The following is a 72,089-nucleotide window of genomic DNA, read 5'->3' as shown; positions in this document are numbered from 1 at the left end:
GACTTTTGATCTCTATTTGTCCAGTTTCCTCATATTTTTTTAAGGATATATTGCAATCTGAGGCCATGGTTCTCTGCCGGAAAAGGGTGGAGTGCCCACTCCGGTTCGGGTATGAGTTCCTGCCCCAAGTGGAAGAGTTCAAGTATCGTGGGGTCTTGTTCACGAGCGATGGGAGAAGGGAGCCGGAGATCGACAGATGGATTGGTGCTGCGGACGCTGCACTGGTCCGTCGTGGTGAAGAGAGCTGAGTGTAAAAGCGAAGCTCTCAATTTACTAGTCGATCTATGTCCCTACCCTCACCTATGCCCACGAGCTGTGGGTAATGACCAAAAGAACGAGATCGCGGATACAAGCGGCAGAAATGAGCTTCCTCCGAAGGGTGGCTGGCCTCTCCCTTAGAGGTAAGGTGAGAAGTTCAGCCATCCGGGAGGGGCTCAGAGTAGAGCCGCTGCTCCTCCACATCGAAAGGAGCCAGCTGAGGTGGTTCGGGCATCTGACAAGGATGCGTCCTGGGCACCTCCTGGGTGAGGTGTTCCGGGCACGCTGACCCAGGACACGCTGGAGAAATTATATCTTTCGGCTGGCCTGGGAATGCCTTGGTGTTCCCCGGATAAGCTAGAGGAGGTGGCTGGGAAGAGGGAGGTCTGGGCTTCTCTGCTTAGGCTGCTGCCCCTGCGACATGGCCCCGGATAAAGCAGAAGAAGATGGATGGATTGACATTGCACACCATGCCAAGATATTTGATACACAATTTTCTGCTAGTAGCTCAGTGGTGCACAAATACTATTTTTAATGTCTTTCAAACTAAGCCTTTGGCATTTTTAATGGATTCATCTGAAAATGGAGTTTAAAATCGGTTCTTTGCTAATCTGTCATGTGTAGACACAAAACGGATCCATCCTTAAGTTAGATGCCTTCAGAAAGTCTGAAGTGATATTACTCAAGAGCACTTTAAAACATTAAAGAGCGTCTGTAACATATAAAGAACAGACAGGTGGCTCAAGTTTTCCAGCTAAATTTTGGGTTATTTAATGATTAGATGAGTTTAAGTGTAAACTATAGGTCGTTTTCAGTGTTCTGGTACCATCTGGACTATATTGGATTGGTGGTAAACTGTGGTGTCAAGAGTCAATGGGATCAGTTTGATTTTAACCTAATGATGCTATTTATTTATATATTTGTTCATTAATTCATTAATTAAATTCCACCTTTATAATAGAAATTCTGCTGTTTAGTTATTGAAAAGCGACCATGATAACTCATGTCTCATCTGTTTATAGAATGCAGTTGGCTATAACCTCTACTCTACCGAATCTCACATTACAAATTATTTTGTGACTTATTTCTAAGCGAGTCAACATCTGTCTCAAAATTGTATATATAATTAGGCAATGCAACACCTGAAAAAGCTATGATGTCATGCTACTTAGTTTGAACTTACTTGTATTTGTTTGTGTACAAATTGCGCTCTCTTTTGTCATTAGAATCAGAAAAACTCCAGAACTGACCTATTTTATTTTGAATAATGTTTTATGTTTACACCAGATATGTTTTTTCAGATTTATCTAAGGGGAGTGCCTATCCTGCTACCAATGAAAACCAAGTGGCAACAGCTGTTTTTGACCAAAACCATGACAATAAAATGTGGCATTTTCTATGAGGATTGACTTTTTTTTTAATGACACCATCAATACATGTATGTATCACACTTATGCAATTTATTACAACATCAGGGTGTTGCTAAAGTAAGTAAGCTTAATCCTTTGGGGACCTTGAATGTATGTGTGTACACGGTGTCAGCAGAGGTGTTTTGGTCACAGGTACGTCCTATCATCAGGTGTGTTTGACCTGTTGCTCAATAAGCTAAATGCCTAGGCCTTGTGAGAGGATCTTTATGTCCAGAGACAGTGGCCAGGATAAAATGCACTTTACTCCTCACTAATTTAATCCTGCTGAGAGCTGTTGCCATGCAGCATTTCAGTTACTCATGAGAAAAGGCCACGGGAGAAGGTCAATTTACTGAAGGGGAGGCTGCATTGATTTTTAAAATGTTACTTTTAAATAGTAATACATTTTGACCAGCCCCTATAAAATAATATAAAACTTCAGAGTTCATGTCATGTTGTCTACTGTGTATTAGCAAAAGGCCAATCTATTCATGGATCATGTTAATGAGATCTGTAAATTTTAAGTCCTACATCGTGGACACTCCCGTGGACTTTTGGGGGAACATAAAGAGCCTGTATCTCATTGTGGCGGCTGTTACTCAAGTGGATCAATCCCCAGCTCCTCTAGTCAATGTATCAATGTTTCCTTGAGCAAGATACCAAATCCTGAGTCGCCCCAGATCCATCCGTTGGAGGGAATGTGCATATGAATGTTACGTAAAAAGGGATTAAGTATAGATAAAAGAGTTGTGATTGGGTGCATGACGATTGCAGTAGAAAGTGCTTTGAGTGCTCAAATTTAGTAGAAAAGTGCTCTGTAAGTACCGGTCCATTTATGAAAGAGTCCAAGACTAAAAGAAACATCAATCAATTTATGATATACAACTTGAAGTCATAATCATCCTAATCAAATTCAGCACATGCAGACCTTTGATGGATCTTCTGTGCAATCTCATGTTCTTTTTCGATCTCATTTTCTGTGGGTTTGTATCAGCACACTTGCTTAAACGCATGTGTTTATGCACATCCTGAATCACTTAAAGACAAATCATAAACACCTTGATGCCAGACCTTTGGTGTCTAATAAAAGCTAAAATCTATCTTAGGTAAGACTTAATCACAGCATTAATCTGTCAGATAATGTGAACAAAGCAGGTAAACAGCCCTGAAGGTGCCAAACTCAAAATATCTCATTTTCATCATTTTCACACACAAAAAAATCCTGACTATCAGGGTCTCATTTTAGAGTGCTATAAATATTTAAAAAATTATTTTCATACTTTGGTTAATCCCACCTGGAAGGGTTTGCTCTGTGTGAAATAATGGTAAGAGCCCAGGGGTCCCATTAGGCTTCTCACTAATCCCAATAAATCCACTTGCCACTGCAGCACAGTCCAACTTTACTTGTTTTGCCTCTAAATAACAGTGACAGCTTCACCACCAAGACATTTGTTCTTGATGCCTCATGCCTTGTCCAACCTGTCACCCATGAAGGTGATTAACTGGATTGATTGCACAATTTTTGACATGAAGAGTAAATGAGACGTGGCATGTCTCCTCTCACTGAATGACAGTCCATGAAGCAGGTGATAAGAAGAGCCAAAGAGTCATTTCTAACAGTGCTGTCTTATATCTGACACCAGACTAGACAACTCGCAGCAGTTGGCTATAGTCACTATATCAGTTAAAACTATCCCAGCTTAATCACAAAATGCTTTTTTTCTGCAAGAATAAATTCAACAAAACCCTTTTTGTAATGCCAGGCTGTCAATGTCTTTTTTTTTTTTTGTCTTTTGTCTCCAAGTGATTTTTGACATGCTGTGCCAAGCATAACAAGAACTAAACAAAGTGTCTAAATGCTTCAAGATCTGCATTTTTCATTCTTGCTGCTATACAATTCCTTGACGCAAGAGGTTATGGGTTTCACTGTGGGAAACTAAGAGACTTACATTATTCTCCACAAATGCAAATCTTTATAATATGACAGTTTAATCTTCTCAGAGAACTATCCAACAAGATTAAAGACTAAACTTAGATCATTCATCCTTTCTCTAGGTTGTTGTCCCTTAGTCATTCTTACAGCCAATTACTGAGGTATCTTCCCTGGTGTTAATAGTTACCCTATTTAGACATATTTTCTATCAGTATTAACTATTAAATGCTTTTATAATTCCACCCAGTTGTATTTAAATAAATCCATAAATTTGCATGGATATATGGTTATAAAGGCTCTGTAAGAACATGCACCTTAATAGGGCGAAGAGGTTGCTTTACTTGGCAAGTCATGAGAGTATGCTAGAATGTGCTTGTGAAACTTTTCTTTAGAAAGTTGTTCACACTCAAATCCATGAAAGTGGACATGAATGCAACCAAGCATCTGATAGATGTCAAATTGATTCTGCCAGAGGCCCTAAAGATACATAGCCACAGTCACTGACCGGAGGATCAAGAGATCCTGCAACAGATAGCACGTCCCCAACAGGGCCCCAAACATCATGGAGACAGTCTCAGATTACATTACATGTCACATAAGCAACTGAGACGGACTTAATCCACAGAAGAACTGTGGCAACTTCTTCAACACTTAAAGATAATTGAGAATGTGTGCAAGTGTGCTTTAGAGAATTGATTTGATTGATTCTCTTCTTTGTTTTTGTTGCACTCTGTAATAATTTCTTAAACTGCTTTTACACTTTACTTTTGGCGCCTTTTGCTCTCTTTCATTGCTCCCCTGTTATTTTCTGAAATGTCATTTCTTCAGTTTTCAAGGAATAGCAGTAATAATAAAAATTACACTAATTCAAGCATGTAATACAGTCCTAAGTACAGACATATTAGAAATCAGTCGTTTGGTAACATAGTTTGAAAGTGTGGCAGATTTTCTGGTCTTTCTCTTTTAAAGCTGCACAAAATTGAACTCACTTTCATATTCCATACATATTAGAGGAGCGGACACATCACTTATTTAGAAATGACTAAATGATTAGCGGTCAGCACAAGATATCGATCACTCCTAAAGCCCCGAAAGCAATGAAGCAATGTGTTTCACTGCAGCTTGCTTACAATGATCACTCAAATCTGCAGGTTAGAGTTTTCTTTTGTGTGATTTGCACATTTGCAAGAGAAGGCAGTAGCATGATATGTCAATTTTAAAATTGAGAAGTTTTTTTTATTTACAGTAGATGATAATTGTGTTGATACAACATTTCTATTATTTTGCAGTACCATATGATGTTACTTGTAAACTTTTGCATGTTCAATCTATCACAACAGTAGCAGAAATAACAAAAAAATAAGTTAGCATTCAAATCATTGTGAAATCAGTAATAAGATGTACTAAAAGTTCTGTTACTAAACTGCAATAGCAAGTCTATCCAAATATAGCAGTGAGCAGAAATAAGGAGTCATATTTACATGGTGACCTTAATTTATTTTATATTTTACTAATCTTTTTCTTTTTCTCTGCATGTCATTGCATCTTTACTTTAATGATAAGTACTGTCATTAAAAATAAAATAATACAAAATTAAATGAATTCATTTGGATCTTTCTTCCAGTTAAAATTGCTTTTTTTTAATGCCTGCCACATTGATTTGCGCTCAGTGAAGCAATGGGTGCTGCTGTTTTATAGGGTTGCTGATATTAGAGGCAGTTGGTGTAATTTGTCTTGCTTTCTATTCAAAATTACCCACCCTCATTATTTTGATATTGATGGTTTTGATCATGTTATTTATTGTTTCTTTACCAATTTTACACTTCTTTATACCCCTCTAAAATTTGGAACAATGTCTTAGAAGTTTACTGTGATGTGTGTTTATTGCAGAATAATTATATCTTTCTTTCTATTAATAACAGAATTTCATATTCACTCACTGAACACTATTGGGTACACTTTGCTATTACCATGTTGAACCGTGTCTTCTTCATGGCATCCATTCATCAAGGTAATGAAAACATTCCTTTGAGATTATGGTCCATATTGACATTATAGCCTCACATTGTTGCTGCTGATTTATTAGCTGTATTAGGGAGATGCTCTACTGGATTGAGATCTGGCACTGTAGAGGTCATTTAAGTAAACAAGTGAACTCACTGTCAGGTTCAAGAAATGAGTTGGAGATGGTTTAAGCTTTATTTGATTTTTGGTGCATTATCCTGCTGGAAGCAGCCACCAGAATATGGGTACATTGTGATTTTAAAGGGATCAACATGGTCAGCAAAAACATTCAGGTACACTGTGGTGTTTAAACAATGTCCAATTGGTTCCAAGGAACCCAAAGTGTGCTAAGAAAATATCCCACACCATTACACCACTCTGTAATCCATTGAGATGTTTGTATGGGAAAATCCCAGTAAACTAGCAGCTCGTCTGGCACCAACAACATACCCTGCTCAAGATCACTTAAGTCACCATTCTTCCTCATTCTGATGCTCACTTTGACCTTCAACAGGTATTTTGACCACATCTACATGTTTAGCCAACCACAGCTGCATTAACAGGTAGTTAAATAGGTATACATCACAAAGTGACTAGTGGATCTATACTAAATGCATTACTTGTTCCATTTTGTACCTGATAAGGTAGCATAATGCCCTACAGAATTTCCTTAGGGATTAATAAAGTATTTTTTTTCTGATTCTAACTAACTGATTGTTGCAAATGCTTAAAAACAATTCACCACAGATGTCTCAGAATCATCCTCGAAAGATCAGGGAATCTCAAAAGCTGAAAAATGTTATTTACACCAAGACCACTGAGCTCTTTATAATTGCCCTTCCTTACTAATCCACATAGGCTCAAACCAACCTTAACCTCCTAGGACCTGGCGTCCACATATGTGGACATCACATTTTGGGTTATTTAGACTAAAATACTCAATTTTGCTCTACAAGGGCCTGATATCCACTTACGAGGACATTATACCGCTACTCTTCTATAAAAATTTTAAACGAATATCCTCATATGTGGCTCTCATTTTTCTTAGAAACAAAAATCAGGTAAAAAAAAAAAAATCTTGTAATTCTTTGTTTTTACATTCATCAGGTTCCAATATGCCCAAATATCAAAAAGAAATTAAAAATGCATGCCATGGAAGAGTTCGGGTCTTAGGAGGTTAAATCCATAAGAGTATAGGAACTTTGTTACCTAGCTTAACCTTAGCTGGTTCTCTAGCTGTTTTTGCATATAGTGTCCTGTGTGTATTACATTAAAGCCAAGTAAATAAGAGTGGATTAATGGAGTATTTCCAAATGTGCACAGACTCCTGTGACTAACATCTAATAAATAAATAAAAATGAAACTTCTCCAGATCAGTATATATAATATACACAAGTGTATCCACTACTGCAGCCCTCTGAACAATGCTCTCTGCCTTTTTTTCTCCCTGTCCTACTTTTTTTTTAGCCTCTACATCCCTGAGAACCTATGGAGAAATGTTAAGAAAAACACACACAGAAGCTGTAAATAATAGAAAGGACCAATAGAGTCTTTGTGGCAAGAGCTGCAAAGTAAATGCATCTCTATTGTCTTTGAATGCTGCAGTATAAAAGCTCAGAAGTGTACTTTGTTAAGCTTACTGGACTGCTTTGATTGTCTGTGATAAATCATCTGACAATAAACAAACTGTTCATCTTAAATAGTAAATGATGTATAATAGATGGACACAAATGAGTATGTCTCATCCTCATACTTCTCATCCAGGGGTAATTTTAGCCCATTTTTGGGGGTGCTTCAGCAAAATGGTTTGTTCCAGCTCTCCCCTGCTCTGGCTCTAGCGCTGTTGCTGCCAGAGCGATGGTGGCTGAGACGCAGCGGCGCAGAGGTGGAAGTGCCTGGCTTAAAACAGGACATGTTAGCTGCATTTAACCTTCAGTTACTCTTAATACAGTTAGGTAGGAGTCAGACCATGTTTCTCTTTAGCTGAAAAGCATTACACTCAGGTAACCTGCAGTGTTAAAAACTTGTTTTCCGACAATGTTTGCTACTCTACAATCCGTCCTGCTCTGTAGTAAAATCAGCGACATTTGACCATCCTGTTGCTCCCATTGAAATTTATACAGCCTATTTAAAATCTACAACTTAACATTGTCCGTAGCCTATTGTTGTTACCACTGTCCTGTTTGAAATGGAATGAGAGAAACTGGTTATTTTGTCATATGTGCATGTGCTGATATTAAACCCAAGGTACTAACTAGCTAACTGACTGGATGCCCATTAACCTTATAACTCCTGTTGTGTGTGTGTGCGTGTGTACAGAGAGACAGCCAGGTTCATAATGGATATGAGGACGTTTATTCAAAAAAACATTCAGGTAAAAGTGTAAGAACAAATGATCCATCAATAAAGGATAATTTTGGATCAGTGTTTCAAAATTTATATCCTTTATTAGATATACATGTGGTTTGGTTATTTGCCTTTTGATTGAAAGTACACTGAGAGGATTTTTTTTTATTAGTGATCTTAATAGTATTTTTTTTTTTATCTAATTGAATACAATCTATTTGTGTATGAAAGTACGAGATCAGGAATAACCAGGTAAGAAAACAGACAGGGAATAGTGGCAGGCAAAACAGAAACTGTTAAACTGACAAAGAAAACAAAACAAACAACTAACTAATCTGAAAAACAAACTGGGTTGTCAGCCCTGGCACTGCATTAGTAATGCAGTTCAATATGGTAATGCAGCATTACCATATTGAACTTCAGTCAGAGGAAGTCACGGTTGCCAAAGACTTTTTGAAGCTCAAGAGTGAGGCTGGTGCCATCCCAGATATGTTAACATTGCATTACAATCTTCAGGATAATCAGATCTTCCCCACACTGAAAACTGTTATTCAGGTTGCCCTAACAAACCCAGTTGGCAGCCGTAGCTGTGAAAGGTCTTTTAGTGTCTTGAGTCAGCTCCATACCTGGCTGAGAAGGACCATGGGTCAAAGCAGACTCCAGCACCTGGCTGTGATGTCAGTTGAGAAAGAGATGCTTGAGAGACTTGACCACCAAAATGTGAAAGACAGATTTGCCAACCTCAAGGTGAGGCGACATAGGTTAAAAGAAAAGCAAAGATCTGCAGAGCCACAGTAGTATCTGCAGTAAAGATCTTTTCATACATTGTATACTGTGATGGCATGCCACACATGGTAAGCTCCACACCTCACCACCCGTTGATTCACTTTAGTTTAATTTACAGTCACTACTTTAAAATAGTCTACTTATTGTTCAATATTGTTTCTTTATTAAATGTATTTATTTTTCCATCACACCTTCCAATGTTTATATGGCGTGCACACATATTAACCTTGCAAGGTCAAAGTTCTGTTTTATGTTATATTAATACATCTTTCTTTGTTTGAGTTACCTGGGAGTTGGCTTCTCCTCCTGTCTGGCAAAAGGTGTGGCAAAGGGCTGGTAGACCTGAAGTACCACTGACAGCCTAATTGGATTGCACCACATGCTTCATGGCCTGGGGGGTGTTTCATGTTTGTTTAATTGTTTGGTATTAGTTGGTTATATGGCAGCCATTTTGTTTTTCCCCGTGTGTGTCATTTGGTGTGTCATTTCAGCAGGTCAGTTTATTTTATGTTTGTTTGAGGTTTTGTTTATTATTATCTTGAGTTTAGTCTATTGAGTTGACCTCTTTTATTGGTCTGCCTGTTTAAGTTTTGGCTTTGTTAAATATATTTTCATATTTTTGGGTCAATAAAACCCCCTTTTTGAATTAAAACACCTGTGTCCTTTATGCTTTACTGCTTGGTCCCTGACATATACATTGTACCATAAGCCAGGCTGTCTCCATTTTTCTAATCTATTAATAATATTTTGTACATTTAAAGGACTCTTCTATTTTTGGAGTGTATTTTTATGTAAGTGTATTATATTATACATACACTTTAAAAGTGAATCTCTGTCCAAAAAATGCACTCAGTTTACTTTTTACTCACTATGAGCATCGTTTATTATTCTCCCACAGTAATTAAGGTTAGGATATGTATTTTTTTAAATTCCAATCCATTCTTCTTTAGCAGCATTTAAATATCAGATTTCTTTATCAGATTTGATGGTTTTGTTACTGTAAGGAAGAGGACTCCCTTACTACATTTATTTATATTATACTATCTGTATAGCACTTTAGAGCACACCTTTCACTTTATTAAAAGCACCTTATCAAGCACTTTATTTAGCATTGCACTTTAAGCATGGATTTGCACAGTAAAACATTTGCACACAGGAAGTTTAAATATTTATTGACTATTTATTGGGAATTTTAAAATCAGTTGGTAGCCTTATTTCAGATCCTGCACAGCTGCTCCTCATCAAGGAATGTGGTGGTTGTCTGTCAGGAGAAAAGAATGGTGATTGAAATTGTGATTAAGGTTTACCAGTAAGGAAAACTAATGCAAATGTGTGTGAAATCTAGGGATAAAAGTAGTGCAAATAAGTGTAAGATAATGATTACTCACCTTTCTTGCCTGTGTCCTCTTCAGGGTGTTTGGGCAAATGTTTCCCCGGGGGTCCAGACACCATTTAAAGGTTCCGGGAGAGACCATTGGTAAAGAGAGTGTGGTGAATATTTTTGTGCTTGGGTTTCTGGGTTTTTATAATATTGGGTTTGGTGTAATATTAAAGTGTGAAATATTTATTAATATGTAAATGTGAAATGTATTTGTGTATTTATTTATTCTTATTGATATTGTATACTGTGGTGGAAGGTTGGGATTTAATAACTTACCTGAGAGTGGAATAATGGTTAAGTCTGTGACAGCTGAACATATTTAAGGCTGCCAGTTGTCATTAGAGGGTGGATTTTTTTGTGCTGTGAAGAAGCTTGACAAATTGTTGTAAGGAGAGCTGCATAGAAAATAAATACTTTGTTCCACTACACTTGTCTTGGTCCACCTCACTGTGTTTCCAGCCGCTAAGGGCCGCCCTGTTACAAGTGGTGTCAGAAGTGTGTCACTCATGCCACAGTGAGAAGATGATGACAAGAGGTGGAAGAAAGCCAGGCCAAGAGGAGCAGCCTGATGAAGGAGTTGGAGCTTCATCTGAGCTACAGGCTATGGCAGCAACAAGCCCTGAGGACAAATTGGAGGAGTTGACAGGGTTGGTGAAATCTCTTATGCGGTCTCAAGCAGCCAGAGACCAAAAGTGGGAGAAGGATTTGTCACGTCAGGAGCAAAGGTGGAAAGGCATGCAGCATCAATTTCAGCAAATCCAGCAACAAGTTAACGCTGTAATTGATAAGCCTGATCCACCAGAGGCGCCAGCGCCCCCTACAACATCTGAAGAACAAGAACTTGGATTCAATGGTGAAGACATTCCAGTGGCCAGTGGGTCCAGGTCTTTAATTGAACCAAAACTTTTTCCTCTGTCAACAGAAGATGACATTGAACATTTTCTGACAACGTTTGAAAGAATGGCAAACGTGTGTCGATGGCCCAGAGATGAGTGGGCTATTCGTCTGGTTCCCCTGTTGACAGGTAAAGCCCGCACAGCCTACGTTCTTATGGATTTAACAGACTCTGAGAATTATGATAAGGTGAAAGAGGCAATTCTGGCAAAATATGAGATCACTGCTGACACCTACAGACGCCGCTTCAGATCTCTGAAAGTTGAACCAGGTGAGACGCCACGTGAACTTTATGTAAGATTGAAAGACCTGTTTTCGAGATGGATTAAACCTGAAAAATCAACCGTAGAAGAAATATCTGAGCAGATAATTCTGGAGCAGTTTTTGAGAATGGTTAATCCAGAGCTGGAGATCTGGATACGTGAGCATGACCCGAAGACTGCAAAGGAAGCAGCTAGCCTCGCAGAGGTTTTCACTTCAGCCAGAAAAGGAAGCAAGAGTACCTACTTCAGCCGGAAGACCCACTACGCCCAAACAAGTAAGTCCATTGGGGGTGAACAGGGTTCTGGTCAAGTTCAGGCTAGAAATCTTTCTAGTTCTAGGCAGCTCCCTTCTCATAGACCTCACAATGTGAAGAAATCCTTTAAGTCTTCAGTTCAGGATATTAAATGTTATCACTGTCATAACTTTGGCCATACACAACAATTTTGCCCTGCCCTTAAGTCAAAACCATCTTTTTTGTGTGCAGTTCCAAGACCAGTCACAGAGCCGGTAGGAAAGAAAGCTTGTACTGTCCCTGTTTTAATTAATGGGCGTAAAGAGGAAGCTTTGCTTGACTCTGGGTGCTTCCAGACTCTTGTACATTCTAGCATAATTTCAGGAGAAAAGCTAAGTGGGGTTGGGGCTACAATAAGTTGTGTGCATGGAGACGAACACAGGTACCCCACTGCTGAGGTTTACCTGACAGTGGGAGGTCAAACCTACTTGTTAGTGGTAGCTGTGGTCCCCAGTTTGCCATATTCAGTGATACTTGGTAATGACATCCCCACTCTTTTTGATCTATTACATCAGTCAGATTATGACCCTCAAGTGAGGGCTGAGAAAGACATTCAAGGCTTTGGTAATGAATCTGGAAGCTCACTTCCTCTAGATATGACAGTTGAGCCATTTAAACCCTGTCATGTAGTCACAAGAGCACAAAGTGCAAAGGAAATGATGCAAGAGCTACCCTTTTTTGAGGAGTCTCTTGAAACAGAGCCAGGGAAGATTAGGAAGTCTAGGGCTCAGAAAAGAAGAGAAAAGTTCAAAGGCTCAGGGGAAAAAGGTACAGCATTGTTTCCTAAGCCAAATAACCAACTTGAGTTTGATGTTCCCTCAGATTTAGGTGCAATTCAAAGAAGCGACCCTACTCTAAAACCCTGGTTTGAGAAGGTAACAGAGGTAGAGGGGGCTAGTCAAGGTCAGGTAAGCTGTCTTGCAGACACTGTTTACCTAATTAAAGGAGGCATCTTGTACCAGAGAAAGGGGAAGTGCGAAGCTGTGGCACTCCCACAACAGTTCAGAAACAAAGTTATGGATTTGGGTCATTCAATTCCATGGGCAGGTCATATGGCTTTTCACAAAACACTGAACAGGATCAGCAGCCATTTTGTTTGGCCAGGGATGTATGTCCAGATTTCTGAGTTTTGCCGTTCCTGTGAAAAATGTCAGTTGACCTCAGGCAAAGGAGTAGCGCGAGCCCAGTTGCAACCACTGCCAATTATTGAAACACCGTTTGAGAGGCTAGGCATGGATATCGTGGGCCCTTTAGAGAGGAGTTCCACAGGTCAGCGCTACATATTAGTCATATGTGACTATGCGACACAGTTTCCTGAGGCCTTCCCACTCAGATCAATTAAAGCTCGTCACATTGCTAATTGTCTTCTGCAGCTTTTCTCTAGGGTAGGCATACCAAGAGAAATTCTGACGGATTGTGGAACAAACTTTCTATCCAAGTTGTTGCAGCAGGTTTATAAGCTGTTAGGGATAAAGGGACTTAAGACCACCCCGTATCACCCCCAAACGGACGGGCTGGTGGAGAGATACAACCAGACTCTCAAACGTATGCTGCGCAAGTTTGTCTCTGACACAGGTGCTGACTGGGATCAATGGCTGCCATACCTTCTGTTCGCCTACCGGGAGGTCCCGCAGGTTTCTACTGGCTTCTCGCCTTTCGAACTTTTGTACGGTCGCCAAGTGAGAGGCCCCCTGGATCTGCTTAAGGACTGCTGGGAGGACCCCAAAGCAGAGGGTGAAAACATCGCAGCCTACGTAATTAACATGAGAGAGAGATTGGAGAAAATGGCATCATTGATGCAAGACAACATGAAAGCTGCACAAAAACATCAAAAGACTTGGTATGATCAGAAGGCCAAGGATAGGGTCTTCCTTCCAGGTCAGAAAGTACTGTTATTGCTTCCCACCAGCGATAACAAGCTGCTGACAAAATGGCATGGACCATACGAGATCATCAGACAAGTGAGTAAAGTCACTTATGAGCTGAATATGCCAGAAAGAGTTAAAAAATATCAGACATTTTACATGAACTTGTTGAAGGAATTCCACAGCCGACAAGAGCCGGTCTATCAGTTACTGGTGCGTTCAGTTAAGGATGAGGAGGTGACTGAGAAGTTCTTTCCAACTAACATTCAAGTTTGTGCTTCAGTTGACCTTTCTCATTTGTCTCCTACTGAGCAGGCTGATATAAAACCACTCGTGGACCCACAGCTCTTTCGAGAAACACCAGGCTTCACATCACTGGTTCAGCACAAGATACGGGTGAAGGAGGATGCACCCGTTCGACAAAAGAGCTACAGAATTCCAGAACGGTTGGTGCCAGTGCTGCAGAAAGAAATAAAACTGATGTTGGACCTGGGAATCATTGAGGTGTCAAGTAGTGAGTGGTGCAGCCCGATTGTTTTGGTACCAAAGAAAGATGACACTCTGAGATTCTGTATTGATTTCAGATATTTGAATGCAGTATCCAAGTTTGATCCCTACCCAATGCCCAGGGTGGATGACCTGCTGGAGAGAGTTGGATCAGCAAGGTACATTACAACACTTGATCTATGTAAAGGATACTGGCAAGTGGCTTTGGCACCAGAAGCGAAAGAGCTGACAGCCTTCAAAACTCCTTTTGGTATGTACCAATTTAAAGTCATGCCATTTGGGCTTCAAGGTGCACCAGCGACATTCCAACGATTAATGGACCATGTACTGAGAGATGTGTCAGCATTCTCTGCAGCATATCTGGATGATGTGGTGGTGTACAGCCAGTCCTGGGAAGAGCATGTCACTCACCTACAGAAGGTGCTACACTCCATCAGAATGGCTGGACTGACTATTAACCCCAAGAAGTGCTCCATAGCCAAGAGAGAAGTGGAGTACTTGGGCTTTGTGGTTGGCTCTGGGAAGATAAAGCCGCAGGTTGGAAAGGTTGAAGCAATTCAGTCCTTCCCAGTTCCGACAACAAAAAGGAAGGTGAGAGGTTTTCTGGGTCTAGTAGGCTGGTACAGGAAATTCATACATTCTTTTGCAGAGCGATCCACTGTACTGAATGACCTCACAAAAGGCTCAGCCCCCAACAAAGTGCGTTGGACAGAAGACACTGAGCAAGCATTCAGAGACCTCAAGGGAGCAGTTTGCACACATCCAGTTCTACACAGTCCAGACTTCAACAAACCATTCATCTTGCAAACTGATGCTTCAGGAGTTGGCCTTGGTGCTGTCCTTCAGCAAGAGGTGGAGGGTGAAAGAAGGCCTGTGGTGTTTCTGAGTCGGAAACTACTCGACAGGGAGACGAGGTATTCGACGGTGGAGAAAGAGTGCTTGGCCATGAAATGGGCTATTGAGGCATTATCTTCTGGGACGTCACTTCACTCTAGAGACTGATCATCGTGCCCTCCAGTGGTTGAACCGCATGAGGGATGCGAATGCCCGCATTACAGGATGGTACCTGTCTCTGCAGCCTTATGACTTTACGGTCCAGTATAGGCCTGGGAAGTCAAATGTGGTTGCTGACTGTTTATCTAGGATGACAGAGGACTGAAGCACTTTGCGCTTAAGAGAGGGAGGAGGAAATGTAAGGAAGAGGACTCCCTTACTACATTTATTTATATTATACTATCTGTATAGCACTTTAGAGCACACCTTTCACTTTATTAAAAGCACCTTATCAAGCACTTTATTTAGCATTGCACTTTAAGCATGGATTTGCACAGTAAAACATTTGCACACAGGAAGTTTAAATATTTATTGACTATTTATTGGGAATTTTAAAATCAGTTGGTAGCCTTATTTCAGATCCTGCACAGCTGCTCCTCATCAAGGAATGTGGTGGTTGTCTGTCAGGAGAAAAGAATGGTGATTGAAATTGTGATTAAGGTTTACCAGTAAGGAAAACTAATGCAAATGTGTGTGAAATCTAGGGATAAAAGTAGTGCAAATAAGTGTAAGATAATGATTACTCACCTTTCTTGCCTGTGTCCTCTTCAGGGTGTTTGGGCAAATGTTTCCCCGGGGGTCCAGACACCATTTAAAGGTTCCGGGAGAGACCATTGGTAAAGAGAGTGTGGTGAATATTTTTGTGCTTGGGTTTCTGGGTTTTTATAATATTGGGTTTGGTGTAATATTAAAGTGTGAAATATTTATTAATATGTAAATGTGAAATGTATTTGTGTATTTATTTATTCTTATTGATATTGTATACTATGGTGGAAGGTTGGGATTTAATAACTTACCTGAGAGTGGAATAATGGTTAAGTCTGTGACAGCTGAACATATTTAAGGCTGCCAGTTGTCATTAGAGGGTGGATTTTTTTGTGCTGTGAAGAAGCTTGACAAATTGTTGTAAGGAGAGCTGCATAGAAAATAAATACTTTGTTCCACTACACTTGGCTTGGTCCACCTCACTGTGTTTCCAGCCGCTAAGGGCCGCCCTGTTACAGTTACAGACTTTTCAAAAAAGTGTTTTGCTTTTCTTTCACAAATGTGGGATTAAATTGTGTTAAAATGTACAAAACAGTGATGTCATGTTTTGTGACGAGGACCCAGGCACAGAGAGACTTGATGAATTTAAGAATCTTATGATTTAATAAAGAAATTTGCAGACTTGCACAGAGATGGTAAAATTATGATGACTGATAATGGAGATGAAGACAACAGACGATGAGGACAGGGAGGAACATGGGTTTAAATGCACCAAGGAGACAGTCAGAGGGAACTCGGGACAACTGGAGACATTTAAGGATGCAGGGACTGACAGAAACAGGGAAGAAGTCTCATCGTGACGAGTAAAGTTTACCTTGCCTGGATGGGCAGCTCTCCCTCGGTGTTCAGCACCCCCAAAGCTCTGATCCTAGAATCGCCCCTGTTCTCATCACAAAGTGCTTGACATTTCACTCATAATTCATATGTAAAAGATGTCTCTAGTAAATCCTTGAACTACTCAGCATCATGTGATTTAATCAAGTTATGCAAATCCAAATTCATTAAACACCCAAAACACATAGCTTGCAACACAGTTTTTAAAAATTTTAATTAATATATTTTAATAGCTTTATCAAAAATAATTAACAGCCTGAATAATTACAAATCTTAAACATCCAGCTGTGCTGTAAAATCCACTTTAAGATTATGATAAAATGTTTTGTTTCCATATATTTAGAGTCACTAACTGTTGAATTACCCTGAACACAGGAATGTATCTGTTGAACAAAAGCTCAATATAATAAGGTATTTCACTGCAACACTTTCGATAATTTGGGAACCACAAAATGTGGTTTATATAAAGAGTACTTTAAAGCAAAAAGTATAACATAACAGTGGACATTTTTAGCTACACATTAGGACGTTTACTTACTGAACATTAGTGTAAACTTTAACTGTGCTCTCGTGAAATTGTCGTAAGTGCCGACCGGATACACAGATGCATTTACTCACTTTTCAACATGGCGGCTCTTGGCGTGTAGTGTTTTGTTTTGGTGCAAAATCCCACGGATTAATGTAACATTTGGAGGACCTGGTAGCCACCTGGTAAACGAAAAGCTATTACGATACCGTCATTGTTGTTACGTCCTTTAAGCTAATCTATTCCTTCGACTATCTGGGAGATGTATCGTCGCGGAGCGGCAAAGAAAGACAGCAAGCCGGTGAAGAAGGATGTGAGTGACAGTGATAAATACGCCGATCTGTTGGTTTTCGGCTATGCCTGCAAACTCTTCCGAGACGACGAAAGGGCTCTTTACCATGATCACGGAAAGCATCTTATCCCATGGATGGGGGACAAGAGCATCATGATTGATAGGTCGGTTGAACAAACTTAGACCGAAACATTATGCTAACAATCTCTCCTGTCCGCTAGCCTGTCTCAAAATTCAAGGGACCACGTTGGAGTTGTTGCTTGTTGAAGCTTGGAAACACCTGCAACTCGCGACGATTGTTTTATTTCTTGCCTCCTAACGTGTCTTGTTGGATGTCCTGAACTAAAAAAGAAAGAAAATCGGGGGGGAAAGAAAAACACCTGGTATCTAAAGTTTCTTCGGTAACATGCTAACTTGCAAATGCCTGTCAGTCTTTGCGTATGTTAGCCATGACTGACCTATTTATGCATTTTGCTGTCAGGTTATTATACACTCCAGCTTACATTATAAGAGAACATTGGACAAATGGATTGAATAAAGTTTATTTAAGACTCGTTTAAGACCACATAGGCCTGCATAGTTCGCGCTAAATGTACCTCTTAAATTGGCAATTGCAGTAAATGTATAAAAATACTCAGGTTATCTGTGAAATCGGCTTTGCATCTTGGCATGTTATGAGAATTTCCTCTGGAAGCTTTTTTCATGCTTTACACATGAATAATATGTCTAAGCTATAACATGTCTTTTTCCTGTTCTTTTCAAACGGACGTTTTCTAATATAAAGTGGTGAAGTCCCTACAAAACTTGGTATTTTACTATGCTTTTGTTTGCCAGAGCAAATTCTAGCAAAGACAAAAGTTACTGTCATTAAGGTGATTCAGTGTATCATTTTGGCTAATTTCTTCCACCTTTTACACAGAAATTGTCCTTGTTGCAAAGTCATTGTAAACCTCCTTGAGTCTTGTATTTTTTTAAACATATTAAGTCAATTGAATCACCTTAGTGTTCAGACCCAACTTATGTTTCATTTGTACAGCCTTTGTTTGTGTCTTTATTACATAACCCAGTTTTTCCACAGCAAGGTAGGCTAAGGGGTCCTTCCAAACCCCGAATGCCAACCTCAGCTCCAGATTTCTTTGTCTTCATGAAGAAACTGCAAGTGAGAGATGGCGTAGAGGGACGAACCTTGGAAAATGTCGTCCATTTGGGTTCTTACGGATAGGTATTTATGTGCTCGGGTTTGTGTGAATGTAACTTTCTTTGCAGATTTAGAAGTAATGATGAGTGTTACAGGGGATTATTGAACCCTGTAAGGTAAGAAGCGAGTTGCTTTGTTTGTCTTTTTTTTTTCTTTTTCATTTCTAATGTTGTTGGCCTGTAAAAACAGGAAGAAAATACAGACAGAAAACTTGCTAGGTATATCAGAGCTCTATCCAAAATAATTCCCAAAGACTTAATTAGCATCATTATTGTGACGTATCCATTTTGAGAAAACATTCATGGAGGACTTACAGAGGTAGACCAGTTTTATATCTTTTATATTGTGGGTTTTAGGTTTTACAACCTTGGTAAGTAGGCCCATGTTCTGTATGAAAAGTTTTGTCTACTTCCTTTTCTCTAATCCTTTTTATCATCCAACAGATATGATGGACGTGGTCACTTACATGACCTTTCAGAGTATGACAGTGGGTCATGGAATACATCCTACCAGCTGTCGGAGGAAGAGGCCAGGATTGAGGCGCTCTGCGATGAGGAGAGGTACCTGGCACTGCACACTGACCTGCTGGAAGAGGAAGCAAGACAAGGTGAGCAGGATGCTCGTTTAAACATTTAGCAGTAATAGTTTTAAAAAAAGAGTGATATTAAAGGCAAGGAAAAATAATTTCAAAACATCTTATTTACCTTAAATCTGCTGGAACTCTTAAATAGGATATCATGACCTTACTTTCGTAATCTGTTTTCAAAAGCTGATTTTGTGTCAGTAGCTCAAACTTGTTTTCCGTTTGTAGTCAGGCCTTTTTAATAAAGATGTAGTTGCATGGACTGATATGTTAGGGGATGCTCACTTAACAGCATTTTTGCTGTCTTTATCTTTTGCTCCAGTAGAAATTTTAAGGTAATGTCTACTGGTTCTTAGGATTTCCCATTTGTGATGAACACACTGACATTTACTTATTGCTAAGTTACAGCTTGTTGTCAATACGCTGGGGGAAGAAATTAAGTGATCCTCTGCTGAATTTGTAAATTTGTTTGGTTACAAAAAAAATGAACAGTCAGGTAAATGGGTAGAAAGAAACATAACATCATCCAAAACTCCAGGAAAAAAAGTTATAAATTAAATTGCATATCACTGAGTGAAGTAAATATTTGATCCCGAAGCAAAATATGACTTGTTTGAAATACTTTGTTGGTAAGCACAACGGTAAGATGTTTTTTTTTTTTTTTGTAGTTATTCACCACGTGTGCACACGTTTCAGGAGGGATTCTTTGTTGAAATGCTTAAGTCCTTTGGCTTTAGAGTTGGTGTTTGTCAACCCAAACCTTCAGCTCCCTCCACAGATTCTGTAGGCTGGGCCTATCCATGACCTTAATGTGCTTCTTCTTCGGCCACTCCTTTTTTGCCTTGATCGGATGTTTATAGAATAGAATAGAATAATCCTTTAATTGTCCCACAAGGGGGAAATTTGGTTGTAACAGCAGCCAAAAAGACAAATATACAAACAAACAGTACACAGGACACGGAACAGAAACATACACAATTTTTCTTACATATTTACATTAAGGACAATGGTTACTATAAACAGGGAGTACTGTACAGTTATTAAATTAAATAAAAATAATTACAGGTAAGAGGCAAACCAGGTTGTAGTGCGAATTGGTTAATTAACTAACTTATTGCAGTTACAGCATTGATGTAAACATCTATGTTTGTTGGGAGCAGTTCAGATTGTACAGTCTGACAGCTGCAGGGAGGAAGGACCTGCGGAAACGCTCCTTCATGCATCGAGGATGCAGCAGTCTGTCACTGAAGGAGCTCTGCAGTTCAGCAACATCTACATGCATGGGGTGGGAGACTGTGTCCATCAGAGATGTTATTTTGGCCAGAGTCATTCTGTCTCCCACCACCTGCACTGGGTCCAGGGTGCATCCCAGAACAGAGCTGGCCTTCCTGATGAGTTTATCCAACCACTTCCTCTCAGCTGCCGATAAACTGCGACCCAGCATGGGTCATCGTCATGCTGGGAGATCTATCTATGACCCATCTTCAGTGTTCTGGCTAAAGAAAGGAAGTTCTCATCCAAGATCTTATTGTACAGGGCCCCGCCCATTAGCCCCTCAATGTGGTGAAGTCATCCTGTACCTTTAGTAGAAAAACGCCCCCAAAGCATAATGCTACCACCTCTGTGTTTGGCTGTGGGGATGGTGTTCTTTGAGTCATAATCAGCATTTCTCTTTCCCCAAACGCTGCAGGTCGGGTTGACCACGGCACTTTCTCCCAAGCCTTGGAGATGTTCACTGGCAAGCTTAAGATGGACCATTGCACGTGCCTTCTTTAGCAGGGGGACTTTGTGGGCTTTGCAAGAATAATTGATGCTCATTTGATTTCTTTCAACAGTTATCAACTTCTCATCAAGCAGTTTGCTCATTCCAGCCTTATGCAGGTCTATGATCTTGTCCCTGGTGGAAAAGTAGGAATGAAACAAATTGAGTATCTTCTGTGTGCTACATGGACACAGTCTGTGGAAGCCAGAATTCTTGCTGGGAAGGAGTTTAAGTCTCTGGCTAGAACTGAACCAATGATCTTGATGTCTTTATTTCTACTGTGACACATGGTTGAATCAGAAATTGGTGTAAACATCATGAAAGCTTGGATCCATTATTTTTGTATCAGCAGTTCAGGCTGGCGGCACTGATGTATTGGTGTGATATAATTTCTCGACACACTTTGGGTTCGTTGTTACCAACTTTAAACAGCAGAGCCGACCTGAGTGTTGTTGCTGACCATGTCGATCCTTTTATTACCCATCTTCTGATGGCTTTCCAGCATGATGACGCATGTGTGTCACAAAGCTCAGATCACCTTAATCTTATTTCATTAGCATAACAGTGAGTTGTTTGCACTCAAATAACCTCCACAGTCACCAGATCTCAATCCATTAGAGCACCTTAGGGATGTGGTGAAACGGAAGGTTTGCATTATGAAAAACTACTACAAACTTGGTAGGTTAATGTTTATTGCTGCTTCTGTCATGCCTGTCATATTACACTAATTCAATTTATCAGGTCCTCTTTTGAACTCGTGTCATGCCTGTCTTGCTTTTTCACAGTTTAGAAATCTTCACTCTCTTCAAAGGCAGTCTGTGACAGTGTTTTAATTACTATCCAGTGCGTTTTAATTTCAGGCATGCATCATCTTATGAGACTTCTTCTGCAGACTGCCACTGCACATAAAACTTGGATTTTATCCCAACAAAAAATTGACAAGTCACATTTGCTAAAAAGTTTAATCTATGCTTCTTAACAAAATCCCTGGATTTTTTTTTTCCAGGCCAAATCTTCAGAGCAGAGTGACGCCCCCTTTCTAAGGCCTTTTCAGCTTTTAGACTCTTAAAAAGGGCTGGCTTTAACTCTTGAGTTGAAGAGCTGCAATTTCTATGGAAATCACATTTGACTCATCTAGGATACTTGCATTTCACTCATTTTACATAATATAATGAAACTGGCTGTTTTGATGACAAAGCATCCTTCTAAAAGACAGACGTAATGACTGTAATTGAATTTAATAAGCCAGTTTTAAGTGAAATATGGTCTCTTATGCTCAAACTGACAGGTCAGAAGGAATCAGCTAATGGTTTGTGTAAAACATACACACACACACACACTGCAGAAGGTGGATCTTGCAGTCCGGTTTGCCCTTGAATTCGGAGATCTGACCCCATTTTGCTGAGGCGATTACCCATCTGTCCACTTAAGGGGCAGTGGGAAGCATAAGAAATATTTATAGAGTTCAATGAATTTCAGTAGAAAAGGGTTGGCTACAGCGTCCAACATGCATACTTCCTGTCCCCTTTTATATATTACATTGGTAGCATTATAACTATTTGTATATCATAATGATCACGAGTTATTTGAGATTATATATAATACAGAGGCTACTGAGACACCCTTAAGTACAGTCCTTTAACAAGCCATTTGTGCACTGCTTGCCAGCTTTGTATAGGTTGTTGCTTTCATCTCGGAGTGGAGTAAACATTCTTCAGTGGCTCTTAAAATGCAATTTAGTTCATATATTTATTTTCTGGGTGAAAAGCAACCAAACTAAGGGAAGATATGTCAAGTTTTCAAACCCATTCATATTCATTGACCCGAATAAATAAACATTAGGTTTTAAAGGACAATTGTAAGAAGAATTTTGTGAGCCTGTTAAAGTTTTCTATATATCTGCATGAGTATGTCCTAAAAGTACACAAAAACAATTAACAACAGTATGGTACAACCTTACGAAAAATATTAGCTCGTTTTGAATTTGATGGCAGAAAAGCATCTCAAAAACACTGGGAGAGAGGACAAAAAAAGCTGGAGAAGTAAGTGGTACTAAAAAAACAGCTGGATGAACATTTTGCAACTAATTAGGTTAACTGGTAACAGATCTGTAGCATCGTTGGTTAGAGAAAGAACATCTTAGAGAGGCAGGGTTTCTCAGAAGTAAAGATGGACAGACATTCACCAATCGGCTGAAAAACTGTCTCTACAAATTGTGGAACAGTAATGTTGCAATGATGTCTATTAACATAATATCATAAAAGACTTTGAATATCTTATTATATACGGTAGATAATATCATTATGAGAATCAGAAGAAATCTCTGTGTGCAAGGGATAATGCCAGATATAAATAATGGATGCCTGTGATCTTTGGACCCTGAGGTGGCACTGCATTAAAAATAGACATGATTCTTTCATGGAAATCATGGAATTGGCTGAGGAACACTTGTCAGAAACCATTGCCTGCATCCACAAAAGCTCTTATACAAAGAAGAAGCCATATGTTAACGTGATCCGGAAATGCTGCCATCTCCCCTGAGCCTAAACTCAGTTCAGATGGACTGCCAGCATTCAGTCCAAAACCCTGTATCTCTGAAGGGGGCGGCTGAGTTGACATGTTGCACATCTGAAAGGCACCACCAGTCTTGGAAGTTATATACAGGTTTTAAAGCAACATACGCTCCCATCCAGAAGATTTATATTTCACCAAGACATTCCCATAGCGCAGACTGCATCTATTACAATAGCATCGATTTGTAGTAGATGAGTCTAAGCGCTGAAGTGCTCTGTTTGCAATCCAGATGTTTCACCAACTGAAACATTTAGCGCGTCATGAAGTGGGAAAATACAACAAAGATGATCCAGGACTGTTGAGTTTTTAGAATCCTCTGTAAGACAGGAATGAGACAACATTCGTCTCACAGAAGTCCAACGGTCTTCTCAGTTCCCAGTTGTTTACAGGCTGCTGTTACAAGAAGAGCGGATGCTGCACAGTGGTAAACACAGCCTGACTCTAGCTTTTCTGATATATGTCATTTCCATCAAATTCAAAGTGACCTTGTTTTATTCTTAAAATGTAATATTTTCTCAGTTAAAACATCTGATATTTTTTTATATTCTATTATGAATTAAATATGTGTTTATGGAAATTACAAACTATTGTGTTCTGTTTTTATTTATATTTTATATAACATCCCAATTTTGGAGGGCAGTTGGGGTTGTACTCACTCCAATTCATCTTTTACCTTTCTTTGTACAATTGATTTGTGTGCAAAAGGTACCTTTCTTTGTGCATGACCAACTCTCTCATGAGATTCAGCTCAGACAGGCATCCTGACATTTTCTTTTAGTATTCCTTGGTGTTATTCAGAATTCCCTTTTCTTTTCTATTAATGATGGTCTGTTGTTTTGGCCCAAGCTTGACACACAAAGATCCATACGATGACACTGCTAACCCCCTCTGTGTTTCAAAGATGGGAAGCAGGAGGTTCTTACTCTACCTATGCAGTAAATAATGCAAACTAATGCTTCTCATTTAAACCACAAAGTTTTATTTTGGTCTCATCAACACACAAGACAGGACTGCGTCATTGTTTTGTTTAATTTTTCATCCACTACACGTCTGTATGCTGTATATCTAATTAAAACTGACACAGTATCAACTTAAAAAGAATAACATTCGTTATCTTCACAGATAGATGTCCTTCATCAAAATCAAAAGTCATCATCAGTTTGTGCAGACTGGTTTAAAGTGTTCTTCAACATTGCAGTCTCTTTTTATTTCCTGATTATGTGTGTTTCCTAATCCTTCACAGAGGAGGAGTATAAACGTCTGAGTGAGGCTCTGGCTGATGAAGGCTCTTACAACGCCGTGGCTTTTAAATACAGCGCTGACTACTATGACCCCTCTCAGCCCACTGAGGAGGAGGATGCTAACAAGGAATCAGGTGAGAACTCATTACAACTTCCCAGAGTAATGTAGTTACCGTGGGCTCTGTGTCATGTCTAGAATTGTAGGTGATTGTGTGTGCTGCAGTCAGCTGTGAAGAACACAGCAGCTCTTTCTGATATATAACATTTCTTATATAACATTTACAAAAACCAACAGCCATCTGCCCATTCATACACTTGAGGTGTTTGCTGAAGTTTAATTTTTGCCCAAAAAAACCCTCATGACAAATGTGCAAAAAATTCAGTATTGCACTAGAATATCACCTCATCTAATCACCTCGCACCATCTGTGTTACTTTTAGTCCTCTAGCTGTTTGTGACTTCTTGTTATAACTTATTTTATGAGGAGCCATAATGGATTCCCTGCTCCCTTGTGCAAACCTTAACCTCCTAAGACCCGAACTCTTCCACGGCATGCATTTTTAATTTCTCTTTGATATTTGGGCTGATTGGGACCTGATGAATGTAAAAACAAAGAATGACCAGATTTTTTTTTTTTTTTTACCTGATTTTTGTTTCTAAGAAAAATAAGAGCCATATATGAGGATATTCGTTTAAAATTTTGATAGAACAGTGGCAGTATAATGTCCTTGTAAGTGGATATCAGGCCCTTGTAGAGCAAAATTGAGTATTTTGGTCTAAATAACCCAAAATGTAATGTCCACATATGTGGACGCCAGGTCCTAGGAGGTTAAACTAACAGTCTTTTTCCCAAATGTCATCTAAACAGACCCTTTGCCCTCCAACACACCCTTGTCATGTCTGGAATGACTTCCCAAACATCCTCATGCTCAAGAAAAAAAATTAAGACTGCTTCCTAAAAGATAGACACTGACCCTGACACAGTTACTTCTGCTTTAAATATCTGATATATACACAGACTAGTTAAGCAGACTAGATGCCTCTCTGTGTCTCTGGTGAATTTGTAGAGCTGACCCCATGGTATTCAACCATCTGCTAAAGATTCAGATGCCTGTAGAGGGTGACTTCGTGGAAAAAGTCAGAAAGGTCTCACATTTGATCTAGTTTGAGTTGGGCTCTATTTAAACTCTGAAACATTAATAAAAAAGTGGTTAAGAACTTCCCCCTTACCAGAGAGAGCATTAGAGCTTAAGGAAATATATCACAGTAATATACCAAGCTCAATCATTCAGGTAAGGAAATCCCAAACAGTTGATTGTGTTTATCTGGTCGTAGTGTTTTCAGTGGGAGAAACATTTCGTCACTCATCCAAGTGAGTTCTTCAGTCTCAGCTGACTGCAGGTTTCCCAACCTTATAAACCGTACAGTTCCATAATGACTGAAACCAGCCCACTGACAAACAATGGGCTGTGAGGTCAGCTTCATGACCATTGATTAACAGCCACAGATCAAAGACCATTGATCAATGACAAATGGCCATGATTGCCACAAAGAGTTGGGGAATGGCTGATCAGTGGTTTCACCTGCAGTCAGCTGAGACTGAAGAAGTCTCTTGGATGAGTGACGAAACATTTCTCCTTCTGAAAACGCTACGTCCAGATGAACAGAATCAACATTTTGGATTTAAATTTCAATTATTTGGTTCTGATTGATAGCCAAATCAGAAGGTTAAATTCAGTTCAGTTTATTACGTGTTCTGTCAAAACATGATAAATGCGTCTTATTGTTAGCCTCTCTGTTAAACCCCACACCAATCATTAGCCAGTCATTTCACAATATACCAATTAGTTTCACATCCTGTCAAAATAAGGAAGCTAATTTGAATAAGCAGTATCTCTTTGCTGAGGTTATTTAAATAATTCACTCTGTCTTCACTGAGTAGCTACTCTGTAGTGTGGCTTTAAATAAATATAATGCTGGACTTCCCATTAAAAATGATCTGTTTCAATGGTTTTTATTTTAATGTGTAATTACCAATGAGATTTACTTTATATAAGATTTAAGAACAAACTATATTATCCAGTTGCAAGTAGTTTAACCCTGATAACAGTGCTATTATATAACTATATTGAACAGTATTGCTTTTTTTTTTTTTACTGTATAACCCTTTATAAGCCTGTCGATTACATATTGTTGCCATGGCACACCTTCCACATGCACCCAAGTGGAATCCATGAGCATTGCTTTTTTTCTTTTTTAATTGCTTCAGAGATGCCTTTTATTAATATAAAGGACCCCTTATTGGTGCAAACTCCCTACAGCACCTGGTTAAATATTTAAGATCGTTTCCACCTGACCTGTATGTTGTCATCAAGATGAAGGTAAAGGCTAGAGTGCTGTTTTGCTTTGATGTATTTGTGTAGTGGGGAGGTTGGTAGAGGGCATGGGTTTCATCCATTTTTAAAAGGTTTTAGGAGTTCAGAAATAATCTTAATGTTATTGCTGAACTGGGTAGATATAAAGTGGGGTTTGTTAGTTTTTTTGTTGCCGATGATTGTCAAAAGTTAATCTGTTTATCGGTATATTTATTTTCCATTCTTATTTCCCTTCATTTGTGTAGAGGAGGCAGAGCCTGAAGAGAGTGAAGAACCATTCGTTGCTCCCGCAGGGCTTTCTATCCCTCCTGATGTGGAGTTGGTGAGTATTAGATATTCTGGTTCGTTTCTTGAAACTCTGACTTTTTCTGTCTTTTTAGGTGGATCTTTAAATGAGTTCAGTTCATTCTTTTCTTTTTCTCATCCTCATTTTCTCACAGACCAAAAAAACATTTTCAAAATCCTATTATCACAATATTTAAAAAACAGAAATACTGTACACACTTAACAAATGCTCGCTACTTTCACAATAAGTAGTGAGCTCACAGATGATGGCGTGTCAGAGTGAAAACCAAGCTGGGGAATACACTGTGGTTACTTTGCTTTAGAAAACAAAAAATCTGAATATTAGCTAATGTGATGAGCTGGAAAAACAGAAATGTAATTCTTGTGCCGATTTGCAACCTTGTCAGACATGCTGATCATTCGCTTTTGTAGATGATCGAGTGGCGGTCACTTTGAATTGTATCTCCTTTTCCTTCATGAAGAATAGGCTGGTGCAGCCCGTGCTAAAGGTGCTAATAAAGAAAATACTGAAGCGCCTTTCTTTTGTATTCAGAGAATTCAGCTGCCTCTTATTATGGCTGCCACTTACTTACTAGCTGAAAACACTTCAAAATGAGAAGTGTGCCAAGCTTGTAGAATCATTCCCAAGAAGATTTAAGTCTGTCCAAAATCCTTTAACCAAGTAATATGGGAAGGATCCGAATACTTTATAAAAAAACAAATTCAGGCATTTATTTTCAGTGAATAAAGTTAACTATGCAGAAATATGGAAAACTTAATGATCTGTAGACTGTCAAAATGAGCTGTATGTACAGTGTGCTCTATGTTTAAATGCGATGTCACGACATTCTACATGTGTCTTAACTATAGATTTATGTTGTGTTGTCTGCCTTGGTTTTGGAATCACAGATTCAAATATTTTCTATATAACACGCAAACCAAAGCAACAGAAATGACTCAATTAATTGACTCTGCAATAAGTTGAAAATACTGCAAGCAGAGTTTCACAGGGGTTTGCTGAAAGGGGATTTTGTCCTGCAAATGTGGAAAGCAGCTGACATACTGAAATAACTTGCCTTGTGATGACTATATTATTGACATTTGTGTATTTAAAAAAAAAAAAAGTATTAAATTGTATGGCTGTCCAGCCTTGCTCTGAGGCAGAATGCAACATAGTTTTTGTTTGTGAAAAAAACACTTCTGTGCCAAAAGATAATGTTTCACATTGACATACCATCTAAAGAAGGAAACAGTTGAAGTAATACAAAAATATAACATTTTCTGTTGCTTTGTTGTGTCTGATATCCACGACCAGAAGCCTGATGATTCCCTGTAGCCACTGTCCTATGCAAAGAGAGTCGGTCTCTCCTGTCGTTGCACACAGATGTTGAGAAGTGATCCATCCCACTTAGGAATTAGTGGCAGCGTATAGGGAGAGACTTTTTATGTGAAAGCAACGAATGCGCTTTTCCTGCTTTCCTTCTTTCAAAGATGAATATAAAAGAGTCATTCTCCCCTGTCAGGGATTAACACTTGTCGGGAAGCATTACACCTCCCTAAGGAAATGCTGCGGCAAATGTTGCATGTGAAAAAAGGCATGCTTTAATGCCAGTATTATACCATGGTGGGTATATGAGAATCAAAACAACCTTGTGTTTGCATACATACAACACAGCATAGCTGCTGCTGTGTATGGTTTGCATATATTATCAATCTCTACTCCTTGGTTTGTAGGGAATACCACCAGGAGAAGCCCTTGAATATTGGGCAAATTCACAACACAGCCTGATGGGATTCTAATATTTACCTGAAGGATAGATAAATATGTCTGTGACACACTAAAATAAGAGCATGGCTCAGTTTGACGTGCCTTATTTCTCACAAGCTTCTTAATGAAACTATTCAAGGCCTGGTTCAAAATTATTAAGCTGGTAAAGTTAAATTATTCATATGCTATGAAAAAGACATTTTTATTATAGCAGCTACCAGTCCATTAATTAGATTAGTTCTGTTTTAGTAGTCTTAAGGTGGACTTTTGCCACTTTCATTTGCCGTTATTATTTTATGAGTATTAGATTTGCCCCTGTTTTCACAAGTATAGCTTAATAATAGCTAACACTGAGAGAGAGCAGAGCAGTTTACCTCAAAAAGTCCTTGGCCAAGGATGTCTTTGAGCATTTTAAATAAGGTCAGGGTGTCACATTTTAGTACAGCTCTACTAATAAGTACAGGTGCAAATTAATCTCTACTCACTAACCTTTGTCAACTGAGAGACAATATGGTTGTAAACATTACATATTACTTTCACATTGGCATTCCTAATGGCTATTCTTTGGGTAACAGTGTTGCAGAATAATAGGTGCGAGGCATCATGCTTTCCTCTTTTTTTATGAGATAAAATAAGTACGTAAAAGTTCCAAACACCCTTTTCCCTTAATTGCTAAGTTCGTAAGTGGAAGTGAGAAGGGATTGTGTATGTCTGAAAGTCCTTGGCAGCTTAAAAGACAATAATGATCTGTTTTTGTTGGACGCCAGTCTTTTTTTTGGCAGTGTTTTGAAAGGTGGTATTTATTATGACGTTCAACTTGATAGGATATGTGTATTCTTTGGAAGACTGCTGCACTTCTCTGTACTCTCTAGGTATTGGCAAAGATTAATCATTGAAAGCACACAAGGCGACCAATAATGAATGAATAATGGACCATTTCTTGTTCCACTGATTTCCACCCCATGTGTATTTTCAGAATTAATGTCATCACAATGAGCATAAGAGTGCTGGGCATGAAAATGTTTCTGTAACAAAATTGCCTCTGTTCTTGGTGTACTGTGTGTTGCATCTTAATGCCCCGTCTGTGGTGCCGATGCTTATTTGTCACAAAATTTTCACCACGTGTCTTAAAGGAGAAAAGTTTGTCTCCTTTGCAAATTTAAAAAAAATGTGTTTTTTAGAAACTGAAACATAATAATAGAAACTGTCTGCATTTTTAAATGCAATTTCTTAATTTCTTGACTCTTTTGTAGCCGGCAACCATCAAGACCCACAACATCATTGAGAAGACGGCCAACTTTGTCTGTCAGCAGGGGGCTCAGTTTGAGATAGTGTTGAAGGCGAAGCAGTCTGGTAACTCCCAGTTTGACTTCCTTCGTTTCGACCATTACCTGAACCCTTATTACAAATACATCCTGCGGTCCATGAAGGAAGGTCGATACAATGTTGCCTCTGACAGCAAGAAGGAGCAGTCGCAGGGTGAGTTACAGAAAGCATTCACTGGATCCACATATGCATGTGTCTCGTACGGTGCCTAATGTGTAACTGTTAGGTTGATCACAACGTATAAGTAGTCAAACAGTGCGGAATACACTAAAAACATTCATTATTGGCATTAATTTGTTTCATCTGTACATTGTGTTTTTTTTCGTTCTGCAGAATCTGATTCTGATGATTCAGATGATGATGGAGATGGGAGCTACCTCCATCCCAGCCTTTTTGCCCCTAAAAGGAGCTCTCGCCTGGAGGAGCTAATGAAGGTATTGTACATTTTTTCTTTCTTTTTTTTTCTTATAGTAGAAAGTTTTCCACAAACAGGCTTGTTACCACAGAATTCTTTTAGGTCGACTGGAATATTAATAGGAGAAAATTCTCATCCAAATATAATGCTGATATTTTTCTGAAAAGATACTCAAATGTTGAGCTGCATAATTTTATTTGTGAACATAAGTGAATGTTTTGGGTGGTGTTTTTGTGGGGTGTTCTGTAAGAATGATCCATTTCTAACCAGTAGCACCATCTGGCATCTAAAATTGATTTACATGCCTTTAATGCAACCCAAGTCTGTTACTGAGACTAATATCTTAGAGCTTTATTCTGTTTCCTGGTCTTCATGCTACTTCAGCTGTTAGTGCTTTCATGTGCCTTGTCATTAGAGCCATTAGTCTTTGTGCAGCAATAATGGGAGCATGCCTCTTTAAAGAAACATAATGAGCTTCTTTTAGTAGAAGCTGCCTAACAGTTGTCTCCCATCAAGAGGGATTTCGTTATCAGATTTTCCCCTGTAATTTTCTACAGAAGACTCATATTTTAATGCTTAAGGTTTCATGGGGTTAAAGCTTAAATCTTGTAGAATTGTAGTACCACAATAAGGACGATGACTGTGTATGATTTGAATAATGCAAGACATTTAAATACATGCCATTTTAGAGGGCTTTGAAGATATTTTAATGCATTAAATGCTCCTTTCTCATGTAATGCTTGCAGGAACTCAAATGTTTTAGTATTGCTTTGCAACAAACAACATAATGGTGTGAAATGTTATTTTCAGCAGACTGGCCTTTTTTGTCTTGTAGCCTCTTAAGGTGATGGACCCAGATCATCCCCTGGCAGCACTAATTCAAAAAGCCCAACAGGAAAGAAATGGGACAGCAGCAGTGGCAACAAACCAAGAGGAAGCTCCAGCTAGTCTACCAACACAATACAGCGCTGACCGTGAGTAGAGTCATTCTGATAGAAAAACGCATTTTGACATTTTTAGTTTTATAGTCATGGTCTTTACATGATGGGTCCCTCTGTGCTATTTTGTTCAGCTTTTGCCTTATACACTGTCCGTTATTCATCAAAACTCCCTTCAACAAATACTGAGTGTAGTCTGTCATTGAGGAAAATGGTTTCCAGTCTCTGCAGCAAAGAAATACTGAATTCAGTGGGTTTTTTTTCCCATGGTAGGCCAGGCGTAGTAAACGGTTAACCTGACCTGAGCCAGTATTCAGATCCACAAAGACCTTTGGCTTGGGGTCATGACAGGCAGAGAGATCGAAGGCTTGATAACATGATAAACGTGTACTGCAGTGCTAATCTGGGTATCAGATGAGTGTTTGAATGAACTGTTTCACATGTGATTTTAAAGGGATTGCTCAGACTTCATGTATAAATAAACACAGGGAGATTATATTGTTCGATGAAATCCTTATCTTGCCAGACTCCATTAAAAAAAATTCTACTATAACAAAATAAAAATTCTAACAAGATAAAAATAAATAAAATGAGTATTCTAGAAATTTAAAGAATAGTTCAAGTAATGAATGTGCAAACAATGAAATGAGTTAAAGAGTTTTAAAAAAGCTTGAGTTGTATTTTTTTTTTTAAATACATTCACTCTTTTTTATGTTAATCTTATCTAACAGATAACGTCTAAACATGGCTTCGTGCATGAATGCCACCCTAGTTCACTTGACCCTAAAAGTCAATGATGGCACGCCTGTCAGGTCAGAGCATAATGGGATTTTACTGTAACTTTCAAGGTAGCACAAGACTTGAATGCATCCTGTGACTTAAACTGATGGTTTTCTCTTGATAACACACTCCAGTATCTTGAGTTTCAGTTCTGATTAAGATCTTTCTTTTGGATGATAGCAGTAATGTCAGGGCGAAAAAAATCCAATCAATTTCTAATGTTCGATGTTCAAGGTCTGAACATCAAGACTTTTCCATATTTCTGCCCAAAACATCAGACTACAGAGGATGTTATTACGCCTAGCTACGGGTATTCAAATATAATATTAAAAAGAGGGATGTCTCTCTGAATTTAAGAGCGAACATCCTTTCATTGGGTGGTGTTGTGCAACAAGTCTTTTGCATGTAAAGGTGAAAACCCCAGGCAATCTGTCAAAACGCCTAAAAACACTTTCAGTTTTCTTGATAGAGAAAATTGGATATGTCATTAAAGTCAACCAGCTTAGTGACTAATGTGTTAATATATCCTCACAGCCTCCACTTTGACACTGACCATTTATTTTGTCCTCGTCCCTTTATTGCACATTCTTCTTTCTTTTTCAATAACAGTCTTTGTGATATAAACCTGCTGATGACTGAGAAACTTTTCTTGGACAGGGGCCACACGTTGACTTTTATAACCCAGTTGCCAAAATAGCGGGAAGTCTTTGTAAATTTGCCAATGATTTAAATTCTGTATTTATTTAACAGTAGCACGATGATGCAATACAGAATTTTGACAACACTCTGGGAACATGGAGACCAGTTGCTATCAATGCTTTCAGTTGATGACACTAAATGGGTGTCGTGGCTGCACAGCAGGCAGGCCAGTTTAGTGGCTGAACAATTTTTCTGCAGAGCCACCCTAACCTGAATATGTACCTGTGTAACCTGTAAACCTCTGTAAATTGGGACTAGGTAAAACAGTTAGAGTTCTGTTTGCAAATGATTAGCAAAAAACTAATTACTAACGCATTTGTGATTACCTCTATAAACAATTTAAATTCATTTGAATTTCACATCAACAAATACAGAAAATATATAGATACCTTTTATTTATATAAAAAGTGAAAAATGTTGGTTTAGAAACAATTTAAACTTGAAAAACACTCTTGCTGTGATCAGTGGAGGCTGTCTTTCTCCACCTCTCCCATTTTCCCTGCCTTGAAAATCTTGAAAATCTATCAGTTATTTAAAGGCTTACCGAACAAGCCTGGTGTGACAGTTTCCATATTCAGTTAGAGGTGACTTTTGTCTGACCTGTGGTTGTTATTTACCAAGGTTAAAATGAAAAGTTTGCACAATTGAGTCTGAAATGAAATACTTCATCATGTTAGAATCTATTATAAATGCCCCATCAATTTATATAAAATTTCAACAGCTGTTTCACAGTTCTTCAAACTTTTCACTTTAGTTGCACATGAGATGGACACAAAAGGAGTGCTCCACACTCAAGGACAAGTTGGCTGAGTGGTTAAGTGTATCCTAACTAAAGCGGAATCTGGTTATCCTCCTAAAGCTATTATTTATTGGATAAGTGTGGAAATGGTTTGAATTAGGTCATGCAGTTTGTTACCGCATTCAAAATTGGGTTTGGACATCCATTTACTTATAAAGCATTTAGGTTTCACTCATAAATCTCATACATCTCACTTGTCATACAGCAAAGCTGTGTATTCATCCATGTATGTCAGTCAGTAAAGGTACATTTTGTGGTTATCAGCTGCAGAATTGAACAGATTTCCACCAACAGGTGGCAGCATTTTAGCAGTGAGTGTGTGAGGATGTTTTCAGACGTGTGCTGCTATTTAACTTTTGATAGTTTATATTTGCATACCACCGAAGCTTTTCCTGGCTAAATAAATGTTCATATCACTGGCTACAGCATGTTTGGGTATAAATGTGAAAGTTGTTTCTTAACAAAGAGGCATCAAATGACTATATATGATATATTTAGTTCATTTTGGTGGGGGTGTTGTTTCTGTTTTATCACACACAGTTAAATAGTTTCTTGGAGGCATGTGTATTTGATCTAATTCCTGCCTCAATTGTTTTCAGCAGCAGTGTACTATGGATATTACATGCTGCCAGATGGATCGTTCTGCTTAGCTCCGCCTCCCCCAGGTATAGATGCCACCTCATACTATAACAATATGACCTCAGCTGTCATGGCACCACCTGCTTCTACCGAGGCTGTGGCTAATTTGGGCTCTGCACCCACCCCTGCTGAAACTGTCACAGTAGCAACAGCAGCTACAGCCCCCACTCAGGACTCCAGCTCTGTTCCTCCAGCAAGTGTACCAGAAATCAGGTGGGCTCTGACACTGCATGGAAACGCTTTTCACTTTTCTTTATGGTAGCCTTGACATCAGTTAGTTTAATTTTGCCTTAATCAGAAATGATTAAATGTGTTTTCTTTAAGAACCTTGATCAAGCATAATGATGACTGTTATTTACCCAAAAAGCTAAGTTAGTGTTTTGCTTATCTTGTCTGAAATTACATTTTTAATTTAATTATTACATAGTGTATTTAAATACAAGAATGAAAATGATGCCGCATTAAAAGTTGAAACTTTCAAAGATAAATTGTATTCACATCTTAAATTTCCCCTCCAAACAGCTCAAAAGCTGAACTTCCAGTTTCCACCCCATCAGCAGCAGCTATCATTCCCCCACCACCCGACATCCAGCCGGTCATAGACAAGCTGGCTGAGTACGTTGCAAGAAATGGTCTGAAGTTTGAGGCGAGCGTCCGTGCCAAGAATGATCCGCGGTAAGTTTTCTTACCAGAAATAAACCTGCTGTTCCAGTCAGGTCTCACTTTAGGAACTCCTATTAGTAATTTTGCCATCAGATATGGCATAACCTCTTGATCATCCCCCAGCTTATTTTTCTGAGCGCTCGCCTCTCATCTTTGTATGTTTTCTTCTCTCTGTGCACTGTAGGTTTGAATTTCTGCAGTCCTGGCATCAGTACAACACCTATTACGAATTTAAGAAGAACTACTTCATGCAAAAGGAAGGAAAAGGCTTGCCAGAGGTAATATAAGCATTGCGCTGTATACATTATGCTTCTGTGCATATTAATCTAACTCTCTTTAGCTTTCTTTGCCATTTAACATTAATGTAACAATGGTTCCTTGGTTCCTTCAATCAAAACTTTAATTACTTATTTTTTTAATACCCTGCAAGGTGTGTGGTTTGGTTAATGGTATACAGACATAAAACTTCTAAGTATTAAATATTGTTCCTACATAATGAATAATAGTGAATTATAACAGTTAATAATGACTGCACTGAAGCAGTTCTCTCATTTTTTCACTGCTGCTGCTAATGATCCATAAATGATCAAGATTACCTCATAAAGCCCTTAAGAGCTTAATAAAGCTGTGGCTCACAAGCAGCAGTGCTGTCATGGACACTGACTAGAAGCAGTTTTACAAAGACTGTGAAGAAATGTTTCTTACAGAAAGATCAGTGTGACTAATTTTTCAAAAATCACTAAACCAAACCAATGGAAAGTTTTTAAATTTTATCCAGAGCAATGACATTGAATGCACAATAGAAAGTACCAAAGAAGACATTGTGTGCTAGAGTAGGGACAAATGTTACACAAACAAAATAAGATTGATAATCAATTAATCAGACTTGACTTTAAGCAAAATCTCCTAGGTCAGTATGTGTATTATCATTTCCTTTTTCTTACTGTTTCTTCCCCATGTATTGTTGATCTTAGAATTTTCAGCTGCGCTTGAAGAATGGGCTCCATATGTGATATTTTTAGTCTGTCTTGCCCTCAGTGTCTATAAAAGTTAGAGCTCTGGGGAGTCTCAGCTTGTGCTTCTCGATGTAGTTCATGGTTTTCAGGTATGCTTGGGATTATTGTCATCTTATTTGTAGTTTCTCTTTCTTAAATTAATGCTTTTGCAACTTTGAAATTAGTTCCTTTTGTTGCGTATCCACTACAGATATCTTTAACCAGAATTTGCAAATGATGAATGAGGATAACGCAGGGAACAAGGAAGAGATTAAATGACAAGAGGTGGATCCAGCCACCCTACTGAGAAGCAAAGTAATACACTAGCTCAGCAGCTTAACTTGTCTTTCAGTCTGTACCTTCAACATTTCTAAAGCTCAGAGTTTTGCTGCTGAGATAATCCCACCTGTTACCAGAATTGTCTCCCATGTTTTAGAAATTTGATTCACTTTGAGTTCATCTGGTATTTTACAGCGATCAAAAAATAAGATATTAAGCTGAGTTACTAAGAAACTGCTTAACATGCTCAGTCTCCCTCAGCTTGGGAGCTTTTCGAGTTTCCAAGCTGAGCGTTGGTGTTCTCTCATCTGTTTGTAAGTCAGATCGCTACCAGTCCATTTTTTTTTGCTCCCGGGAGGTGCCTCTGTGATGTCAACAGTGAAATGGATGGATGGAGAGATCCTTCATACGTATGAATACATAAGCATATTTCATATACTATATATTGGCTTTGTGTCAGAGCTAGAAAAAAATGGTAAGAAGTAAGTGAATTTTGTAAGGAGCGATTTGTTTTATGTCAAATCAAATTTATTAGCTTGTCAGAGTGCAAAGAAGTGTGGTCCATTATGACACAGCACAGGCTGTTTCAACAAGCAGTGCTTGGCTTTTTCTATCATAAAATCTGTCTTGTGTTTATTTTTTGCTGGCTAATGGGATGAGGTTTGCTGCTCTCAGTCAGTGCTATTATTTGTAGTTTCATACTTGATGAAAAAAGTTAATGTTGCTTCATATAGTATCAATAAAATGTTTAATATTTGAAATTTTCTTCACTTTATTAGTGTATAAATAGTTTTTTTGTAAATAGTCCAAACCTTCCTCACACTTTTATATCGATATTCTAGGTTGAATGTGACACCTTCTGAAAGCCCAAGCTTTCAATATTTGAATGGATGCTTTCATTTTTGCATCAGTTATGGAAGAATCTTATAATTTTAAAAAATAAATACATAATAAAACATTGGAGTATCTCAGTGACGGTCTAACTGGGATTAGAATTCGCACCATGAACAGCTTATGTATTTTTTTGAAATAAAACGAAACTGAAGTCAGATTTGTAAGGATATTATATCAGGGATACAAGCTGACAGGTTGAATTTACGCATAGCACTTGACACATACACATGTAAGGTCTACAGGACGGCTGTTTTCAATCCCTCTGATTTATATTAACCATGATTTAATCAATTTTGCGCCTCAAGTACAATGTTCTGTATTTGCTAGAAAACTATAATGTGACATATTTTCAGTGAGATTAAATAGATTTAATTTTCAAAAGCAAAATGTCACAATAGCTGTGCCTGTTTTCCAAATTACTTTTATATTGAGTTGACAGTTTAATGTCAATAGGGGCTAAAGTGTTTTTTGGAACAAATCAGAGAAATGAATGAAAAACAAATCAGAGAAATGAATGAAAGCAGGGACCTCAATCTGTTTCATTCAATTGTAGGCTGTGGGAAAGTATTAAAATGTGTTGCTATAAAGCTCTATGAAATCCAACCAATTTCCTTGAGTAGCCCAAGTTTGGAGCGCTGCACCAGAAAAGGAGGGATTATTACCCTTTTAACTGTTCTGTGTTCAAGAGTTACCTGCGGATACGTTTACTTAAGGACTGTAAAAGCTAAGTGAAAGGTGTAATTGTGAGAGCAATCAAATTCCTGCATTTTACAGTTGAGGTTATTCCAGAATGTTTTAGTGTGCTTCTCCTGTAAGCTTTGACTTGAAAGTTGTTTTTTTTTCCTTAAGTTTTATTCTCTGGGCGTTTCACAGTGCTTTGACTGTTGAAAGCACTGTTCAATTACAGCTGAATAGTAGATAGTAGATAGCAGCATTCTTCAAACATGATAAAATGTTTCTCCTGAGGGTTTTCCCTCCTGTGGCATTGGCTTCATCATCAATTTTCCATCTCATCCCATCAGTAGTTTAAATTTGGGATGGCAGCTAAGAGCACTTGGTCCACAGGTATTACTACAGAGGGTTTCTGTTGATCTCGTCTGTGCACACAAGCCTGTTAAAAAGGCTTTGTAAAGATACTCTGATTTGCCAGTAACCGACCATTCAGAGGAATTTTAGAAGGCAACGTAAGGGTGTAATTTCGATTCTAATTAAGTACATGGGAGTGAAAACGGAGAACGAGAAGTGAAATTAAACTTGTAAAAACGATATTAATTGATCTTGAGTTATAAACAGTTATCATTCAGAGAAATGAGTGCTCAATGAAATGCCTAACTACTTAAGGTGTGTCAGTTAATATTCAAAAATCTGTTTTTAATTTTTTCCTACTATAAAACAAAAAAAAATGTTTGTTACAGTTTGCAGTGCAGGAGGTTATGCTGTGATGAATACAGCTTCGGACGTTGATAGAAAAATTGAGGAAATTAAATGACTATTTATCTAATGAAATAAACTAAAAATAATTACAGTGGGGCAAAAAAGTATTTAGTCAGCCACCGATTGTGCAAGTTCCCCCACTTAAAATGATGACAGAGGTCAGTAATTTGCACCAGAGGTACACTTCAACTGTGAGAGACAGAATGTGAAAAAAAAAAATCCATGAATTCACATGGTAGGATTTGTAAAGAATTTATTCGTAAATCAGGGTGGAAAATAAGTATTTGGTCACCTCAAACAAGGAAAATCCCTGGCTCTCACAGACCTGTAACGTCTTCTGTAAGAAGCTTTTCTGTCCCCCACTCGTTACCTGTATGAATGGCACCTGTTTGACCTCATCATCTGTATAAAAGACACCTGTCCACAGCCTCAACCAGTCAGACTCCAAACTCCGCCATGGCCAAGACCAAAGAGCTTTCGAAGGACACCAGGAAAAGAATTGTAGACCTGCACCAGACTGGGAAGAGTGAATCTACAATAGGCAAGCAGCTTGGTGTGAAAAAATCAACTGTGGGAGCAATCATCAGAAAATGGAAGACATACAAGACCACTGATAATCTCCCTCGATCTGGGGCTCCACGCAAGATCTCATCCCGTGGGGTCAAAATGATCATGAGAACGGTGAGCAAAGATCCCAGAACCACACGGGGGGACCTGGTGAATGACCTGCAGAGAGCTGGGACCAAAGTAACAAAGGTCACCATCAGTAACACACTACAACGGCAGGGAATCAAATCCCGCAGTGCCAGACGTGTTCCGCTGCTGAAGCCAGTGCATGTCCAGGCCCGTCTGAAGTTTGCCAGAGAGCACATGGATGATACAGCAGAGGATTGGGAGAATGTCATGTGGTCAGATGAAACCAAAGTAGAACTTTTTGGTATAAACTCAACTCGTCGTGTTTGGAGGAAGAAGAATACTGAGTTGCATCCCAAGAACACCATACCTACTGTGAAGCATGGGGGTGGAAACATCATGCTATGGGGCTGTTTTTCTGCCAAGGGGACAGGACGACTGATCCGTGTTAAGGACAGAATGAATGGGGCCAAGTATCGTGAGATTTTGAGCCAAAACCTCCTTCCATCAGTGAGAACTTTGAAGATGAAACGAGGCTGGGTCTTCCAACATGACAATGATCCAAAACACACCGCCCGGGCAACAAAGGAGTGGCTCCGTAAGAAGCATTTGAAAGTCCTGGAGTGGCCTAGCCAGTCTCCAGACCTCAACCCCATAAAAAATCTGTGGTGGGAGTTGAAAGTCCGTGTTGCTCGGCGACAGCCCCAAAACATCACTGCTCTTGAGAAGATCTGCATGGAGGAATGGGCCAAAATACCAGCTACTGTGTGTGCAAACCTGGTAAAGACCTATAGTAAACGTTTGACCTCTGTTATTGCCAACAAAGGTTATGTTACAAAGTATTGAGTTGTATTTTTGTTATTGACCAAATACTTATTTTCCACCCTGATTTACGAATAAATTCTTTACAAATCCTACCATGTGAATTCATGGATTTGTTTTCACATTCTGTCTCTCACAGTTGAAGTGTACCTCTGGTGCAAATTACTGACCTCTGTCATCATTTTAAGTGGGGGAACTTGCACAATCGGTGGCTGACTAAATACTTTTTTGCCCCACTGTAAGTGAATTCTTTGTTAAATCACAGGCTTTGTCTGCTATGTAATTTATCTAATTTCTTACTATCATTTTTTCCTAACAAAAGTATTTGAAGGAAGTCAACAGTGTCTTTCCCCCTCAAACCATATTCAAGGACCAATGATTTTCTAGTAAGTGCTGTGTTCTCCAGTTAGATACAAGAGGTGCTGATGTTGACATGAGTGCAGGAACAAACTCTCACTTATCTTAGGGTACTACTGCTACACACAAGTTAATGATTTCCTTCTTCTTATGTACTTGCTCAGTGGGAAATAAAAGTTGACATCTCATCACATTCCCGAGCTATTGTCAGTGGTATCCTTGAGCTACCTCTCATTCCTTTATATTTTGCTTCCACGAAATCAGACTTTCTTATAATTGTTTAATGTGGTCTTGAGCAATAGTTCTGCAGGCTGTCTTTGAAAGCTTTTCTTCATGCACTGGCTACCCGACCATTTTCAAAGGAATGTTGTTTTTGGTTTGTTAAGCCACTTAACACTGACCTATGAAGCATTCAAGCATTAAAAAAGGCACCTAACTCAAAAGATTAACGAGTTTTCTGTCTACATATAACAGACGACTTCAAAAAGTGCCAAGTTTCAGTAGTATTATAATAGTAACAAGATGATTGTCATGAGAGGTCCTGCAGTGAGTATCTAGAGCCATGTATAAACTGGTAGCTGCTCTGTCATGGTTTGGAGCTGCATTTTAGCCAGTGGTGTTGGGGATCTTACCAAAACTGAATCATCAACACAGAAAAATACCATCATACTTTGATCCACCATGCAATACCATCTGGAGAGTGTCTAATTGGCAACAACAGCTTTATTTTTAATATTGACAATGATCCCAAACACTGGACAGAAAAACAGGCCAGTCATGGATCGGGCTCCGCAGAGCCTGGACCTCAACATTACTGAAGCAGTGACAGAGAACAGAACAAAAGACAGCCAACATCCAAAGAAGAGCTTTGAATGTCCTGCAAGAAGCCTGGAGAACTATTTCTAATAACTACTTAAATTATGTGGAGAAAATGTAATGTGCCTTCGTCTGTTTCCTTTTTTTTTCTTCACATGTCTTTCGGGCTTGTCAAGTTGGTTTTAAGTTGTAATACCCTGAAAAAAATAGTTAGCGCACTGTGAAAGTCCCTGCAGATGGATAATTACAATAATTATACACAAGAGTTATTGTTTCACTGGAAACCACAGGAGTGACTCATTCAGTGATCCATGCATCATTGAATTTATACCTTGACTATAACATACACTAAAGGTTGGTTCTTTCAACCACCCAGCCAATTAAATATTGTTTACTTGTACCGACAGTGGATAGACGCTATATGTTTTAAAAACTTTCCCAGCACTAACTTTTTTTTTTTTGCATTGTGCTGCTTTATATCAAATCTACAGTACATTTTATGAAAATGAAGGCATGCAAGTTCCCAAGAAATATAATTTACAACACCATCTGTCTCGTGTTCTACTGGTTTACTCATAACGTGGACTCATTGCTGAAAAATGCAACAAGGTTTAGACATACAGAATTTGTGAAGCCTCTGGAAAATGTTAATGGCTTAGCTTTTAACATTTTAAAGAAAAACAGGCTGATCCTTTTCTCATTTTCTCTCCTTATTCTCTCGTGCTTCATCATCTAGAGCGAAGAGGTAGAGGATTCTAATAAGCTTCAGTCAGACAAGGCAGCCAAGGAGTCCAAGTTGACAAAAGGTAGGACACAAACTCATGCAAAAATAAACTCATTCTCAGATCGCGGGGCTGCTTGCACTTTACGTTTTTTGTTTTGTTTTGGGCGGGTTTTTTTCTCCCTTTTTTTTTGTTTATTACTTCAGTGAATGGGATGCAAAGCCTTTGGGGAAATATGAGTATATTTGCTCTGGTGTGAATGTGGATGTTTGTATGTGTCATACACTGTTGTCTCTGCATAGCCGCCTGTGAGTCTGTTGGTATTTATGCGGGCAATTTCATTTGGTAATATCAGGCCGGAAATGGCTATGCAAAGATGAAAGAGTCTGCTTACCACTACGCTGGCGGGAGCCGTAAACATGCACGCATATTCAAATTAAGGCCCGCATTCACGGACTCCTCAGACGCAGTATATCAGGGTGCACGCAAGGCAAAACTAATAACTAGTTGGATTAGTTGCACAAGTAAAGTATCCAGCCCTCCACAATAAGAATCAGGATCTTATATTAAGGTTATGTGGGGGAATCGGAAACAATAGATCTCTTTCATCTCCAGTAGACCACAGATATTAGATTATAAAATGCTACCTTTCATTGTGCATGTCAGTCTTTCTCATGTTCATCTGTCTTTCTGTGCTCTTATTGTCTGTCCCTTATTTTTCAAAAGTCTGGTCTCTCCTGAATGTTTTCCATACTTCACTTTTCTTTTTAACTTGGATTTGTCAAGAAAAAAATCCAGTTGTGCAATGTTTTTTTTCCAATATCAACTCACCTGAATTTTAACTCGTGTCTTTGTGCCATTACAGCCTCTTTTGCGCCCATCTCTTTTGCCATCAAGGCAAAGGAAAATGACATGCTGCCACTGGAGAAGAACAGAGTTCGATTGGACGATGACTCGGACGAGGACAAGGTCTAGCTCAGCTTTGTCTGTTTATTGCACTCACTTTAGACCTTGGGCTAGTTTTTGCACATTTAAAACTCATTTTTGTTTTAGTACCATTTTAAGAATAAATTCTGATGTGTTTGCTTGAAGTTGGTGGAAGAGGAGGGGCTGGAAGCTGTGATGGGTGGAGCTGAGATGATTGATAAGGAGCCTCCTCCAGTCAACGTACCAGAAGAGAAGAAACCCACCCTCAGTTTGGAGGAGTTAGAAGCAAAGCAAGGTAAAGGTCTAAAAAAAATGATAATGCAATGACTGTATGAAAGTTCTGTAGCTCTTTAAATGCTAATTTTAGCCATGTCTGCAACAGAAAGCAGTATAAAATATATTTGGAGAATAATTTTGGACAAGTCATAAAATATTCTCGTGCTCTCAAACTGCCCCACTGCCTGTACAGTTGATAGGATATTGGGAAAACGGGATGAGTTCCCCAGCTCGATGGCGATTTAATGCAAGTCTGCTAAAAGTGAGGTTTTTGTTTCAGTAAATGAGCTCAGCTTCCAAGTGATTTCTCTCACACCTTCTGGCTTTTTGGGAGGGTTGGTAGAAAATAAATTTAAAAAAAGAAGTGAGAAGATGCATAAATCCACAAAAGTCTAAATTATAAATTCCCTTATCAGGGTGGTACCCTAAGGTAAGAATCTAGCTATATAGTATAGTAAAGTGCATGATATACATCTCCCCCAAAGGCATAATGGAATTATAGATATAGAGTGTCATCATGCTGGCTCAGCAAAGTCTTCCAACAGAAAATATGTTGCCTAAAATATAGAAATACTGCATCCTAATGCATACACAGAAAATCTCCCCTTTGTTCTCCAAGAAGTTTACACTGTGTGGTCTGATCAGGGCTTTGATGATCGTGCTGTAATAGTTTTTACAGAATGTCCTTCACAAACGATTGAAAGATTTTAAAAATCAAAAGAAAAGAATTTGCCCATTAAGTTTTCAGGGTTAGTCACTTATTCAAAAACTTTTTATCCACTCGATTATTTATTTTAAAGCTGTATCGTTTATTTATGTATTTATGAATTGATTTTATTGGAATCTAAAAACAGATGTACTTGAAGTTCTTTAGTTTTTTTGTTTTTTTAAGTCTTGTTATAATTTGACAACTTCAGAAACCTGCAATTGGTGCCTAGCTTCAGCAAAGCTGGACACCTTCCCTGATGACTTAAACCTGTGTTATTAAATGTCTATCCCCATGCTTGTCAGAGAGATGTGATTGACATGCCGGCCTTTTTGTCAGTTAATGGCCAACAGACATCTTAGGTCTGTAAGAATGCCGCATTGATGTCTGATGATAGAGAGCAAGTTTAATAATCTCTTAGCTGCAGAACGGAGCCTGAAACGATAGACGGACAGACAGTCAAAGACAAATGTGTAACTTTTCAGCATCAAGATAGTTGACGGGTGCCGTTTAGGTTCAGTGGAACACTCTTGGAGTGTAATGGCCTCTCCTGGAGCTGACAGACAAAAGAGAAAGACTGGAAGACCTGACTGAAATGGTTTTGCTGTATGGCAAAGTGGCTGTCAGTCAGCAGGCCTAACTTGATCAGATAGGAGAAACGGTGGCAGGCTGCAAAACACTAATCTGTGTTGATGGTCTGGAACAGCGCCATCATCTCCGGTTTTTAGGGAGAGCTGCATAAATTGTTCAGACTGCCATCATTTTTGACTAAATGTGTGTGATTTTAGTCTTTGTACAAACACAATTTTCATTTCATTATTTTATTTCATTCACATGGAATTGGTATTGACTAAAGATGGTGAGTGCACCCCAACACTCAAAAATGCGGCGTAACCCATTTTGTGCTTGATATGAATGCAGTAGTTGCTGCTAAGAACGGGCTCTGTGACGAACAAGAGCGTGTGGGGTAGAAGAAAGAGAATTTTTCTCCACTTCAGGTACTTTATTTGAAATGCCCGAGGAAGGTGTTTGGCAGAACATATCGATTGCCGAGACATTTCTTAATTTGTTGGAGGAAATAAAAGATGACCTGAAGCCTCCAGCTAGGAGAATTCAGGAAATGCCTGCTGCCTCACTTTTTGGGCTTCTGGCTCTTTGCAAGAAGTCAAGAAAGGCTTTAATAAACTTCTTTTTAACAGTCACAAGGCTTCATGTCTTAATTTAAGCATATTGATTAAATATTTTAAGCGTTAAACCGAGATCATGTTTGACGGTTCACCTGATACATGACTGAAATAACGACTTGACAGAGCCCCAAATGATGAAGTGGAAGTAAATGGAAGTAAGGAGTTTGGTTTAGTTTTATTGTTCTATTACATTAGTCAAATGTATCTATAAATACAGGAGTCAGATTGAGGCTAGGCAGGACGATGTCAGTGTCTAGGGTACCGATTCTGCTCCACTTGGCTGTTGTTCATTGTACTCAAATATGATTTGCCTTAGCAGCCAGCCTATTTTTAACCCCAAAGAGATAACAGTAGACCCAGCGGTTGCATAACTTATACAACTTGTTTTCCGCAAGCAGTTGCTTTTATACTGTCTTGTCTTCCCTATTTTTTTTTTTGCTAGCTCATGCCGTTGCTCCCTGTGCCCCATTACATTAGCTGTGCTCTTCTTACCTATGTATCCCCTACCCATCTCTGTCACTTCATCTCCTTTCCTCATCTCTCAAACCATGCATTTTTTTTCCACTCCCATTGCCAGTTAGATGCCTGTCTTCTCTTCTCCACCCACGTTCCCTCCTACTCTGTACAAACCTTGAATTGCATGAAATTATGCATCACCTGGGATTTCGTCGGGCCTTATCTAGTAGAAACTTTGTCAGTCTTCAGCACTTGGAAAGTCAGACATTACCTTAGTTAGGGCAGAAATGTACTCTTATAGTCTTTGCTTGTTTTTCGCTTCACAAATGTGAATTTTTCCCTGCACTGTTTATCTCTTCATGTTTCATCCCATGTCCCTCTGCTCTCTCTTCTTTTTAATTATTTTATTTCCACAGGGAATTTACTTGTGACCAGAACAAGCTTTCCTTTTCTCTCACTTTTCTCAGAACAAGTCAATCCTTTGTTCCCGCCATTTAGTAGCTGCATATCTGGCAGTGAGAAAAACAAAAAAGGGACAATGCCTGCAATCCAACCATGTCTCCTGTGTTTACCCTCTCATCTCTCGTCACTTAGCTAAGCAGAAACTGGAGGATCGTCTAGCGGCGGCAGCCAGGGAGAAGCTGGCCCAGGCATCTAAGGAGTCTAAGGAGAAACAGCTACAGGCAGAGAGGAAGAGGAAGGCAGCACTCTTCCTACAGACTCTCCGCAGCCCATTCGCTGGAGAACCTGAGGCAAAGAGAGCTGAGCTAGATGCATGTGCACAACTCGAGGTAGGTAAATGGTTGCAAAGGTTGCATAGTGTTCGTCACTGTGTGTTTCTATTTTTAACAAATGATAGTAAGTGTAATATGAATCATTATTCATGTTACACATGTCTACATTAACTCAAAAACTAAAATGGCATAAATATAGTGGGGCACATACCCACCATATGTAGTCACCATATTTTGCAGGCATATTTGGTTTGGCTTTGTTATTCTTACTTAAGTGTGGGAAATGCTACTTTCTTTGCATTTTGTTCTGGAGTCCTTGGTATAACTATATAAATGACTGTGGTGAAATTGAATTTCTCCTCAGTGAGCCTTTCAAACCCAAGAACACTGTACCAGCTCTTAGGCGTGGTGGTGGTAGCATCATTCTCTGGGGTTGTTTTGCTGCCAGTGGTATTGATACATTGCACAAAGTGGAGTGAAGACAGACGACCACCTCCAAATTTGTCAACTTCACCGATAAATGGTAGAAACACCAGTATCAGGTGTTCCACCATAACAATGATCCCAAATATACATCAAAACTGATTTTGGACTGTATAAAGCAGGCCTTCATTAAGCTATTGGAATGTCCTTCCCAAATCCACAACCCTATTGAAAATATGTGGATTGATCTTAAAAGCTGGGTCCGTGCTGAAAAAACAACACATTTCGATAAACTCTAGCATTTATGTCAAGACAAATAATTTAAAAATCCAAAATACACAATACAGTACAAAATGCAGGGTTTTTTTCTAGTCATTAAAGGTGTCTGCTGTACACTCATTCCAGCCGGGGGGAAAAAACTGTTAAAAAATAATTAAAAGCCCAAAATTAGGCTGACATACATGCCTGTGATGAATGTATGTAAATCTCTTAATGCAGCTGTAGTTACCTAAATTGTAGATTCCCTAAAATGTTTATAGACTCCAATGGAGAGGTGTAGAGCCTATCAGCAAATCCCAGTGTCACTCTAAAGATACAAACTGAATTATAGAAAACTCCTTTTCTTCACTCCTTTGTTCTATTTCTCAAATCTCCGTACCTCATGTAGGGTACGGAGATTCTGTTTTAAAATTCTCCTTTGTGAAGTACTACGAAGGTGTTGCAATAATGCAAATTTTTAAAGCCTTTTGTCTGTCACAAAAAGGCAGCAATACTTTATAGTGTAAATAAGTCTCTGATAGTGGTCATTTGATGTGTAGATTGCCTGTCTGTGTGATGGATGTTGCATGTCAGCTCCTCATGTTAGCCCAACTGATTTGTGGTGAACTGGAATATTGCCTGTTAGACCAGGTGGCAACGGACAGCCTGCTGTCACTACTGTGCCAGCTCTTTCTTTCTTTACCAGATGTTCTCCGTCTTCTGCAGTGGCTATCAGAGCGTAAATATCCTGAAGCAAGAGTCAGGCCAATAGCCTACTGTAAATTAGCTGTGTACAAGTTTGAATTTTGTGTGTATTCAGTCTTCAAAGTATTTTGTTTCAGTGGTGGGAAAAAGTAGTAAAATCTACGTAATGCTGGTATGAGGTACACATTGAATAGGACATTGTAAAAAGTCACACATCGTCAAGGCAGACAGTGGAGTGTAATTGTTCGAGTCAATAGGTTTTTCAGTTTCTATTAAAGCTTTTTGCAGATTAACCCCCTTTAAGTAAGACACGTTCACCAATTTATTAATTTGGAGAGTCACTTTGAAGAACAAATTTACCTGAATTTGTTGCAAGTGTATGGAAATCGTGATTCGTGATTAACACGAATTGTTGTGAATATCCTAGGGGCAGTAATTTGGAGGGTCACAAAGAAGGATCATCCACTAGTACAATTTGGTGGAACTCTTAGTAGCTTTGAGGACAGATGTGATTGCTGATGCGATGCAAAATGAGCTGACTTGGACTGTTGATGTAAGCGCTCCATGTTTCCCATAGTACCCATCATGTTGATTATCCTGCAGCAGTGTAGTGGATAGTGTAAACTGGCATGAGTAAACAGATCCCGCTGGCTAAGCGTTTCAGGCCCAGGCAATTTATCCTTTTCCAAGTGACACTTTGAGTGTTGTGATTTGCTGCCGTTTTAGCCATTTCTTATTACATTTTGGCTCATCGAGGTCTGGATATGTAGCTTTGTGTTTCCTGCAGGTTGATATACTCAGAGATTGGTGCAGATTCAGTCTGGCTTTGCTTGTGTCATTTATCTGTTCAGCTGATTTGGTCTTTTTGTCAAACACAGGTGTGTTAATTCAGCTGCTCTTACAGCTTCATTCGAACATGTCAGTGCTAAAGATGGCACCTTTTGGTTCTGTTGGTAAGAGGAGTGAAATGAAGGGCAATGATGAAGCAGTGATATTGTTTTTGGTCCTCTAACTGGCTACTAACAGTAGTAGATAATGCTTGCTTTGTAACTGACAGCTTAATTAACGATCATTCTCTGTGTAAGAGCTCTTCTCTGTTGGTCACATGGTTTAGGTGATAAATGCTTTCTTTATTTATTATATAGGAGGTTGTTTTTAGTATACGAAAACTTGGAAAATGTAGTTTCCCTTTGCTTCTGTTCCTTTATGCTCCCAGGACAGTACTTTTCTTTCCCGTGCCTCTTACTGTCTGAACTTCTATATCTTGCCAGAACAGGTGTGAGAGGGCAGACGTTTTGTGTGCCTGGTGTTGGGATAAGCCTCCCATATGCCAATCCTAATTTGAAACCATCGTTTCTTCCTATCATTTCATTATCTTTCCCTCAAGCTAGACACCAGATTGGGTGTAAAAACTGCAGTGTAATAAATATCCTCCATTTCTCTGCTTCTGTCTGTTTTAAGACACTTATTTTCTTCTGTCATGAGCACATTTTCTTTCTATTTTTTTGGCTTCTTCTCTCATGTTGTTTCATCATCATCATCTCTCACCCTATATTTCTCTTTGTCCCTTACTCTCTCTCTTTCTTACAAATTTTAGCAGATGGGTGAGGGTGAGGCAAATTAGATCCATCAGACAGCTCTGTTGATACTAAGCTGAAGTTGGAAAAATGTAGTTGGATTGCTTTATTGCAGAACTCATAATCTTTTTTTTTTTTTATCTCACCACATAAAGGATGCCGTTTGATGTTCTTTTTCATCCAGATGCCCCTTTAGTACCGGGAATATACACAAATTTAAAATTGGCCGTCTCAGGAGCAATCTAAGACCTAACCCTGTTAGATAAAGTCTGTCCTTGGAAAAATCTATTGCTTTATTTAATCCGCTGATGGAAAGAAGCCAGTTTTTCAGTGTGAATCCAGCAGCTGACCAATCTAAAATGAACAGACAGACTCACACTGGGGTAATTAGAGGCACTTTGCAGCTGACAGTTGTAACTCAGTGTGTAGCCAGAGGGCTGCACTGTGTTGTGTAACCACAGTTTTCCTTCTGTTTTAAAGGAGAGAATATGAGCAATAATTTCCCAGGAGAGTAAGAAACTTTCACTTTTCCTGAGCCAGCCTTGTTACAATCCCTTGTCCCTTTCAGTGTGCACATGACTATTTATAGTACCGTCTCTAAAGAGAGAAAAAAAAACCCTCAAATACATTTTTCTTCTTCACCTTTTGTGATTGTAGACACTGTGCAGCCCTTAGAGCAGAAAATAAGTCAAGTTAGAAAATTAAGAAAACAATTAATCAAATTTATCTAAAGCATTTTTAACCAGCATACGTGAATACAGACTAGACATATTTTACCCTTATATTTCCCGTGGTAGCTCCGCTCTCTGTAGTATAATATAGTGTAATACAACCACCCCTCCAAAACGTTTGTGGGACTGTGTAAAATGTGAATAAAAACAAAATGCAATCATTACTTACAATATAAAATAGAGAATATATCAAATATTTCTAGGAGTACACGTCCTTTTTCTTTTTCTTGTTTTTTAAAAGGGCATATTAAAATTGATGGCAGCTACATGTGTCAAAAAAGGTGGGACAAGGCCACTGTGTAGCAACACCCCCCCCCCCCCCTTTTTTTTTTTTTCTTTTTTTTTTGAGAGAGGACTATTGTCTCATTGTTGTCTGATAGTAGCTAGCTGCTCAACAATTGTGGGACTTCTGGGATTGTAAATTTAGTGATACAACAAATGCTGTCAGCTGGTCAAAGGTGTGGACTGCAGGCAGGCCAGTTCAGCACGCGCACTCTTCTACTCTGAAGCCATGCTGTTGGAATAGATGCAGTATGCGGTTGAGCAATGTCTTGCTGAGAAAGGCCTCATCTAGGCCTCATGTAAATATGGAATGATATGAAATATGCAACACCTTCCCTGAAAAAGTTGTTGTCTGAATGGGAGCATATGTTGCTCTAAAACCTGTATATACCTTTGAGCTTTGATGGCACCTTTCCAGATATGCAAGCTACCATCAGAGAGGCAGGCTTTTGAACTTTGCTTTGGAAAAAGCCACATCCTCCCTCTCCTCTTTAGTCTGGAGGACGGAGCATTCATGTTTTCCAAAAAGACATTTCACATTTAAATTAATTTGACCAACAGTTTTCCAGTCAGTCCATTTTAAATGAGCTTTAGCCCAGAGTGGCGTTTTTGCTTCATGTTTATCTGTGGCTTCTGTTCACGATATAGCTTTCACCTGCATTCACGCAGTCACGGTGAGCTGTGTTATGTGATTTCCATAACAGAATTATGCCTGTTTTTAATGTAGTACCACTCAAGGCCCTGAAGATCACAAGCATCCAATACTGATTCCAGGAATCTTTTGATGTTATATATTCAAAGTCTTCAGAATTGTACAGAGAAACATGGATTTTGAAATAGTTCCACAATTTGTAGACGTATGTGTTTTGCAGATTGGTGAAACTCTGCCTATCTTTTAGAGAAACTATGGCTCTCTAAGATGCTAGTTATGTTACTGATCTGTCACCAATTAACCTAATTACTTGCACAGTGTTCCCCCAGCTGGGGTAAACAGATTCCAGCCAGGGTTGTCCATTGCCTTCATCTTTTTAAGTAGACAAGCTTGTTAATTGTCCACAATATCAGATATAGGAAGGTACTGTGCATGTGGGGGGAAATAAACAACAAAATAATACTGACGTTTGTTTGCTCTCTGTCCTCATTTTGTCTTTCTTTAGCTGCAAGAAGCTTTTTCTGCTTTCGCGGATCCTGCACCTCCTCAAGTGTCCCCTGCACCACCTGTTTATGCTCAGGATCAAAGATTGTCTGTGGAGAACCATAGAAGCCACCACAGCAGGGAGCCCCCATCCGTCTCATCATCATCATCTTCCTCTTATATTACCTCCTCCAAAGGTCCAGAACGCAACAGAGATCGTGACAGAGATAGAGATCGAGATAGGGATCGAAACAGAGATCGAAACAGAGATCGAGACAGAGACGGGGACAGACAGAGAGACAGAGACAAGGATAGGAACAAAGGAAGGGACAAAGACAAAAAGAAGAAAAAACACAAGAGGAGGTCAAGATCCAGGTCAGCATCGAGATCAAAGAGCAAACACTCCCTTCCCAGTGCCTACAGGAGATCCCGCAGGTCCAGGTAAGACGCTCCCACTGAAAAGTCAGTCTTTTTTTTATTTCTTTTAATCCACCACAAAAAAGTCAGAATGAATGCAACAGTGATGCTGGTCACTCCAGCCACAGGCGGCTGAAAAGAAGCTTTTATTACCTTCTGTTATTTCTTTTTTTGTCATTATGTTTTGCTTTGAGTTTATGCTGCCTTTGTACAGATTTGTGGGGTTTGGGGATTTTGTTTGTTTGTTTGTTTTGAGCAAGGTAACTGAACTGAGAGGTTCAACTATTAGAACATTGTGATAGGAAAGAGACGCACGCACGCAGGCTGTATTCTCAATCTTATCCTGGTTGTTTCATTTTCCAGCCTTGCTATGCTGTGTTTGTAAATGGCATGCATGTTCTGCATATTAGGCAGTGGGACAAAATACATTTGGCTATGCCCTTTATGGAAAGAAATCTGACAAGGTTATTAATTTCTTAAAATATTTATGAATACTTAATGCTTTTCTGCCTAGTTAAGAATAAAAGTAGTATTTCCATTTTGTAAGTCCTTTTATATAACTTGTATTAAAGTAATGAACTGAATAATGATTTTTTTTGTCCTGTTCAGTTCCTCAGTATTTAAACATTGTTTATCTGTAAATTGCACGACGTTCAGGTCTTCCAAAAGTTTACTGAAATAATTAAAAGTCTTATTCAAACCCAGCCCTCATGTCGCCTTTTTTTCACTTTAACTCCATTAGGCTTATCTTTTTTTTTCTGCCTCACTCTTCTCCTCTTTTTCTTTATTTCCAATACATTTGCTTCTCTCTTATATTCTGCCTTCTGATATTCTTCTGATAATGATTTCTTCCATCTTTCATTCTCTTTGTTCTGCTCTCTGTCCAGATCCCGTTCACACTCCCCAGGGAGAAAGGACAGAAGGGGCAACTCATCTGAAAGGAGACGCGAGGAGAAAGAGCGGGAACACTATCATCCCAGCAGCAGCTCCAACTTGCCCAGGGGGCTTTCAAGATCCAGGTAAATCTAACAGCAGGTGTCTTCACCGTGTGCTGCGAACAAGTCATAGGTCCTCACATGCAGCTTTGTTTTCACACTAAAAACATTGATTTTTGCAGCCTTTAAGGCTGAGAGGGGCACTAATGATGCAACTCTTGGGTGGTTAGTCCATATTTTCTTGATATTCTTCAGTTTTATTTATTTTTACAAAAGCAGCGGGGGAACCGTTATCAGTGTTCAAGGTTTTCCATGTGTCATAAAGGCCAACTTCATGTAACTAGAAGACAGTTTGATTCCCCAAAAAGGGGTGGGCATAAGGAAGTTTTGGTAAATGCACTGCAGAGTTCATCCCAGTAAATATAGTTTTGTCTTTATAATTGTACAACAGTCGCTTGATACCGACAGATAAATAGGTATTGTTACAAAAAAATAAGTATAATAAGTACAGTTTTTAAAAAAAATATGCTCACTAGCGTTTCACTGCTTTAGGCACTGGGCAGCCTCCTGTCATTGATTCACCTGGGAATTCTGCAACATACCAAAGAGTCTCTAAAGATTTTTAAGGCATCCGTCCAAAAGAAAGAGCTGAACCTCTTATCACGATAATGATGAAAGAATGAAGCCTTATGAAATGGACTAGTTGTTACCACAAGGCAATACTAATATTACAATATTATAAACAAAAAACAGCACAAGCAAGAAAATCCTCTAAAATCTTGTAACTGAAAGAAATTTGCAGGGAATTGTTCAAACCAGAGTAAGAGACTGGGAATAACTATGCAAAATGCCTCTTAAATAGAGTTTAATTGGCCTGTGAAGTTAAGGGTGTATATTACAGCGCTTCATATGCTCAGTTAAATTATAATTAAAGATGTTTATTTTGTTTTGAGTACACCAATATTTCATGCAAGGCTTGGCAGATACAAACCACCACTGTTTATTGTGCAGTGTTAATATCTGATTGAGACGTTTTAGTTTTTAGCTCCTGCTGTGCTCTTCTTGCTTTTGTCAGGTCTCCTCCTGAACAGCAGAGGAGCTCCTTGTCATCCTCAGGACAGATGCAAATTGCGGCCTCCTCGTTCTCACCATACTCTTCACCCGGCAGAGTTTTGTCTCCATCAGCGAGCCCCGCCTCCAGCCTGGCTCACTCAAGGTAACCCCTCCAGAAGCTTGTCAATAATCCAGCTTGCATCCAGCATGTAGATGTAAATGAAAGTCTCTTTACTGAAGGCTTAAATGTTTTGTTTGTTTTTTTTAGCTTCAAGTAAATGAGAAGATGTATTCTTGCTTTTAAATCTCTCTTATTTGCAACAATAGATTGTTCCTTTAGGTCTGATAATCGAACACTCCAGCTGCTGCCGATTTAAGAACCTAACAGAGATTATGCTGATGCACTCTTTTTCACTGACTAATGTTTAGAAATGTTCATTTTTATGTTGTCATTGTTTTTTTTTTTCTGTTTCTAAACTCCTTCTACTGAACAGTGTTTGCTCTCCTGATATCACAGCGCACAGCTTGGGTCTTTCAGCTTAAAGGTCACAAGGGCAAAAGCGCATTAATGATCTTGGCCACAGACTTGATAAGACTTGCAGTTGGTAGTCTGCCACTTTAGCAGCATGTTGACTTTTCAATGCAAGAAGACTAAATGTTGGCCAGGCGCACTCTATTCACTTCAATATCTTACTAAAAGAGAAGGACTTATTATGAACTTGTGGCTTGTTGGTAAATAGAGCCTGTTAATTACGAAATAACTATATTTTAAATTCCACCTCTTTTATTGCAAAGTTTCCAGATTTTAAGCGTCATGCCTTCTAGCTGATACCAATCCGTGCGTTTGTGGATGTTTAATTGTTTTGTAGTTTAGTGTATAAAAGTTTTATTTTTCAGTCTTTAGTTTGTGTAACCCAGCATAACTTTTAAAATCTGCCGTCATTAAAAAACAGGCTTCTGGGAAAACAGGAAACAATGTAAATATTTTTGACTTCTGCAAAATTGAAAAACACAACAGTTCCTTTTATGTTCAAACTGAAGTATTGCATGCACCATAATTTAATGTTTTTAAAAGCTCTGCTTAACCAGTATATCAGCCGTCTCATGCGCTTTGTTACGAAGGAGAATGCTTTTTCTTCCATAGATTTAGTAAATGCTCGTCTTTTCATGTGGGGCGCAATTATCCCGGCAGACGCAGGAGTCATTCCAATAGAAGACAGTCTTTTGTTGCCCTTTCTTCCTAAACTGTGGGTGAAAGCATGAAAGGTTTTGCTGTTTACTTTCTCCGGGGAAAGGAAACTAGATCATGATGCTATAATAACAGCGGGAGGGGCAGGTAGTACTTTGTACTGAGTGCCGTGCACACGCACAAACGTTTGAAATCTTCCATCTTCGTGAGAGGAAGAAAAGCTAAAATTGTTATCATGAGCAGCGGTCTTTTCTGCAGTTGTGTTCACCTGTTGTGTTCAATCAACTTGGACATGATTTGTTCCTTTTTTTTAATCTCTTGATGAATTATGAAATGCTGGACTGTAGCGGCATTTAAGCTTCGGCCGGAGCTGTGAAGCTGAACTTGAGGCCTGAAATTTGTCTGCATGATTAAATACTCTGTCTGTGTTTGGTCTTTTAGCTCTAGATGGATATTTCAGTGTTACAGGACACTTCTCTCACCTCTTTCCTTCCGATGCATGTTGAACTTTGGGCATTTCAGAGAAACATCATAAATATTGAATATTCTCTCCTGTTTACATGATTGATTTTATGCTTTTTGACTCTTTTGTTTCCTTCTCCTCTGTTTTCTTTTCAGGGGTGGTTCTCTGGAGAAAGACAAGGCAGTGTCCTCATCCATAGTATCCTCTGTTCAGTCTAAAATAACTCAGGTATTGTTCTTTGCTCTTATCCCAGATGCATCCCCTGCTGAACTTTTCCATCCCATCCAATGAAAGTACTTAGTGGTGTTCTTTGTTTCCATCATGCAAAGAGGAATGATGGAAAGTGCTGTTCTCTTTCATACACCAAAATATAGCTAGTTTTTAGAGCTTTTGACTTGAACTCATTTTATATTTATCCACTTCTCCCTGTACCTTCTGTGTGGTTTTACAGCACGTCGGTGTGCTATATTTGTTTATTTGAACCATGGGGAGGCCGTTGTCTTACTTTTATATGTGGTGCAAATGTGATAAAGCTGCACTCTGTATTCAGTGGCAGCGTAATCCAATCTCATGCATCATACCTGGAGAAAAACTCCCGGTCTGATTTTGTTTCTTGACAGTTTGAAACTGTCGTTAAGAAAACTGTGCGGACTCCAGGTTCACTCGCTTTCAGCCATATTGAATGATCATCCGCAGCAAATTGAATTTGGTTCGTTGCCACGGAACGACCGATATTAAACCTTCATGATTTTGCTTGCCTCTGGGACTTGTCATCCGTTTTGATTTGGATGAAAATGTAACTTAACATTTCTCTCATAACCTTGGAAGTAACACTTGTCAAAACAAAGCGGTGAGAACAGATTTGTAGATGGCTTCGATTTGTTAAAAGTGTCTGCTAAGTTTATAGTCGACTGATGGTTGACCGGTTGATGGCGGAGGCGCAGGTTTCTAATAGTGTTTTGTTGGATAACATTGTTGAACCGTGTTGCTGAGGTCTTGTTTACCACTGTTAGGGGTACATGTGCTCTTATTTTAATAAACAAACAGCACTTCTCATCGTGGCAGTGGATCTTGGCTCCAGATTGCTCTTTGGCCCTGCGCATCTCATCCTGGGAGCTTCGCCAAGAATTTAGGATAAGAGAGACTGAATATTAGTTGGCGCCGATGAAGCGAGAGGCAAAAACAGAAACCTCTGCAAACTTGCCGAAGTCTTTTGGGAGATGGATTTCACTTCACTGCAAAGGAAGAAGGCAGAAGCAGCACATGGTCTTGAAAATGTTTTCTCCAGTGGTACTTGTAAATTCAGACAAGAAGGACCATTACCATTACTGCTGAGAAACACAAGGTCAAGTTCAGCAAGTTGTCAGTTCTAGTACCTTTTATAACGCAACAGAGAAGCAAAGGTTGGCTTCACTTAACTTGTTTTAGTTTATTACTTAGCTGTGTTAAAACTAAGCCCACAGTTTTGGGAGGCTTGGGTTTAAGCCTAAAGCTGTAAAAGCTCACCATACACTACCTGCTTGGCACTAAACAACACACATGATGTGTAAATAAGCGAGTGTTTGCTAAGAAGTTGTCGCTTCAACTTAAAAGCTGAACCTTGTGTCAGTTTTGCTTCTCATCACTTCTCGTCGTGGCAGTGCATCTTGGCTCCAGATTGCTCTTCGGCCCTGCGCATCTCATCCTGGGAGCGCAGGATGAGAAGTCACATTCCCCAAATTGCTTTGCGTGTAGCCACTTTCTGACAGTTGACTAAACCAAATGTTAAAATACCCTGTGCGTGCGTGCGTGCGTGCATGCATGCTTGAGAGAATTTTACATACTGCTTGCATCAGTGCCATGCATTTAACAGTAATCCAACATTTGCATACAATTGTTTCTGATGCAGCCTGATAAGGTGGCACTGACATGGATTACAGCAGCTATCCTGTAGTTTTCTAGACGGGACAATGCCAGGTAGTCCACCCTTTCATTTTGTGGCTGACAAATAGGCTGCATGGCTGAAAACTCTGCGAACACACACAAAACAACACAACAGTACAATTAGCGCTTGTGCAGCATCTCAGCATTCCCAAAAACTGATGGCGTTATGTTGCCAGAACAGTTTCCGGCTCTGTGCAGACCGCTCATGTTCCTCCAAGACAAACTCAAATTACTGGAGTTAAAAATGTCGGTCTTGTTTTATGCAACCGGGTATTGTCCTCAAACTGCTGAAGCACAGAATTCCTCAAAATATAAATGCACATCGTAGCATCAGGTTCTCCTTTGATTTTTCCAAAACAGTGAGAGGCACCTCCAGACCAAAGGAGAACCAACATGTTTATTGGTGTCACATAATTATTGCTGTATTGTTATAGTGCGTCTGGTCATATTGGGCCTGTTTAATGTAGATAAGTGACAGGCTGTGTTGGTGTTTTGTCTCATTTGGGTGCAAAAAATGAAAAACAGTTGCATCTGAGTAAATGCTACACACCCGTAACTCACAGTGTAACCTCACACACGGCTCGCCAATAAATTCTGACCCCGGCAGGCACTGTCCTTGCCTGCATGTTTTTAAATTGCTATAGACAATTTATAGCCACTATTTTGCTGCTTTCAGAAGTGCACCTCAGATAAGTGCATTCATGCGTATCAGTTCTACAGACGAAGCGTTATATAATCCACAGAGATCATTGATATTCTTAAACACTGTCTTTATTAATGTCTGTTTAATGATTCTCCTTAAAATTGTTGTCCTTAAAAATCCACAAAACAAAAGTGCAAAAACACGAGCAGTTACTGTTGAGTCCTGTCAGTCCTCATTTGGACATTGTTGCTCATTTAGATTCATATTTATTATGTAGCTTTTATCTCTTTCCTAAAGCACACAAGTGTTTTGCTCCTAATCTACTTGTATTTGACTGCTGTTGAAAACCTTAGGAGAACTTTGAGAAGCCTAAAAATGTCTGTACGTACTTTGATTTTTAAGTCTACATCACCATAAACCTCTCTGATTAAATGTCAGTAATTTAATTTATACTTGCCTCTGCAGTGCATTATTTTGATACACGGATTCTCCTCCAACTGAGAGAAATAAACCTAGCATGCAGGTAAACATAAAGTGTCAAACGTGGAGTACAGCCCTGTGCAATATCACCTAAAAGACGGATTATTCAGAACTGTGTCACCTTACTGGGAATGTGTTTCTCCTAAGCTGAGCAGAGCGTTTGCTCGCATGTAAACTTGGATCTTTTATTTCTTCTGTACTTTGTTTGTCCACTGACTTTTCTTTTTCTCTTTTTTAATCGTCTTTTGCATCGATTTTTATGTGGCGCCAAATCTGGAGAAGTGTTCTGCCATTATTCATAGACAGTCTGGAGGGTTTATGTTGCTCTGCCTTTCTTTAAAATCTTCCAAAGGTATATTGGATTGACATTAGGTGACATACTTAACCACGTCACAGTGTGTCTGCTGTGTGCTTTAGATTGTTATCATGCAGGAATATTCCTCTGTTGCCGTGCTTCTGGAGGCTGGAGGTCATCTCGTCTGACGGGAGTTTGTCATATCCTCAGGCATTCACGGTGACATCTGTGTCCTCTTCCAACACTTTTTGTGTCCGTGCAGCCCATCTCATCTTTATTTCCACCTCCTTTCTTTACTCTTATGACTGCATTCACTGTGGCAGTCTTGGGCAGGTTCATGTGTAGCCTGCTGAATTTCATCTAGTGCTGCCACGATTAGTCGACTAGTCACGATTACGTCGACTATCAAAATCGTCGACGACTGATTTAATAGTCGACGTCGTTTGAAGCTTTGTAAGATCACAAAAGACGCAGGAATAAGTCGTAGGATTTAAGAGTGTAATAACGGACTGAAACGGAAGATGGCAGCACTGCATGTACAAGGATGCCAGCTGCAGTTAAACCCCGAAGAAGAAGTAGCTCTGTCCCAGAATTCATAGCGCAGCCCAGCTCAGTTTACAACAATGGCGGCAGCTAGTTAGTTTTAATATTACCCTTATTATTCTTTCTGGGTCACAAAATAAACGTTTAACATATTTTCAGGCAAGAATGTAACTGTGTAAACCTCAAATACCTGCTCAGTTTATCAAGACACCACATATTTTCAAAAGCGCTCCAACATTTTCGGAGACGTCTGTTAGCTATCGCTAAAGTACCAGAAAAGAAGCCTGGGAGCACCTCAGGCCTCAGTTCAAGGCTCACTAGAGCCTCAGAGGCTCACTAGAGACGATTTGCCGGGAGTCCAGTTCAAGGCTCACTAGAGCCTTGAACTGGACTCCCGGCAAATCGTTTTCAAACCCACCGCCGTCTTTCACTACTCAGGTTAAACATATATAAGTCACTTAGATAACTTAAAAATGTTATTGTTTGGCTTTTTTAGTATTTTATTTGTTCCTGAGTAAATCGGTTTGGCTGAGATTAAAGTTATAGTTTTTACACAGCTGAACAAACGTCAAGCAGACAACTGATTATTAGAAGTGTGAGATGCTCAAGAATATACTCCGGTGTCCCGTTATATTTTAGATAGCAAGGAGTTTATTAAACTTCACCGAAACAATCCGCAAATTTCATTTAAATTTAATAAACTATCATCTTGTCTTTATTTTTAGTTAGCACATACCTTAAACACTTGGTGGGGTGGGGAAAAAATCGATACTGTGTAGTATCGTGATATTTTATTTGCTAATAATGTATCGATACAGGGACAGCAGAAATTAATATTTTGTTACAAAAAAGTTTTTGTGGACTGGAACATGCTCAGAACATGTTGATCCTTTTTCTGAGCAAGAATCCTGACATTCCTTCACTGTCCAAATGTGTTTAACTTTTTTTTGGCAGCAATAAATATGACAGTTTACTTATTTTAATTTAAGACATGTTTTATTTTAATTAAGTTTAAAACTTTTTTATTTAATGTAAAATTATATTTTGTTTTAATTTACTTTCAAATTCTTCAGTTGCTGAATGGGCTGCATAGTTTTCATAAATTGCATAGTTCAGAATAGCTATAACTGTACCAGATGGTTGCATTCAGTTAAGTTGGACTAGACTGTAATGCAAACCGTTCAGTTTGTCAACAATACAACTGAAATGAGAGAAAGACTGAGTGTGAGACTTTGATATTAGATAAAATGAATATTGATAAAGTTTACCTTTATGTACAGAATCTGAATATCGCGAAATATTTTAAAAATTTGCAATAATATCGTATCGTGCGTTAAGTATTGTGATAATATTGTATCGTGGGATGTATGGTGATTCCCACCTCTATAAGTTAATGATAGTTATATAAGAGCAGATGCATGATGGTGCAATAAGCTGTACGTTTTACGTCCAATGGATGCATGATCTGATTAGTCGACTAATCGCAAAAATAATCGGTGACCTAATCGGCCCTAATTTCATCAGGGGAAAATATCAAAAATATTCCCATTTGACTGAAGGAGGTGCTCCCAGGCTTCTTTTCTGGTACTTTAGCAAAGTGTAATCTTGCACCTTTATGTTGAAGAGCAAATGGTATTTTTGGGGGGGCACTGTCCATAGAAGCTGATGTTATGCAATTTTCTTCACACTGCCTGAGCCAACACAGAAGCTGTAATTTCCACGATAACCCCTGTGCCCAGGGTAACGCACTTGTCCGTCTGTTTTCAAAGATGTGCAAGTAGTTCAGTGTGTTTGGCAGCAAACAGCCACTCTGATTCTGAGTGGGACCATGGCGTGTTCTCTATCTCCTGATTATTGCTCCAACTGTGTTTAACATTTGTTTTTCTAATGTATCATTAGTCTCCCTGAAGAACTGTTAGATCAGTGATGATTTTAGACAAATGCAGCCCATTGAGTGCTATTTCTCTTTTAGTCACACTTTTGTTGACTTTTGGGTTTGTTGTGTCCTTTCTGTCCGTTTTGGTCAGCAGAGTGTTTTTCGCTGTGAAACTCTCCCATGGATGCCATTTTTACCCAGGCTCTTTCTTGTTATGAATCGTGAACTCTGACCTTAACTGAGTCAAGCGAGGCCTGTGACTCTTTAGAGTTTGTTCTGGGCTCTTTTGTGACCTCCTGGATGAGTCCTCGATGGGAAATGAATTTTAGTAGGCCGGCCTCTCCTGGGAAGGTTCACCACTGTTCCAGGTTTTCTCCATTTGTTGATAATGGCTCTCTCTGTGGTTCGCTGGAGTCCTAAAGCCTTAGAAATGTCTTTGTAACCTTTTGCAGACTGATAGATGTCAGTTCCAGCTGCTCCTTTAGATCATGGCATGATGAGTTGCTTTTAGGATCTTTTAGGCTTTACTTTGTCAGACAGGTGCTGTTTAAGTGATTTCATTATTCAGTAAGTCTGACATTAATCAGTCCTGGGTGTGGTGAGGGAAATTGAACTCAACTTTGCATAAATGTGAGTAATCATTTAATCCATACTTTCACAAGAGGGTAATTACTTTTTTACACATGGCCAGGTAGGTTCGGATTACTTTTTTTCCCTTTAATAAATAAAGTCCTCATTTAAAGCTACATTTTGTATTTACTCAGATTATCTTTGCCAAATATTATAATTTGTTTGAGGATCTGAGACATTTTAGTGTGACTAAAAGCACTTTTTCACCTCACTGTAGGTGTAAAACTGGACACGATATAAAAAGATGAGCCTAGAGCAGAGATAGGAGCGAATGGGCATGCAGTTTCACATCCGATTTTAAAATACTAAGATAGCGATGGTGAAAATGTTCATCTCAAGGATTCAAGACGGTCTTCAGAAGCCAGCGGTTCACATCATGATATCCACGCCATTTAAAAGGCGAGATACTCTTTTTCAGGTTGTGACTAATGCATTAATTAAGCGGCGATACAGTTTTAAGTCATTTAATAAACAGCAGTGTTCTCACATGTATTGAATACTGTACATACTAGACAACATCTTACAGTGAGGCTGCAGTGTGCTGGATTTCTAGAGCTTCTGGGAGTCGATGTAATGCAGGTCGATAGTGTTGCCTCTGCGTTCACACTAACTCTTCTATGAACACTGGTACAACTTCAACTGAAGTGAAACTAACTCGCTCACCTGGCCGTGTGTGTGTGTTCCACAATGAACATCTCTTGATTCTTCTGTCATCATCAACAACAAAAAAGTCCTATTTCAGTTTCTTTCTCATTATCTCGTAGTCGCTTCTCCCGCCTTCATCTCAACATAGCAACACAAGCTAGCTGGTGGAAACATGCTGCTGCAACATACTCTGATTCAAAACCGCTAACTACTTATACCCCATCTGTGATGTTTTACAAACACATCTTGAATAATTCAGCACATCCTCATCTGCCTAATGGGCTCTGCTTCCCTCCGGGTGCCTAGTTGCTATTTGCTTCATTCCAGCTCTTATTTCTCTCGTGTTTGTCTGTGTTCCTCTGTCGTCTTTCCCGTCTTCCCAGTTGCTGTACATTTGAAAGATACTTTGTTCACCTTTACAGTGAACTGCACTGGGACCGGGAGTGTTTTAAATTAGGAGTGTGGGTATCTCGAACACTGCATAGTTTCTTGGGGGGGGGGGGTCTAATGACAGAAAGGCTAGATATCAATACATGTGGCTGCTACATTGCTCCCTCAAGATTTTCCTAACAGTTTTTTTTTGTTTTGTTTTGGGAGTTTTTATGGTTGTTGGCGTTAAAAGCAAATATGTGACACCCTTATTTCTGTAATCCAACTTCCTAACTTCACCCACTGGTTATAGTTTTAAAACTGTCTTAAGTCCCCAGTGAGAGTTATAAATAGTGATTCCATGTTCGTTTTTCAGGCCTAGTGTTTGTAAAGTTAGGTTTCAATCCTAAACAGGTAAATGTGGTTAACTGACAGCGTACAAGGAAAATAGTTTGTCCTAATGTGGAAAAAAAACCAACATCCCAATTCAGTTAAAAAATAAAGCTGTCCTTGTAATGTGTGCCATTTCCTTTTGTTTAATTTCATGACAGGATTCTGGCACAGACTTTGATCAGCTGCTTTATCAGAAATACAACAGAAAGGCAGGAGTGATATCTGTTTGCTTCCAAACAGTCTCGCATTGTTTTCTAAAGAAGCCGGTCAATAATAATCGCAGCCACAATCTGATTTCCACCCCACACACAACAGCAAAACAGTGTAAATAGAGGCCGTGTTCTTTAGTAGATGAAGGTGTGCACCTCGCACGATCTATTCCTTCTATTTCCCCACTATTACCAACATACAAATGTTACGATATCACAAATGTTCACATTTAATGCTAAAGCTTCCTGTGATTTTTTTTTTTTTTTTTTTTTTTTACATTTTTGGTGTAATTTTGCAGTCAAATAAGGAAATACTGTGCTGTACTTCTCAGCTTAAAGCCAGACGGCATTTAAAAGCACAGACACACAATTAGAAAGTAGCTTTGTAGTTGTGTTGTGTAAAGTGACCAGTGCGTGTCTTCAAGCCTTCTTATAGAACAAAATGAGTGGGTGTGCGTCAGAAGTTAGTCAGGGTGGTCTCTTCCTCTGCTGGTACCATGTAAAACCCCAAAACTGTTCTAGTGGTCATCAAACTGTATCTTTATTGATATATACTGAGGTGTCAAAACCGTCATTATGGGTACGGGGAGGTCGTTAAATGTCGTCTCTGTTGGTGTAAAGTGTATATGTGGTGGGGTTGTGGAGTAGCAGCTGCCCGTCGGTCTTTACTCCAGTGTAGATGAGGCAAATATAATAAAATGATAAGGACTTAAATTATGCACAAGTGCTACAGTGTGGAGAAAAAAAACATGCTTTTCTTACAGGTATCCCTGTTCATTATTACAGAGGTATAAGTACAGCTGGCAATTTAACTGTCACACTCAACTAAAACTCCAGCATCAAACAAAAAGTCGAATGTGAACTTTATGAAAAGGTTCAACATCAAACTCAGGTGTCTGTCTTTAATTAATTTAGTAATAGGAAAGCATTCCAATTAGACGACTCCTGCTGGTGAAATTTAGCACACCAGATTTAAACATGCCACTGCTGACTTACAGTGACGTGAGCAGAGTGCTGTGTCCCACTGATGCTGAGCAGCCTGGTGGTTTTTGGATGTTCTCAGATTTTATCTTTCTAATTTTTTTTTTCTTTACAGAACGTGGGGCAGTGCAGGGACTGTTTAGGTTAATACTGTATCGATTGTGTCTGGGATAGGCTCCAGCCCCTCTGCAACCCTGAACTGGATAAGTGGTTAAGAAAATGGATGAATGTATTGATTGTTTACTCATGAGCAAACTTTTTTTTTTTTTTTGGTCCCAGAAGTCATGCAACATAGTCTCATACATGACGACTGAAGTGCAGCACGCAAAGACCTCCAGAATTCAGCTGCACATTAGTTAGACGGGACACTTGTGGCTGTATTTAGAGCACACGTCCAGCCACTTGATGATAATTCTGAGCGTTGTCATATGTTGTGAGCATTGTGTGTGTCCGTTATCTGTGTATATCCGAGAACATCAGGGTTTTGAGAGAAATGGCCTTTAGAGCGATTTGATATGACAGCTCCTCCCCCCTCTTGTGATTACAGCTGTTAATTCGTCTCATCTGTCAGGAGAGCTCGAGGGTGGATATTTGTCCATGCGTGTATGAATCACTCGTGCACCGCGATGCAAATTAACACTTCCTATTCTGCAGCGTAAGCACTTGCCCCCGTGGTGTGCAAAGTTTACATTTCTACCTGAAGAGGGAAGGAGGAGAAAGTGGAAATGAAAAACTGCTGTTTGGCAGTTTCTTCCACTGTGTTTCTGTTTCCCTGCTGTGCACTCTCGTTGCAACTTCCTATTAATTATATTGTTTTAAGTAAATAACCTGTTTACAGAGCAGTTGTCAGGGATATGTGTGGGTGGGCCGAGGAGTTAATATATGTGTTTTCTAATTGCCTTTAAGGGGATTCTGTTGTTAATCTTTTAAAATGTATAGCAGTGCAACAAAACTTTGAGGCTGGTGTAACATTTCAGTGACTATTTATACATTCCTGCATACTCGTTTTCTTTTTCTTCCTTCCTTCACTTTTTCTTTCTTCTATGAAATGAATGAAAGCGTTGCCTTCATTCATCCCACAAGCAACAACAAAAAAACAAATGGATGAACTTGTGTGTCTGTAAGCTGCATGGAACCCCATTACTAGCAGCTCTTTCGTACTGCAGGGAATAGTTTGCTGAAGAATTACAGGAGAAATTATTCCTCTTTAAGGAGAAGTAACACACTGTGACAAGAAAAGAAAAGAGTTGGCAGATCTACTTTGTCCATTTTGTAGTTCTTATAAAGTGCTTTGTTTTGTCCCCTTCCAGTGCAGTGTGTTTGCTCCGCTCCTAAATTTTGATCGGTTCTGTTTGATTTAGTAGATCTGCTTAGATCAAACTAAATGACTACTAGTTGTATTGTTATTATACCCACTGAGGCACGGCATATCTCTTGCCATGCCAGTTGCAACATTGTACTGGGGGTCTTAGTGGGAAAGCTGTACATTAAAACTCGTCTCATGCTTTGTTTTTCTCTCTTCGTCTTCTTTGTGCAGGATCTAATGGCCAAAGTGCGAGCCATGCTTGCCACCTCCAAGACCTTCCAGCCTCCCAATTCTTAAAAAGGACGCTGCTTTCTTCTGGGCGTGACAACTTTTGCCTGCAGGCGAGTGGTATTCTCCGATTTCCCGGAGATTTATCTGTCCCGCAGCTGTTTCAGAGCCCTCTGTTTATCCATGATTTATCAGTTCATCAAGAATTGAGCATCGACAGTTTCAGTTTGATTGTGTTACGTCTTGTGCCGAGTCGTAAGTGTGAAGTACGCTGAAGTGAAACTTGAGTACCTGGTTTCACGGCCGGTGTGAGAAAACCGCTCATAAGACAGGAGATTAAGTCACAGCTTTTTCACAGTTTTTGGTGCACGGAGAATCAAATGTGAAATAATGTTTGCCTCCTGTTTTGAGATGCTTTTCTCCTACGAGTCACTCTTTGCAGCATCAGCTGCAGGAAATCTGGAAGCTCTCCTTCTATGAAGGCTTATGTTTTGATAATTTAATTTTCCCATCATTTTTCCTTCTGCTGTTTTCTTCTCTCTCTTCAGCGCCTACTCTACTACCTGAGAAGTAATTTGTTTTTACTCTGTCCATCAGCTGCAATGTGCAGCCTTTGAATTTTGGTTCCTGGTTTGTACTGTAATGAGCTGAATGCAGAACAACTTTCTAATCCAAAACGAAATAAAATTTCCTTTATGATTTACATGTGGCCTTCAGTTGTTTTCTTTTAACAAAAAAAAATTATCAGGAGAAGAAAATGGATACAATGCATGTTGTTATAGTGCATTAGATATTGGACAAATTGTACTTGTGGCAAAAAAAAAAAAGATTACATAATTGGAACATGAATATTCAAATATAAAATGATTAGAAACTAATGATGCATTCTCAATCGTCCAGGAAAGTAAATCTCCAAAAGTTGATTCTGTTCATCTGGACGTAGCATTTTGTGGGAGAAACGTTTTGTCACTCAACACAGAGCGAACACCATCCCCACTGACACAGCGGCCAGGGAGGCAGAAGAACATCAAAAAGGCCCTGAGTAAATGTGGTTATCCCAGCTGGACTTTTGTCAAAGCTGGAAAGGCACCTAAAGGAAGCTCCAGCCGATCCAGGAGAGAAGGACAACCGCTGCTCCAGCAAAAACCTGTAGTGATCCCGTATGTGTCAGGAGTATCCGAGCAGTTGAGATGCATTTTTTTCTAAACACCGGGTCTCTGTGGCTTTTAAACCCCAAAACACGCTGCGCCAAAAATTGGTCCACCCCAAGGATCGGGTCCCCCGACACAAACAGAGTAACATAGTGTACGCTGTTAAGTGCCAGGAGGATTGCCAGGATTTATACATCGGGGAAACCAAACAATCTCTGGCGAAGCGGATGGCACAACACAGAAGAGCTACCTCGTCAGGCCAGGACTCTGCAGTCTATTTACACCTACAGGCCAGTGGACACGCTTTCAAGGATGAGGATGTACACATCCTGGACAGGGAAGAACGCTGGTTTGAGCGTGGAGTCAAGGAGGCCATTTACGTGAAAAGGGAAAGACCATCTCTGAATCGAGGAGGGGGCCTAAGAGTACATCTTTTGCCATCCTACAATGCTGTGATTGCAGCCGTTCCCCAACTCTCTCTGAATGGTACTCATGGCCATTGATCAGTGGTTGTTGATCAATGGTCATGACAATTTGCATAATTAAGATTAAGGAACTGACCTCCCAGCCCATTGTCCCTTCAGTGGGCTGGTTTCAGTCATTATGCAAATATACTGTTTATAAGTTTGGGGAAACCTGCAGTCAGCTGAGACTGAAGAAGCCACTTGGATGAGTGACGAAATGTTTCTCCCACAAAACGCTACGTCCAGATGAACAGAATCAACTTTTGGAGATTGCAAACTAAGTAGAAGTGTCATAATTTATTCTTAGGATGCTTTCCCTCTTCACCAGCTGGGATAATGCCCTTGGTATTTGTTTCAAAAACACTTAAAATGTGTTTCACAGAAATTAAGTAAGAGAAAAAAGACAAAAGATCCATAGTGACATGACATGTATTATTAAAAAAAGAAAGCCAGTCTATTTCTATAGAAGTAAATTAATATATATAGAGGGAGGGGAAAAATCAAACTGGAGCTTATCCCACAGCAAACCCTCAGCACAAGTATAACTCCCCCTTTGATTTAAGCACCCTGCACTCTGGAACCTGTGATGGTAACTGATTCTCTGATCTGAGGGGTCTCAGTTCAAAATAAGGGGTTGATCAAAGTCTGAGTGTTGAGATATAAAGTGGAGTTGTACTATGTAGTGATCAAAAGTGATCAATAAAATTTGAAACTGGATTCTCTGTGAATGGGAAGACACTTCTAGACTCTTCACACACAGACACTTCGTGTTTGTGTGTGTCTGTGAAAAGATTCTGTCTGTATGTTGGAACAACACAACCTCCTGTGCAAGTGTATCATATATGTAGCAATGTAATTATTTCCCCACGAGTCAAATGTAACCTTGTTGATGCAGTCTTGCATTTTGTGGGAGTTTCACATAACCAGGTGTAAAGAAACTACACACATATATATATAAGTAGTAATAACCTGAGCATTTCTTAATGTGTTTAAAATTTAGTGCTGTGCAACACCTCATTTCATTATATTTTGTTTCAGAAATTGGCTCTTTAAAAAAAGAATCCCTTGAGCTTATAAATGGCGCCACCTCAAGGGACGAATGAGTGCTCTGCCTACATATAACAGGCAACAAAGAACCAATTTTAAATTGTATTTTTACAAACCAATATCTTTTGTTACAGCAGCCTGTCACAAAAACACATAATCTGTTACCATTTCTTTAGTAAAATCTTTGAAAAATGCCAAAGTTAACACAGTTCGACAGGGATAAAATAGTGGTTTTGCAACAATAAGGTGATTACACAGAGCCATTACCCAAAAACTCAGCATATTTTAGCTTGCTGTGCTGTGTACTGTGTACTTAAGATACTTGTCCTCCACTTGTCCGCCTGGAAAAGTGGAGGACAGAAGAAGTGTCAGGCCTGAAAAAAAGTTAGGTTCACATATATTTGGACAATGACACAAGTTTTTTTTTGTTTTTGTTTTTTTTTAACCTGTTCACTGAAACATATTTCAGTTATAGTCATATAATGGACATGGATATAATGTGTCGGCTTTCATATGAGAATATCCACACAAATTGGATGAAGGGTTTAGGAGTTTCGGCCCCTTAACATGTGCCACCCTCTTTTTAAAGGGACCATAAGTAATTGGACAATTGACTCAAAGGTTAAAAGGTGTGGGCAGTTCCTTCATTATGTCATTATCAATTGAGCAGAAAAAAGGGCTTGAGTTGATTTGAGGTGTGGTGCTTGCATTTGGAAGATTTTACTGTGAACAGACATGTCAAAGTGGCAAAAACTGCAGTTTGGTACAGCTTGAGAAAACAAGAAAGACAGGAAGCACTGGTGAACTCAATAACACAAAAAGACCTGGATGTCCATGGAAGACAACAGTGGCGGATGATCTCAGAATTATTTCTATGGTGAAGAGGAATGCTTTCACAACAGCAAACCAAGTGAACAACACTCTCTTGGTAGTAGGCGTATCGATATCCAAGTCATAAAGAGATTACTGCATGAAAGGTGCAAGCCACTCATAAGTCTCAAGAATAGAAAGGAAGAAAGGAAAATAGAAAGGAGAATTGGATTTGGAACAGTGTGGAACAGCTCATGATCCAAAGCACATCACATCATCTGTAAAACATGGCGGAGGCAGTGTGATGGCTTGGGCATGCATGGCTGCCAGTGGCACTGGGACATCAGTGTTTAGAGTGTTTAGTGATGATGTCTCACAGGACAGAAGCAGCCGAATGAATTCTGAGGTGTTCAGAGACATACTGTCTGCTCAAATCCAGCTAAATGCAGTCAAATTGATTGAGCAGCGTTCCATAATACAGATGGACAGTGACCAAAACATACAGCTAACGCAAACCAGAAGTTTATTAGAGCAAAGAAGTGGAATATTCTTGAATGTCCAACCCAGCAGGAAACCCAGGATCTGGTGATGTCCATGAGTTTAAGACTTTAGTCTCATTGTCAGCAAAGGGTTTTCAGCCAAGTATTAGAAATTGTCATCTTTATTTTCAGTTATTTAATTTGTCCAATTACTTAAGAGCCCCTAAAATTAAGGGAGTGTATTCAAAAATACTTTAGTTCCTCACATTTTTATGTAATCTTTTTGTTCAGTCCCCTGAATTAAAACTGACAGTCGGGAGTTCAGCTGCATCTGAGTTTCATTTAAAATTGTCATTGGGGCCGCAGCCAGTGGTGTTGGAGATCTTGTCAAAATTGAATTAAACGAAGGTCGAAAAGTATCATCAGACTTGAAGTTGCAAAACCAGCTGCAAAGAAAAAAAGCACAAACACTGGAACAGTACCAGTCATGGACTTCAGCATTACTGAAGCAGTGTAGGATCATCTTGACAGAGAACAGAACAAAAGGAAGCCGACATCCAAAGAAGAGCTTTGAATGTCTTCATGAAGCCTGGAGAACTATTCCTGAAGACTTCTTGAATAAACTACAAAAAAGCTTGACTAAGAGAGTTCGGGCTGTGTAGAAGAAAAAAGGTGATCAAACCAAATATGGACTTTCAATCTTGTTAGAATTGTAAAAATATTTTTTTGCTTTATACACTTTGTATTTTTCTAGTAAAATATAAAGACATTTGGGGTGGCACAAGACTTTTGCACAGCACTGTATGAGCAGCAACTACCGACAATCAATTTCAGCTAACAAAAAGAGCCACGGTGGTGTTCTTGTCTCTATATTGATTGAAGCAAACCACTGAACGGCGTGGCTGGTTCGTATGTCACTTACTGCATGAGTGGAATTAGTGAAACAAGTCTGAAAGTTTATGCCTTAGCTTACTTAAAACACATCTTCAGTTTGATCTGAATTATCTGATATCAATCAAAAAGGAAAGGTCCCACCACTAAGTACTACAAAGTAATTTCAGAGATTTAAAGTATTTATTTGTCGACATTTGTAACAAAGGAATGAAATGCTGTAATTGTCTGTGTGTTATTGGGTTTACCACATTGTGTGTATATGGGGATTAGGTGACATTGTTAAACTAAAGCAAAGAAACAAGTAATTCTAAAGGTTTTTTTTATGACTCCCTCTCCATTAAGACAGACAGGTGTGCAAAGTTCAACAGCACATTAACCCCCCCTCTAAGTCTTTTTCTCTTCTCTTCATTTGGGGTGCCAAGCTTATAAGGAAAATAAAAAAGATTTCCTGCCCCCAAGCAATAACCTCTATTGACTGTATAAAGTTTACTGTCACAGCAGCATTGCAGCATAAACCTTGAAAACTGTTGATTGCCTCATACCCTCCAGGCAGCTGCTGCGATGGCCCTTGCGACCCAGTGCTCACTTAAACCAGGATGCAGAAATTGTTGGTAAACTCGAGCTCAAATTACTGGGGTGCGAGCGCTGGCTCACCGGTGATTAAATGTTCTGAACTATAATCCATTTAAAGCAATGTCTTTAATCACTAAAACGTAAAACCTATTTTCAAACAGGCAACTAATTACAAAATCACTGATGCTTCTGTTTGTTCTGCTCACATTTAAAGTTTTGCTCCAGCAGCCCGAGCAGAGTGCTGCAGAGCCCTGCAACGCTGTGGCAAGGTGATAATAATCCATTACATTAACTGTGAGTTACAGCTGTGTGCCAGCATGGCAGTGTTTTCAAGTTAGGCACACTTGAGGGATATTTAGCGCAATAACTCAGATGACCTGACGTGATAGCAGCTGGAGGACAAAACTTCTTCAGTCGGAGAAACAAAGTGCTCTGCCATCCAAAGTCAGCATGTTCCTGTGCTCTATATGCACCATCACACACATCCTTAGTGCTCCTGCTGATGCAAA

General features: G+C 39.2%; 1 protein-coding gene across 3 annotated transcripts; it reads left to right on the top strand.

The window, feature by feature from the left end:
- Positions 1-16,967: 16,967 nt before the first annotated feature.
- sfswap (splicing factor SWAP) lies at positions 16,968-66,865 on the top strand. Of its 3 annotated transcripts, none has more exons than XM_085166704.1 (19): positions 16,968-17,354; positions 18,832-18,995; positions 24,551-24,682; positions 27,169-27,245; positions 30,230-30,455; positions 30,636-30,736; positions 31,553-31,691; positions 34,533-34,785; positions 35,095-35,247; positions 35,420-35,513; positions 42,202-42,271; positions 43,053-43,156; positions 43,280-43,409; positions 46,334-46,530; positions 51,607-52,025; positions 52,889-53,020; positions 54,012-54,152; positions 55,797-55,869; positions 66,166-66,865. In XM_085166704.1, the coding sequence occupies exons 1-19, from the start codon at positions 17,161-17,163 to the stop codon at positions 66,229-66,231; spliced, it is 2,865 nt and encodes a 954-aa protein (XP_085022830.1). In that variant the 5' UTR covers positions 16,968-17,160; the 3' UTR covers positions 66,232-66,865. The 3 variants fall into 3 exon arrangements, with proteins under 3 accessions (XP_085022830.1, XP_085022831.1, XP_085022832.1); XM_085166705.1 differs by having other exon boundaries at positions 16,969-17,354; positions 34,536-34,785; XM_085166706.1 differs by having other exon boundaries at positions 17,216-18,412.
- The last annotated feature ends 5,224 nt before the right edge of the window (positions 66,866-72,089 follow it).

Source organism: Neolamprologus multifasciatus, chromosome 7 (assembly GCF_963576455.1).
Source record: "Neolamprologus multifasciatus chromosome 7, fNeoMul1.2, whole genome shotgun sequence".
NCBI classification, from domain to species: Eukaryota; Metazoa; Chordata; class Actinopteri; order Cichliformes; family Cichlidae; genus Neolamprologus; species Neolamprologus multifasciatus.
This window is presented reverse-complemented; position numbering and strand designations above follow the sequence as displayed.

What these genes read in the sequence shown, in the direction of transcription:
- sfswap (XM_085166704.1), top strand. Translation starts at nt 17,161, where the DNA reads ATGTATCGTCGCGGAGCGGCAAAGAAAGACAGCAAGCCGGTGAAGAAG. An exon ending in GGAGTCCAAGTTGACAAAAG is followed by an intron (nt 42,272 to 43,052) that starts GTAGGACACAAA and finishes GTGCCATTACAG; the next exon opens with CCTCTTTTGCGCCCATCTCT. An exon ending in AGGGGGCTTTCAAGATCCAG is followed by an intron (nt 53,021 to 54,011) that starts GTAAATCTAACA and finishes TGCTTTTGTCAG; the next exon opens with GTCTCCTCCTGAACAGCAGA.